This window comes from Camelus ferus, chromosome 9 (assembly GCF_009834535.1).
Source record: "Camelus ferus isolate YT-003-E chromosome 9, BCGSAC_Cfer_1.0, whole genome shotgun sequence".
Classification (NCBI taxonomy): Eukaryota; Metazoa; Chordata; class Mammalia; order Artiodactyla; family Camelidae; genus Camelus; species Camelus ferus.
Genome location: NC_045704.1, coordinates 71719739 through 71791827, shown reverse-complemented (window position 1 = coordinate 71791827; position 72089 = coordinate 71719739). Strand labels below are relative to the sequence as shown.

The 72089-nt window shown below is 38.9% G+C and overlaps 1 protein-coding gene across 2 annotated transcripts; it reads right to left on the bottom strand.

Annotated features, from left to right (window-relative positions):
• Window positions 1-14100: 14100 nt before the first annotated feature.
• Window positions 14101-70704, bottom strand: VCAM1 (vascular cell adhesion molecule 1). 2 transcript variants are annotated; one of them, XM_032487201.1, is made up of 11 exons: window positions 70668-70704; window positions 58663-58766; window positions 43780-43928; window positions 31459-31734; window positions 28881-29201; window positions 27375-27641; window positions 23672-23950; window positions 21448-21768; window positions 20125-20391; window positions 18425-18691; window positions 14101-14995 (listed from the first exon to the last, which is right to left on the bottom strand). In XM_032487201.1, the coding sequence occupies exons 4-11, from the start codon at window positions 31664-31666 to the stop codon at window positions 14856-14858; spliced, it is 2070 nt and encodes a 689-aa protein (XP_032343092.1). In that variant the 5' UTR covers window positions 31667-31734; window positions 43780-43928; window positions 58663-58766; window positions 70668-70704; the 3' UTR covers window positions 14101-14855. The 2 variants fall into 2 exon arrangements, with proteins under 2 accessions (XP_032343092.1, XP_006191007.3); XM_006190945.3 differs by lacking the exons at window positions 43780-43928; window positions 58663-58766; window positions 70668-70704 and adding an exon at window positions 32278-32514.
• Window positions 70705-72089: the final 1385 nt, after the last annotated feature.

The following is a 72089-nucleotide window of genomic DNA, read 5'->3' as shown; positions in this document are numbered from 1 at the left end:
ACTTTGAAAACCTTATGTTAAGTGAAATAAGCCAGACAAAAAGGACAAATATTGTATGGTTCCACTTACATGAAATATCTATACTAGGCAAATTCATAGGGACAGGAAGTAGATTAGAGGTTACCTGGGGCTAAAAGGATGGAAGCTATTGACTAATAATTAGCACAGGGTTTTGGGGGGTGATAAAAAAAGTTTTGGAAATAGATGATGGTGATAGTTGCACATTATGAAAGTAATTAATATCACTGAACTGTATACTTAAGATGGTTAAAATGGCAAGTTTTCTGTTACATACATTTTATCACAGTAAAAAAAATTTTAAGTAATATAAAAAGAAAGCAAATAAAGATATTTTCGATAATAAAAAACAGATTAAAAGTGTTGTCAGCATCTCTGCGTTACAAGAAATGTCAAAGGAAGCTTTTCATCCTGAAAGGAAATGATATAAAATAGAAATCTTGATTGAAAGGAAGGAAGGGAAAGAACAGGAAGTTGGAAATATGTGGGTAAATTCTCTTAATTTCTTTAAAAGTGAATTGACTAAAGTAAAATAATAATGTATTTTGAGTTTAAAACATATTTTTGGGTTTAAAACAAAATGTATAACAATAATAGCAGAAACATCAGGAAGGAGTATAAGTGAAAATATACTGTTGTAAAGTTCTTTCATTACGTATCTAATAGTAGAATATTAATTCTAGATAGATCGTAGAGAGTTAAGAATGCATATTATAATCCCTAGAGAAAACACTAAATATGATACAAAGAGGTAGTTAAAACATAAATGTAAGAGATAGAATGAAATTCTAGATAATACTCAACTGAAGAGAAGATAGGAGAAAAAAAACCCACAAAACAAAGCAGACAAATAGAAAACAGAGTAAGATGCTAGATTTAAACCCAGTCATATCAATAATTACTTCAACTGTAAATGAAGTAATATAGTTAAAAAGCAGAGATTGAAGATTAGATCTAAGAGCAAGACCCAGTTATACACAGTTTAGAAGGGATGCACTTTAAATATAAAGACACAGGCAGTTTGAAAATAAAAGGGTAGAAAAATAAGCAATAAAACACTAAGTATGAAACAGTCACACCAGTCTGCTACTATCAAAGGAGTCTTGAAGATAAGGAAGATCATAGGGATGAAGTTATTTTATGACAAAATGTTCAATTCATGAAGATCTAATGATCCGAAATATTTATGTTCCTAATAACAGAGCTTCAAAATGCATGAAGCAAAAATTGACAGAACTAAATGGAGAAGCAGACAAATAGGTTTGTTTCTACATGTTGCTGAATTTGATCTGCTTAACATTTTTTTGTCTATGGACGACACATGGATTGGAAGACTATATTGGTAAGATGTCAGCCCCCCTACCCCCAATGATGTATAGATCCAAAGCAATACCATTTAGATTCTAAGCAGACTTTTTTTTTTTGTAGTAACTGATATGCTAAACCCAAAATTTATGTTAGAATTCAAAGGACCTAGAATATAATCTTTAAAACAGGTGAATAAAATTTCAGCTTTTACACTGACTCCAAAATTTATTAAATTATTAAAAAGCTACAATAATCAAAGTAGTAAGGTATTGATGAAAGTTGAGAGAAATAGATCAATGGAACTGTACAAAGAGACCAAAACTAAACATACATCTCTAAAAGTTAAGTGATTTTTGACAAAGCACCAAGATAATTCAATGGAAAAAGGAAAGTCTTTCAACAAATGCTGCTGTAACAACAAGATATTTGTGTGGGAAAAAAATTAATCTTAACTGACGCATCATGTGATACATAAATATTAATTTGAAATAGATGATGGGACTAAACTAAAAAAACTGAAACTATAAAGCTTTTAGGAAAAAATAGAAAAACATCATGATTTTCTGATATACAGAGATTTCTTAGAACTCTAAAAGCACTAAGTATAATGTAAATGTTATAATTTGTAAGTATTAAGAACATCTGCTCTTAATGAAAAGCTGATAATAAAACAAAAATAGAAGCCACAGACTGGGTGAAAATATTTGCAATATGTATATCTGACAAAGGATTTGCTTCTACATCATACAAAGAACTCCTGCACAATCATCATCATGCAAACAGCCTGGTTTTTAAAATGGGCAGAAGACTTGAAACAGTTTATTAAAAAGACTATACACAAACGGGCTAGACTTTTACAAGCCTCTAGACATCACTAGTTTTCAGGGAAATGCAAATCAAAACCACCATGAAATACCATCCTCTATCCACCAGAACGGTTAGTTAAAATTAGAAAGACCTACAATACCAAGTGTTGACAATGATACGGAGCCAGAGGAGCGCTCCTACTTTGGTGGTGGCTGTGTGAAATGGTATGACCACTTTGGAAACAGTTTGACAGGTTCTTATAAAGTTAAACTTATACCCATCCTATGACCGACCAATTTCTCTCTTAGTTTTTTAACCCAAGAGGAATGAAAGCACACTTGGTGGTGTTAGCGCTGAGCAATTGAAATGATGTTTTCAGAAACAAAGTTTCTAAAAGGTTAAAGCATACTTGCTACCTCCACTTCCTTAACTCTCGTTTATCCTTCCAATCACTGTTGTCATGTATCATTCTCATGACTCCCCTGAAATGACTTTGGCAAAACTCTCTAATGACCTCCCAGTTACCAAACGCAACAGTTACTCTTTAGTCATTGCTTTACTCAATTTCACTGCAACCTATGGCATCACTGAGCACTTTCTCTTCTTGACATTTTCCTCCTATGGTTTCTTGATTACATTCTTACCTCTCCAGTTTCCTGACTACTTAAACTTTTATTCTCCTTTGTTGTATTCATTTATTCTACCATCCTTTATCATTATATATTGGTATTCTTAGGGCTTAGCTTTCCCCCCTTCTTACCTGATACAAATTATCTTGATGCACTCATGTATTTCTCTAACGTCAACCACCATCTTTGTGCCAGTGACTCCCAGTTCTCTATCTTCAACTCTGGTTTCTTTTCCTAACTCTGATCTATATATTCATTTACATAATGGATATGTTTATTTCTATAATCCCTGACCCCATCATTAAATTCTATTTAATTCCTATTTTAGTGATTATTATCCCTATCTTCCCAAATCTGGAACCCTTGGAATTTTTCAGTTTAACTTCCCTCATTTTTCACATTGAATTAGTCACCAAGTTCTACCCAATCCACTTTCTAAAATTTCTAATACCATCACTTTGTCTCTATCTGAACTACTCCTGCCTTAGCCCAAGCCCTCGCCATTTTTAAATTGTGTTACTGAATAACTTCTTAACTGGGATATCTGCTCTCAGTCTTGCCTAAGATTCAGTCATATTGAATCACAGTTTCCTGAATTGTGCCACTGGGATAGACATAAACAGAAATGCTCACTCAACGATTCCCTCAGAGACCAGGTGCATTTCCCACCACAGTTATGTATCAGATGAGAAGACCCTGCATCTCCGTTTTAGAACAGTAGTCAGAGAAGAATTGATCTGGATTATTTACAGCAATTAGATTCCTCTCCTAGGAATTTTCAAACTGAAGGCAAAAGGAAGAGAGTGTCTTTTCTCTCAGGTCAGAAGATAATAAGCCACTGAGCTCGGAGCTTCTGTCAACCCGGCCTCATATCTTACGGAGAAGCTCATCTGAGAATAGAGATTTGATCCATACAGAGAAGCAGAGACGAAAGATGGAGGAAAAAAGTCCTGAGTTTGTAGTTTCAATGATCTATCCCTACCCTTCTCGAGATTTAGTTAGGTAGGCTCAGAGAATTACCCTTTTATCAGATTGAATTTGTTTTCTATCATGTGCTATTAGAGCCTTGCTTTTACCCATCCTTTTCTCTTAACTTGGAACTCCTGCTAGCCTCTTTCATTTGGATAACAGCCATTTTTCAAGACCCAACCCAGATGGCAACTGTGCCTGGGACACTTTCCCTGGGATCTCTGATAGGCTTTGAGTGAGCTAAGCCTAGTAGGGACTCTTTTATGCTTTTGTCTCACGTACAATTTGTTGAATAAATACTAGACGGAATGAATGAATTAGTCTCACATCATTTTGTTATTTTTTATAAATCATATGTCAGGAGTGAACGCTGCATTTATTAAATCACTTATTATTCACTTTATACTCATTTAAATGTTCTCCAATGTCCTTCTGCCTTTAAGTCCATGGGTGTCTACTCAGATGCATATCATCTTGATAAATTTGTCTTCCCTACTAAATTGTCTTTTATGATGTTTAAAAATATTCTTTTTTGTTATATTCTAATCTTGACTCCCATCTGTTCAAAATTCAATAATTATTACAAGATTTTATTTACCACTATATATTAAAACATTCACATTATTTCTCATGATCTCAGCATTGATATATAAACCTGTAGACCATATGCCTTGATTCTGAATAATTGGCCACTCTTTTTTCTTGCTTTTTTTTTTTTTTTTTTTTTTTTTTTTTTTTTTTGTGGATGAACCCAGATCAGCTCAGCTTCAGATAGAATTTAAGATTTCACTTTCTTCTTGAATGCACTTGAATGAAGAAAAAGTCATGAAAAGAACCGAAGCTTTGCATCTCAAGTGCTTGAAACTTCATAATCATTAAAGGGACTTCCTTGGCTTGAAATCAGCTGGAGTGAATGGTGTTTCTTGGGGTTGGTTATTCTCAACCCCATTGTTTCCTGGATTAGGGCAACTACATTATGGTATATCATTTTGTTGATTATGTTGACTCTATACACAGCCAGGTCCATGATGTAATTAGACAGCGGGACCTTAGATTCTCTCTTTAGGCTGTCTTATATGCCCCACTCCCAACCCACCAGCTGTTACTTCCTTTTTATTTTTGCAAGAAGTCTCACCTAATGACTCTGCCTCCTCTCTTGTAACGCCCACCTACTCTTCACAATGCTAAGTGGGTAATGCTCCTAAAGCACATCTCAATTCAAGTAACTCTGTGATTTCTTTTGCTTGCAGAACAACTTCCATACACTTAGGGTTGATGTTCAAGGCCCGCCATGATCTGGTCCTGATTAAGCATGTCCTGGTCATTTTAAATACTTGATTACAATTCAACTGATCAGGGCAAAGTTGCAAATAAAAATACCTCATGTTTATTGAGTGTTTACTCTGTGCCAAGTACAAATCATCCTTGGCCAAGCGGTCACAAGATCTGACCTAAAGTAATCCTTGTCCTCACCTGACTCTTCTTTCCATCTCTCCTTAACCACCAGCTCCATTACTTTACTTCCTTCTTCCACTCCAGTCCCTCTGATTGTGGCATCCTGGTGTTTTGGCTTCTCCAGTTACCTTTGCCATCGTTTTCTTTGAATTCTGTCTTCTCATCACCATGACGTTTGTCCAGCTTTCCTGTTTGTTAACTAATCCTTTGTCTTGTCCCCTGGATGCCCTCCTTAGAATTACCACTACAGGAAGCCTTATTGGCACTGGCCCCAGCACTTCGGGCTCTAGTCTATTCTTTGGCTTTGATATCAGAGGGGTGGACCCTGGGCATTCCAAACCTAGCCTTCCTGGTTTATTATAAAAGCATGATGTAGATTTCCTAGAATATCAGGTTTAAAAGGAATGCTAAAGTTTATGAGTACAATCTCTATCTGAGTTACAATCCCTATGGTTCATTCTATTATTTCCCCATTCCTTTTAATAGTACTTCAAATATTTTGATAACAGATTTCTTATTCCTAATCTCCTCTTTCCAATCTAAACACCTCAGTCACTTTAGTCAGTCTCCAACATGATTGATTTCCTCAAAATTAGCTTCATTTTGTTACTTCCCCTTTCACAATGAATGTTGGATGAAATTTTTTCTTTAATGTCATAGTTATATTCTGACCAGTTTGGACTAGATTAGTGCTTTATATTATTTGCCATTAACTTTTACCTAGCTTTTTCCATGATGCAAATTGGGATCTTTTTAAATCCTGGTTCTAGAATCAGTGTATTAGTTACTTCCTGTTCAGCTTCAGCCTCATCTCAGATCTGAATCTTGAAGCTGGGGTCAGAGGGCTTTGCTTCCCCCCACCAGCGTGGCAGCTTTCTCCACAGCGATGTGCATACACCATACTGTCGTGGGTATGTCCAGATATGAGTGTTTGTGGGTTATGCACAATTCGCTTCTGCTAATTGTATCTTCCATTCCCTCCCATTCACCTAAACCATCTGAATGCCAGTGAGGAGGCATTATTAGATGGAAAAACCTTGAATCCATGTTGACTTACTTTCAGCATTAGTAACAAATTCCTTTTCACACATCGCTGATCAAAACACATCAGTGTGTCTATCACAGATGAGATTCCTCCACTTTCCTCTAGGTTACTGATCCGTTCACCCAGTACACATTGTGTAATCATTTAATCAGTTATTCTGTTTCACATCCTCCCCAAACCATTAAAGAAACTCTGTCAAACCCTTGCCAAAAGTCTGATTGTCATGTTTATTGCATTCCTCTTTTTTAGAGTCTTCTTAAAAAATGAAAACTAATGTAATTTGGCATAACTTTCTTTTCCCTTTTATTTTTTCTTTTCCCTTTTTAATTCTGATTATTACGACTTAATTTTTATTTCAAAAGCTTTAGGATCTTAACAAGGTTCATGTCAAGCTCCCTTTTCTATGTTGTTTGGCAACCTGCCTCCATTCACCAGGATTAGTCAAGAATTGGTGGATTTTTTTTTTCTTAGAAATTGGGATGATTCTCTTCTCTAATGGAATCACTCTCCATCTCCAGAACACACCCTCCCTCTTCTGTCTTCCATCTGCCTCCCACTCTCTCTGCCTTTGCTTAAGGCCCTTAGTCTGAAATGTCCTGTTGGGTGCTGCTACGTAGCTGTATGCCTTTACTCCTCAGCTTCGGTCATAGTTTTCTGAAGGTGGGAGCCCTTTATCACACTTCAGACTGTCTAGTGCAGGATGGAGCACCTTGCAGTTCAGTAAAGATGCACTTTCTGAATGGATGAGTTAAACTTTTTTTTTTTTTTTAGCTTTTTCCACGATGCAGCAAATATTATAACGTATATGCCTTCTTATGTACTGATTCTTTTATTTCTATAGTCAAGAGTCCCAGGAGTGAAGTTATTTGTATTAAAAAAAAAAACAGTTGTTGCTAGATTCCTTTTTTCAAAGGCTTTAATGTGCATTTCTCCCATGTATGGGAGAAATCTCCTTTAGCAGTAAGTATCTTGTGTCTCACTTCAATCTTTGGTGAGCTTAAATTGGTACTTCGTTATTACACATTTGCTATATCCTTACTATTAAGTATGCACTTATTTTTTTTTTTAAAGCTTCTTGATTTTGACTTCTGTGCATTTGTTCTTCGTGTGACTTTTCACATGCTTTGCCCATTTTCCTTCTTGGTTGCTTCCCTCTTCTTACCAGTTTATAAGCTTTTGGGATATTATTGATATTTATTCTCTGCTCAAACTTAGCATTGCAAAAATTCTCTCCAAATAAATATTTTGACTTGGTTTATTGTATACTTTTCAATATTTTATTTTATGTCTTTCAGTAAGATTGTATAGCTTTCTTTATAAACTGTATTGGTAAATCGACCCCTAATTATTTTATAGTATTTGTCAATATTGAGAATTTTTTTTCTCATTTCTATTTCTAGGCCTTTATTACTAAGATAAAGAAAAGTTATTCATATTTGAATATTTATCCAACGATTTTACTATTACTGCTTGTTATTGTTGTGATTGTTAGTCAGATTCGTTGGGTGTTCTAGGGTTTCACCCATCCATCAACAAAAACAGATAACCTGTTCTCATCTTTCTGAAACATGTTATTTCATGTTTTATATTATCTAGAACTTCTAAGATAATGTTCACTAATAGAGGTGGCATGAACAAAAATTTGTAATTACTTGAAAATTGAAACTGATGCTTCTAGATAATTTTTGGATCAAACAGAAATCAAAAGTAGAAAGATAACCAACCTATCTAAAGAGGAATGAAAAAGAGACATTCTGCAAAACCTGTAAAACATAACAAACACTACAGTCAGAGGAAAATGTATATATGTTCTTAAATGACTTCATTATTAAAGAGGGAAAGCACACATAAAACCAAAGGGGAAAAAAGAACTTAGTATTCATTTTCAGAATTTAGGAAAGAAACAGAATATAAAATGGAATTAAGAAAGAAAAATTTAAAATAATGACTCTGTCCCTCCTCTCTCCCTCTTAGAAGACCTTTTCTGATTACTTTAGACCCACTTCAGCAATCCAGGATAATCTCCCCAGCTCAAGATCCTTAATCAACTGCCTTTTTAATGCCTTTTTAGCATATAAGGTAACGTATTCATGGGTTCCAGGGATTAGAACAAGGACATTTTTTTGGGTGGAGATGGTTCATTATTTGGCCAACCACACAAAAATTTAGTTTAAGTTTCTCTTTTCCAGAATGACCAGTTTCAGCTAAACACACATTACCAGGATCTTCTTTACTACTTGTATCTTACTACCTCTTTGTTTGGTGCGATAACACCAGTTGGTGTCGGGCTGGGTCTACTTGGGCAGCTTTGCTTCTTTCTCCCTTACTCTCATCTGCAAAATATCATAAAGCACTCATTTCACCTTTTAAAATTATTCCTTTGTTTTCTTTTCCATTTTCCTTCTTGCTGACTTTTAACCTCTTTCTTTCAAAGTTTCCAAGTTCAAGAAGTGCAAACATACATAAAGATCAAATACGTGCTGTACTTTAGGCCCAAAGCAATTCCCTCAAGAATTTGCCCCGGACGGCGGATGGCCGTTTAAACATAGTAAACCATATGTTTCTTCTAAATTCAACAGAAAGAAGATAATTCTCCAGTGAAACAACCTTGGATATTTAGCATAAGCAATCTGGGATTCCTATGCCCTTCAGAAAACACACAGAGAAATCTTATCTGAACAATATTATCAGCCCTTCTTCCTTCCCTTAGCAAACTGAGGCCCTAAGATAAATTTCTTTTTTAAGACTACTTACCATCTGTCCTTCAAAGATGCCTAAGCCTATGGAAGTCTGTGTCATGTTTATGAATTAAAGGTAACACAGTATAGAGAATAACAGTGCAGATTCTGGAATCAAACAAACTCATGGTCAACCATAACTCCATCTATTACTGCCCTTAGGAAAATTATTTAAAGTATTCTAGTTTAGTTTTCCCATCGGTCAGATAACATTGCTTAGCTGGATTGATGTGAGTACTAAATAAAATAATTCATGCAAAGCACTTAGTCCAGGATAAATTCTCAATAAACATTACCAAAAGTTCTTTTTTAAGGTCCCATTAAAAATATGTCAGACCCATCAAACAGAGACACTAACCCTGGAAGTGATGGGACCACTGCTGAAAGAAGACCTTCACAGTCTTTATTCTCCCATGCATGTCATCAACGTTGGCCTCGCTTATTGGCTAGAAAGAAGCAAGCTGGTTTATGCCATCATTATCCTAAGATCCTGAGGATGCATTTCTTTAAAAGGAAACATGAAAAAGAACTACTTTCTCCTCTAGAATTCCTCTGTTACTATTAGTCATGTTTCGCTTTCCCTTCCTGACAAAGCTATAGGAACTCTTCTTAAAACCTCTTCAAGTTTTTTACTTTGTTTGGAGAGTTTGAAAAATTAGGATGACTGTTACTCAGATAAATCCCAGAGGAGCCCATGTCCCCTTTGCATGGCAGAAAAAAAAGAGCCAAAAAGCAGACTTTGGTTAGCAAGGGTGAAAATGGACAAGACATACAGTCGAATAATTTTCTTATGCAAAGACACAGATGTACAACTGCAGGGCTACTGGGTTAAAATTTTCTGAGGAAACCGAATGAATAAATTCAGTTGCTCCAATACAGTAATTTAAAATAGTAATGTGGCAGTTTTTCTCCTTTCCCAGGGTTTCTGTAAATCTCTGTCTGCTTAAGAATTATCAGATTCCCACAGGAGTAAATTATGCAAGACTGGATAAGAGTGAACAAATGATTCTTGAGGCACAAAGTCAAAATTTGCACGAGGTAACTGCAGGCAAGATAGCTGGTGTAATCATCACTGTGCCCTGAGGTTTAAACCTCAGTACTTCATTCAATGTGGCCAAGCAGTGATGGCCAGGTCCTTCCGGACTCGAAGCCCCGTGAGAGTGCGGAGTGATGGTGTGCAGACTCTTCATGTCATCCCTTCTCCAAGGCTTTATTTAGAAATTCCAGAGGCAATCTGGTGGTGAAAGGTTGTTCAAGTACTTTCCTATCCATTTTGCTCTCTTCAGAGCAAACACTCAGATACTCCGAAAGCCAAAGCAGCTATCTCACTCCACGTCTGGATCGCAAAGCCCTAAATATTTATAGGTCTTGAGAATTCCAAGTCTCAAGTTCAGGTAGGATACTATTTCTATTTGGTTTCTGTTTGAAGACTTACTTGCTATTGTTAACACACTAGAAAATAACTTTTTTTTTTTTTTTACTATAACTGTAATACATCCTATTTTGGAAAATGGATATGGTATAGATAAAATTTAAATACCCATAATGCCACTGTCAGTGTTAGCACTTTGACTTCTTTTCCTCTCTCTATGTGTGGGTGCATATAGATACACAACATTCAGGTGTTTATGATGCTTTCAAATTTTAGGTACAATTCTAATACTATTTTTATTAATCTATACTTCTATTGTTTCATTACTGGAAATGCAGGCATTTCCTCATGCCAATAAATAAACGTAACACTAATACACAAGTTAAACCAAGTGAATTGCTGTTATTGGACAGGTTTTGACTGGCAATTTTATTTAGTTCAACAGAACGTGAAAATGCCCTGAGTTACTTTATCGCTCTTAGTTCTTATTCTAAGCAAGCTGTCTTGTCTCAGAACCCATGCAGCAAAGAGTGGTTGGAAGTTATCACCGTAACAATAAATGACAGTAACAGTAAAATATATATATATATTAACTATTGAACACAACTGAGCAGTCCAACAGAGAAGTGTGTGTTGTAAATACTAGTGTTCTATACACAACACGGGGGAGAATCACTCTCAAGTTCAGCTTTTCCAAACTTCAGTACTTTGTGTACCAACTTCATGGTTTAGGGCACTTCTCCATCTCACTGTAAGATGACCTACGTTGTTTTCCTAAAAAAATTCACCTTAATGAAACATCATATCCCTTTTATATATGGATCTATTTAAATCCTGGCCCTCTTTGAAGATCATATGTTAAGATAGACTCATGTGTAAACCCACAGGGTCTGGATAGATCATCAGATACACAAGCAACATGGCGTGTATTATCAAACACAAAAGATCAGAGTTCTTTCTTAGCAACAGTGTGAAGAGGGCAGGGCTTTCCTTCAGCTCCAATTTCTCTTTTTCAGTATACTCATCGCTCTGCAAACCACGACCTGAGGAATTCATTTCTTCCCCATGCCCCAAATATCACTGGTCTATACAATGACACTTGAGCTAGAACATACTTCTGTGGACAGCATTTGTACTCCAGAGATTTCTTGTCTTCTTTCCCAACCACACTTATCCTGTTCACCATCTTCGTGGGTCTTGTTCTTCAATTGCAAGTAGTGAGTTAATATGAAGAATTCACCTAGACTATTTTATTCATACTTATGCTTCCAAGGTACCATGTAAGTGCCAACTATTTTATTTTGGGGTTTACTTCTTTATATTCTGACCTTCCCATAGAATACTTGAGGCAACTTATGGAAAAGTGTTTAATAAAATAATAAAATACAAATGTAAAGAAAAAGTATAAGAGCCAGAAAAAAAATGCAAACTAGTAAAGATGTAACCAAGGGGAGAGTATCACTCAAACAAACAAAATAGACCATTGAATGCCACACAGATGCTACAGTTCAGATATAAATTGGACAGAGTCTCTTGGCTGATCAATGAAGAAAGGAAAACAAGCCTTTTATATTAATTTCCTGAATCATGATTTAGAAGAAAACTAACTCCTTAAGGGAAAAGTTTCCTGCATTGTATTCTGAGATTAATCTCTGATATGGATCCTTACAATGTGGGGCAGAGATATGTAAAATGTAAAAAACATTCCTACGACAAATAGAGAAATAATTTCAGGAGTGTTTCTAGAGGTACTCTTTGATCAAAAGTGAGTTCAGACTTTCACTTCCAGACAAGATGAAGGGTTGGATTTACCATTACAACTGAATGAAAAAGCCAGAGAAAATACATGAAACAATGTTTTTCAGTCATTGAATATGAGGTTGCAAAGAACAATGATATCTGAGAGAGTGGAAGCAAATGAGGTTAAGTCTTCTGCCCAGACTTACTGCCTGGAGAGGGTTTCCAGGCTATAACTCCAGGAGAGGAAGAACCCAGGTAGGGCCTGAGGACCTTCTGAGACTGAGGAGAAGGAGCTGGAAGTCGAGAGAGGCCGGGAGTGGTGGAGTGTGCAGGACAGAGTACCCCAGAGAGGAGACAGCTACCCCGGGAGAGCTCTGGAAATCTTCAGAGAATGTTCAAGTCTTCCCCAAGCTGGGCTACCACAGTGCATGCATGCAGGGCAACCACCCACATCTGGGGACAGATGACCCAATGAGAACAAGGGGAACCACTCTTGGGGTTCCGTAGGACAAAGAATAATTTGTGCTCCCTCCAACAAGAGTGGGAGAAACTCATAAATCACGAGATATCAGGTCGAGTGCTCAGAATAGTATTGATTCAGTAAAAAGAGAAAATCAGCCCCAGACTAAGGGTTGCTCCAGTCCCATATAACCTTACTTAAGAAAATAAAACCCCCAAAGGGTCAAATTTTCTCCAACTAACTTAACTATGGCCTAGAACAAAAGCTCAAGAATTTTTTTAAGAATGTGACATATCCAGCACCAAGCATGATACAATTCACAATGTCTTGCATCTAATTAAAAAAAAATTAAAGGTCCTAAGAGAGCAGGAATATCTGACTCCTATTAAGGAGATGAATCAATCAATAGAAACAGACCCAGAAATGACACATATGAAGGAAATAGCGACAAGAATATTAAACGTCATTATAATGATATTCAATACACTCAAGAAGGTGAAGGAAAGCTTGAGCATGGTGAGTGAAGGCCCAAGAAGAAATACCGGTCATGAAGACTACAATGTCTGGGATTTAGAAGCACACACACACATACACACAAGATGTGATTAACAGCAGATTAAACAATGTAGAAGAAAAGACAAGTGAACTAGAAAATATAGCAATTAAAACCATTCAAAATGAAAAAAAGCTGGAACAAGTAAGCAGAGCACTGGTTAACTGTGGGACAATACCAGGAACACTTCTAGATCTGTGACTGGAGTCTACAAAAGGGGAGGGGTTGGTGGTACAGAAAAAACTTCTGAAGAAATAACAGTTGAAATTTTTCCAAATTTAAGGAAAACTAAACTAACAGATCCAAGAATCTTAACAAACCTCAAACACAAAAAAATTATAAAGAAAACTATGAGGGCATAACACAATCAAATTTCTTAAAGTCAGTCATAAAAATATCCTAGAAGTAACCAGAGATTAAAAAAAAAAAAGATACTACATTAAAAGAACAAGGATAAGCAGATTTAGAAGACAATGAAACATTTCTAAAGAACTAAAAAAGAAACCTGTCAACCTAGAATCCTCTACCAATAAAACTGTCTTTCAAAATGAAAGACCAAAAAACAAAAAAAAAAATCAAGAAAGTGAGAGACTTTCTCAGTAGAGAATTCATCATCAGCAAACATGTATATACAATAAGAAATATTAAAGTAAGGTTTTTAAACAGAAGGGAAATGATGGCAGAGGAAAATCTGAATCTACACTAAAAAATGATGAGTGCTGGGAATGGTAAATATATAGTTAAACATAAATTTTTTTTCTTAGTTTTCAAATATCTTTAAAACATAACCAATTATTTCAATTCAGTAAGTTAGGATGAACCCAAGAAAGATGAATGTTTTTCAAGTTCTTATGGTGATTCTGATAAAAGTAATCTGAGAACCACACTTGAAGTGTCTGCTTATTATTTCTATGGGTTTGAACTCCTCCATCTTGGAAATTGGCATTTCAAAATGAGCTGCAACATGATTAAAGGAGGCAATTTATAATAAATAAACACACAACTCTTTTAATTCCAGAAATTATCATTTTACTATACAAAAAAAATCTTAAGCATTTACAAAAGAAAATCAAAAGAAGTTGCATTTTTAGACCATATTGGGAAAGTTACACAAGAGTCTGATGAACAAAGAACATGATAAAACATCTCCGTACCATGTCAGTACCATCCAGAGAAATCCAATCAACCATTACACCATAGGCTGAAGCGTTTAGTACCTGAAAGTCAACCCAGTGCCCTCTTGGTTTATCATTTGGCATCTTTACAAAACATTGTTGTCCATGAACGTTATAGGAAAGAAATTTTGTTAAAGGAAATAAAATATTAAAAAGATGACATAGTTCAGCTGCCAGTCAATATTAAGATGCATTAAGTTATAACAATCATTCCAAGCAACACTCTAATAATTTTAGAAATGTGAGTACAGAGTGCTGATACTCCAAGCAATGTTGCTATGGGATAATTTTATTTTACATATATACAAATCATGTTATCGTATATACACATCAAGAAACTACTCCAGTCATCACATCTCAATGGTAGCGTTTATTTTTTTAGGCAGAAACTTTCCTTTGGCTTCTTGCTCACAGCAAGGGGCACAGGCAACCATTTCTTTCCAAGAGTTCACTACATTCAAAGACGTCTGGACTCCCAGTTTGTTATGTTCCTTGTGGAATGATGAGCAGCCTTGAGGATTTGATTTGATGGCTAGTGTCTCTGGTTGAACATTTCAAATGTTAGCTACACTTTTGATTTCTGTGCTTATACAAGGCTGTATGACCCTCTCATGTTTGCTCTTCTGGCAAAGTAAATAATCATTCCAGTGGCAGGTATTACTAAGGAGGATGCACAATAGAGCACGAGAAGTTCCGGAGAAAAATAGTCCTTGCTACTTTCTCTTTCTGAAAAATAACAAAATGGACACAATTAATGTCTAGTACAAAAAGAAATCATTTAATACTAATAGTGACATGTTTTAACAGTACAACTAGTTCTCTAAAGAGAAATGAATCAAAGCAGTGAGAAGGACCCAAAATGCATATTTCTTTGAATTATCCAAATCATCAGTTCGCAGTTGCTATGGTCAAGATGGATCTAAAGATGACAGCTGTTGACTTTTGCAAACTTGGATTCAAAGAAGTTCAGGTTCCATTGCAGAATGGAAAGAAGGACACAGCTTTTTAGAGCTCATTTACAGGAGAAAGAATTTGGAGAGGAGTGTTTGCTTTGGGAAATATAAATCTCTACTAAAGAACTAGGGCTCTGATCACTATGGATTAAAATAACTAACCAGTTCTCCAGGAAAATCCTTGTAACACCTCGAGTGTAACCATTATAGTCAAACACTCCATAAGATAATAAGAGAAAGGATTCTTGCTGATGACTTTTTTCAGGGATAGATGGAAAACTTTCCATTTTGTATTTCTGAAGTAGGGCATTTTAATATATCTTATTCCTCTTCAGCATTTATATCATTGCTTGATAATATGAAATTCTTTGGATAGCATTATATTTTAGCTTAAATGTTACTCAGAGAAGCATTCTCTGACCCACATCTCCCCCAGCCTAAATTAGGAACTTTTATAACCCACTACATTTTCCCTCCATAGCTCTTATCACAGCTTATAAACATTTGTTTGTATGATTATCTATTAACATTGGTTTCTTCCTTCAGTCTATAAATTACACAAGGACACATATCTATTTTCTTTTTGATTCACCACTGAATAGCCAGTACCTGACTCACTGCTTGAAGTTGCTTGCACCCAATAAATATTTTTTTAATAGTAATACATTTTTTTCTTTCTACATCCTGTCATTTTGTCACTTAGTTGTAAATTGGGTACAGAAGTTATTGGTATACAAAAACTAAAATTAGTACTCTATCTAGTCTACTAAAAATCATCTGACAGCTGCAATACTGTTTAACATCTTAACTTGAAAAACATCTGATGAAGATAGCCTGGTATTTACTGAAGATTCATCTCTATTTGCATTTGTGTTTGCACAGCATTGTACGACCTCACAAGTATTCCGTTTCTTCAAGTGGCACATATATTGTCTCAGTTCTGGAAGAAATGAGGCACTTGACTGTGGTAATCATTGCTTTCCCTCTAGATGTTTCTAATTACTGGATGTCAACCAAGAAAGAAAGAATCACTAGGGTCAGATGATGGGAAGTCCTTTTTTTTTTGAATTATTGAAATTAAAAATACTTCACCATAAACATAATGACAATTGCTTTATTTTTCTGCTTTCCTTTCTCCTTTGTCAGAGTATAAGGGTAATATTTTAGTGGAATATCCATTATCATAATTATGGTGAGACATCAATATTGATGACTTGCTGGGCAATGGTATTTCTGCCCCTATTGTTTTCTTTCCAATTTAACAAATATTATCTTTTGCCTTTGGTTTTCCCCTCAGGCATCTGCAGTAAAATACAAATTGGCTGCTGAGTTGGTTGCCAGGGCAACCTCCAAATACAATTTTCTATTAGCTGTATAAACACTGAAAATCTTAAAGACTCCCAACCATTTCTACCATTGGAATACATTCAAGCAAAAGTGTTTGTCAAACAAAATGAAACAAAATTAATTTTAAAACTTAGCTAAATTCAAAAGATGACTAATTCAAAAATTCCCAGGAAGAAAAGTCAAATTTTTGACTCCATTCATTTGTAGTTATTTTAAACCACATTTATTTTGGGGGTCTGAATTTCTAGCTGAGTGCCAAATGAGCTTTAATTTTTTATTTAAGCAATGAGTGAAAAAAGGCAAATATGTAAGTTACTAACTTGATAAAGCAATTAGAAAAGACAACAATTGTATGAGAGAGTTACACAGCTGGAGAAGAAGATTTGATACATCTTTAAAAAGGAATCATTGACTAGAAATAGAATTTTAAAAATATTAGGAGTCCAAGTTCCTGCGGCTAGGCTTAAAGGTGGTACTGAGGATTAAAGAAAATAAGAAGAAATGAATTTCAGACTACTCATAACTGACATCTCAATCCATCCAGAATCATCGCCAACCTCATTGGAGGCACTGATTACATATCCCCCTGTGTCATGTTGCATGACATGACACAAAGTAAATATTCCATTCTTTGAACACATAGTAACTTCATTGGCTAGATCAGCTTTTTTCAGGATAATCACTGCAGGTGGATGAAAAAGTTTTACATGTAAGGATGAAAAAGTTTTACATGTAATCGCCATAATTTCCCCTTTAACATTCTAGAGGAAACTATTGATATTGTCATCTTTTGAGGAGGTACTATGAAGACAGAAATCATGGTATTCAGTGATACCTCATTGTGGTATATATATATGCATGAATGGGACATTATGTGTACATCAGAAATTGACACATTGTAACTGACTATATTTCAATTTTTTAAAAAAATTTTAAAAAAACATATGATAAGGCTTGTAATCTTGAGAACTTTGGCCAGATGAGTAAAATTTTTAACCATTTTCTGACTAGGTTTAAATTTTCTTTACACTGATGAATGGCTGTGAACTCTGAGAGCCAACCTCCAGAGGCTCTTAAGAGTTGGCATTTGTTCGCAGTCTTGTTCACTCCAAGTTTGCCTTCCAATACTCAATGGGAGCTCATTAGCACTCATGGAGTGGGAGACTGAATAGTAAAGGCTGACAAATTCTGCTTCCACTGATAAAATCAACAGATCCTACTATGAATTCACAAGAGTGATTAGGAGATTAAGCGGCCCCTAGAATTTCTTTGCTGGGACCATTGTCCCCCCCCCCCATCAGAGAAGGGTCGGATGGACAAGGGGCTTGGATTTTCTAAGGAGGCAGTTCCATAGTCAAGAGATTCCTTTATGTTGTTCAACATTAAGATCATTACCACAATCATTATCCTGAAAAGAGTCAATCCAGAAAATACGCAGTTACTCCACATTCAGACATTGGTAGGAAGGAAAAGGGTCTGGAGAGAACCTTTCTTTTTCCATGTGCCCATTCTACATCTTTAGTTTCCTTGTAACCTCCAGGGAAATGTTTTGAAAATATATTTAAATGCTTAAGAAATGCAAGGCCTCAGAGACCAGTGATGAATTGTCAATGTTTAAAAAAACAAATGAGAATTCTGCACTGATCAATGATTAATGTCAACTTCCTACCCTGCAGGCTAGAGCAGCTGTGCATGATTATTCTAGGAAACACTAAGAAATGACTATAATCAACATGGAATTCAACTCCATTTTGCCAACTCATTCATCCAATCCTTGAAATTCTTTACAATCCACCAAATCTCTGCCCTATTATAAAAACAACAACAACAACAACAACAACACAAAGTAACTAACCTTTAACATTAAGCGTTATACTTCTTAACTGAAAGCCAACTTCATTTTTAGATTCACACTCATATACTCCCGCATCCTGTAACTGGGCCTTGTGAATGGTATATGCGCCATCTGTAGACTTCAGCAGTGTGTCACCCGTCTCTGCTTTTTTCTTCAGGATTATCAAAGTCTGGGGAGCATTTCCACACGTACAAGAGATAATGACCGTGTCTCCTTCCCTGACACTCTCAGAAGGAAAAGCTGTAAGTTGTATATCTTTTGGAGCAACTGTAGAGAGAATTTAAAGACACCTCTGATTGAGTGAAATATAAACCAATTTGATATTAATTTAATGACAGTAACAATAGCTGTCAAGACGCTATTTGTGCTTACTGTTTGAATGAACTGTTTAGAGGCACAATTAAAGAAGTCAGGGCTTTCCTGGATTGTTGTAAATGATCTTGCTTTTAATAAAAGAAGACACCTCTTATGCTTCTCATGTCTCTTAATCTAATTCTTTACCCAGCCTAGCCCAAGAATAGGTGTTCAAAAACAGCTATGGATTTCAAATGTGGAAAAGAACTTTTTCTTTGGTCACACTGTTGTGCAAATATTTCTCTAAGTATAAAGTCCTTTGCAGATCTCTGAGTTTTGATCTTGATCCCAGATCAAGAAATTAAGCTGTGCAGAGATAGGTCTTACTATCCTTAACAACAACAATACCAGTCACTAAATGCCGGGCACTGGGCTAAGTATTTGACACCAACATCTTGTTAATACACAACTCATGGAAGGAGCTACCATATTACCATTTTATAAGTGAGATTGCCTCTAAGTTTATCTGTTTTGTGACTTGATTTGATATTCTTGCCCAGCCAGAGCTACAGTACCATGACATCCATCCTATGGGCTTTCCTTTAAGTAGTGCATTGCCCTTCCAAAGTTCTCCCAATAAAATACAAGTTACCATTGATATGAGGTAACAAGAAAGTCACTAATACCTTAGTGGAAATAATACTGATGTGTAAGAGAGGAGCTAACAGCCCTAGTGAAGAAATGGATCTTGAACCCCAGAAGGGAAAGTATAAGGGGAATTCAAACTGATCACCACACGTTTCTGCCCCAAACTCCTACCGTTTCAACCTGTCAAGTAGGAGTTCTGTCTTACCTCTCCATCCTGGAGAAAATGGGTCAGGATCTGCTAACTTAATCTACCCTAGTGGTTTTATGCCATTAAGCTGGTGAACCAGAGGGCATGGTCTCTGCTACTCTTAATCTCAGAATTTATAGAAGGCTTAAGTGCCTTCTTAGGTTTCTAAGCGAATATTAGCAGGCATCTTGTGAGATTACCACTCAGAGTTTAATTCAGCTCGATAGGGTGACTTTCATCTTAAGTGATTTCCAAATACATATATACTTGTCCCTGTCCTTATTTCAGCACCATAATCATTGCCCCAAAGGTGTAACTGGAACTCTTGGCACAGTTCCTGGAGCTAGCATTCCATTTGAGGTTAAGAGAATTTTAGGGTAAGTGACTTGGAAGGGGTCATGAGAAATTACTATGCCAGGAGTTTTCCACGCGTAGGAACAACATGAGCTCTTCAGAACTCTAAATACCTTTTTTTAGTAAGAATTTTGTTTTCAAAGAGGACTTTACTCAAAACCAGTAACACAACCAAAATACAACTAGCAATAATTACTCATTTAATCACTTAGCTCACCTTGGATAATTAATTCAACTTCTTTTCTGCTTATTCCAGCCTGGTTAATTCCTTCACACACATAAATACCAGAATCTTCCATTTTTGTGGACGTTAAGGTGAGAGTTGTATTCTCAGAAAGAGGCTGGAGATCCCCATTATTTAGCTGCTTGCTCCACAGGGTTTTTGGAGCTGGAAGTCCATCGCTAGAGCATGTCATGTTCACAGAACCGCCTTCCTCCAGGACGGAGGAGGGGCTGACCAAGATGGCTGTAACCTGGGGAGCAACTGAAAAGGGAGGGACACCTGTTAGCTTGACCCTTATACCCTGAGCTTCAAAGAGTTTTAATGGTGTTGCCAAGCTGGGCTATGGATTTAGTGGATTGGAGCAGTTTATAAACTTTGATAACTTTACGGCAGGAGGCTTCTGTCCTCATTTACTTGGCAGATGCAGAACGGGGGAGTAGAATACAGACACATTATGAATATTTTCTAATGGAGTTATTTCCTTTCTATAGAACTTATATTCTATAGAAGTGCTCTTGCTACAAAGAGTGGATGGTTGTGGTAGTGTACATCGACGTTTATGTTACATGAAACATGATCATGAACTACATGAATCTCCTTTGGAAAGGTGGAGTCTACTTCTCCACCTCTTGAATCTAGCTGGCCTTGAGACAAACTCTGATATATCCCAGAAGAAGTAACACTGTACAGCTTCCAAGCCCAGGCCCTAAGAGGTATCTTCCACTACCACCCTCTTCAAACACTGTGCTCTGGTGACTAAACCTAGGCTACCTTCCTTGAGAGATACCACATGGGGAAAGGAAGACCCACATACCCCAGAGGAGGCCCCAGACACTGAGTGAGGCCACCTGGGACCAGTCCCCCACTGACCTGCCAACGGACTGAAAATGCGTGAGTGAGGTCATCTGATACCGTATTGAGCAAACTGCCCATCTGACCTCTTCCTAAATGGTCAGCTCAGACTCATAAGCAAATAAACGGTTGTTTTAAGTGTTGGGGGTGGTTTGTTCCAACAATCATTATTTTGAAGTTTCTTTTCACCTATTTTTTTCACAAAAGTTATAACTATGAACCTCATGTCAACTATTGCCTGGCAACCATGATTTAAAAATCCATATTAGGGGAAGGGTTAACTCAAGTGGTAGAGTGCACCCTTAGCATGCGTGAGGTCCTGGGTTCAATCCCCATTATCTCCTCTAAAAATAAACTAATAAACTTCATCATCTCCCCCGCCCCAAAACAATAGAATAGAATTGAATTGAATTAAAAAAAATTAAAATCCATATTAAATTGTGGTTCCATCACACATGGACTTACCATTAACATAAAGTGTCTGTGTATTCTGCTTTTGTTTGAGTTCGAATTCCATTTCATCAATAGATAACTTAGCCTGACAAACAAGAACTTTTCCAGTATCTTCAGTGGTGGGGATGAAGGTCATTTCCAAACTCTTCGTCTCTAGGGATTTTGTATCTACATCTCTCAGAAAGGTCTTATTCTTCATAATACTCTCCCCCTTAAGCAATTCGATTTCCAGTCGATCAAAAGAATATACATCAGGAACTTGGCATCTTACAGTGACGGGCTTTCCACTCACGAACAGACCACTCATCTCAATTTCTAGGTTTCTAGGGAATACTGCAAAGATCAAGCAAAAACAATGTTTATATGAGGCATTCAAGGGAAAACAGAACTAATTCCTATCAAATGCAAAGGTCTCAAAATGAAGGGTTCAACTCACCTGGGACAGAATGATCACCAACATATAAATAACAACAGTAAGTGTAAGTGTTTATGATATTAAATATAAAAAATGTTTGGAACAAAAACCACCTAGTACATCAAATCTTTAAATAATAAATGTAATTCTTATTCTTTTCTTCTGAGTGACGCAGTCTTGCTGACAGCTATGGACCGATCTTTTCGAAGGACACACACACTTCCACCATTTTGTTCAGTAACTCCACATTTTAAATGTTTTAAATATTTGCCATGATGTATTGAATATTTGCCATGTGCTAGTCCCTTAAAATTCATTATCTCAGTCTTCAAAACAGCCTCATCAAATGAGTATTAACTTATTCTACAGCTAGAAAAACTTACAGAGAACGTATTTCACTGCTAGGAAAACTTACAAAACTTAGCAGAGACTAAGAGTCTGCCATTTAGTATCATATCTAATAAGTCACTGAGCCAAGATCAGAATTCGTATTTCTTTGGGCTTAGAGCCCAGGCTTGGTTTCACAGAGTCATGCAGCCTCATCTCACATAAGACCCAAGGGTAATTCTCAATTTAAACATTCTAATTTCTAATGGCCAAGTTCAGGCATAAAGTTTTATATATTCCTCAAATAATACTTGAGTTAAGACAAAAACTATAAGAGACTTAGATTCTAAATAATATTTATAACGCTTCTTACGCAAACCAATAAAAAGGAGATTAAACTGGTTACCAAGAGCAAAAGCAATGCTAATTTTTTTCCCTTAAGCTAAACGTTGTTGCAGCGATACATTCTCTAACGTTTCCATGTTACAGGAAGGCGTCACTGCTGCTTCTCATTGCTGTTGGGAATGCGCTTGCATCAGCAGATCCTGGACTCTTGGTAATAGGATATCACAATAAATTTACCCTTCTTTTGAGAGATTCAAATCCCTTTACAGACAGACTCTAACTCATTCTGAACAAAATCCTGAGAGTAACACAAGTTTGGGCAGGATTTCTGGTGGAAAATCTCTACAATTGTTCTCTTGAATTCTGCTGAATAAAACGAGGCGGAAAAACCCTCCCAAAGAATAACTTTATGATCCTTTTGTACATTTTGTCCCTTGTTCATAATAAACTGAGGAACTCCAGCAAAGTCAGCTTATAGAGATTTGAGGTTGTAAAGGATTTTTGTTGAGGTGACAAGAACAGCCAGAAGAAGTGCAGTGTACGTATGCGGTGTAAGTCAGTATCACAGTCTAGTGCAATCTCCTGCTTCTGCTTTTCACTGAGCTCCTGCCACTGAGCATCCCTGATGACCAATCTAACTCCCTGTACTCATTTTTGGCTTTTTCCTGCTCCCTGTTGCCTCAATTTTCCATCCTGCTAATCAGCTTTCAAATGCTAATTACCTTCAAAACAGTAGGTTGTGCCTCACCCACAGTTTGAATAATTGAGCAGCAGTCACTCCACCCCATCATCTGAACAGGCTCTGACCACCACCCCTCCTTGCTCACAACCCCCTCTGTAGACCCCATATACACACAGAGGTGGGTGGGAAGCAGGGAGCATGGAGTGTGTCCAAGTGCGTGATTCCAGAGAATTGACAAGATACAAACTGAGGACTGGGGGTGCTGGGGACATGTTTAATACATACTTAAGATTTAAGCCACATCAAAAATTCTGCTTCAGAGATTCAGGAACCACTCACAATGCTAATTTCCCCTTCTAAACGCAGGGATCTTGTGTGTATAACAGACTTGCATTCTATTTCTTCCAGTGGAACTGAGAACGACAACATCAAAGAGAAAACAGTAAATGATTCCGAAAACCACTTACAGTAGAGCTTCACTTGGGTTTTCCTTTCCAGTTCCTTATCATGCCCACATGTCACGGCACACTGGTAAGAATGTTCGTGCTCAAGACTCACAGGGCTCAGGGTCAGCGTGGATCTGGATCCCTCGGTGTTCACATTCCCGCTCAGGGGGCTGTCTAGCTGGGTTCTCCAAGAGAAAGATGGGGACTCACAGCCCGTGACAATACATGTCAACACGACCAAGTCACCAATCTGAGCAGCGACCCAGGGTCCAGGAGAGATCTCTACAGTAAACATTTTCTCTGGGGGGAAGAGGACAAGACGAAAAGCACATAAGGTTCTCTTCTTTCACCACAGTCCAATATATGGTCTTTTTTTCTGATCTCCTTTTGGCTAACATCTGTGCTGAGAATAAATTACTCCTTTCCACCTTGGGACCATCAGGATTGAAACCACATCTTTTAAGAACAAACCCACAAGAGGGCATTGATCGGTTCATTCAACAGAAAGAATGAGGATAAAACTTTGTCAAGACCAAGACTGGCATCTTTTCATAACAAGAATTCAATCTCCACCCAGGTGTAGTTCATCAAATCCCTGTAATTGTGCACAGAAGCTCAGACATTTGAGAGGCTCTGGCGTGTCAAGCATTGTGTAAACCACTTTGCATCCATTATCTCGCTTCACCTTCTCAACTTCATGCCCTGGTACCACTAATTCTTCTCCTCCACTTTCACTTTCTCCTTGTGCTTCTCTGCTTTTCCTCCTCCATCCCTTTCTCCTCCCCTTCCTCCTCTTTCTTCTTGAGGAAATTTAGGCTCAGAAATGCTAAATAACTTTACCCAGCTTGCAAGGAGCAAAAATGAAAACTTGAAGCCAGGTGGGTCTGATTCAAAATCCCAGCTCTTCCACGGCTGGAACAACTAAATCAGGTCATCCTCATGGGGCGATAAAACAAAATCTCAGAGAAGTACTGGAAAACGCTATAAAAATACGTCTTCTGATTAGAAGCAATACCCATAATGGACCAGCACTTAGAGCTTCTGCATCAACAGTATAAAGTTACACCATTGAAAGTCGCACAGAATCACACTCAAAGCAAGTCAAAACCTCAACATTAAAGTGATATGCAAGCCACCTCTTAAATTTGTTTGACACATTATAAAAATACTTCGCAGTTAATTTGAGATGCCAGGGCAAACTCCTAAGTCTCAAATATCCAGGGAAGCTCTTTGGCTGCCAGTGCCATCCGTGCTGGGCACCCAGGCTGCTTTGTGATGGCTGCTGTCAGGTGAGAAAGGGAATTCCGACTCTTGACTCTGTTCCCCTGACGCAACTGGGAGCGTTTGGGCAACTCTGAAAGTGACAGATGAGACTCCACAGAAAAATCACCAAAAATTGCCCTTGTAAATAGCAGGCTGGTGAGAGAAGAAAGCTCAGTATGTAAATAATCCAAACACATTACATTGTGCAGGGTTGTCATCTGTACCAAAAGTTTTTTTCTCTCAGTTTGGTTTGTCTAATTGGGACATTATAGTATCTTACAAAGAATGTTTTCCTCAAATTTCCTTATAAACTAATGTGCTCTCAGATTTTGAAAGAGAAAGATGATTCAGAACTATAACCAGAGTTTCTGAATTCCTTAAACGTTAGGGCGAGAATGGAGAACTTTAAAGACAGATCAACTTCCTGCCCGTGGATGGGTCTCAGAGCATTCTTTACAGGGGCGTCATCTCTGCCATGTGGACCTGTGGCTCCTGAGGGAGCATCTCTGAGCTGACTGAAAGCCCCACTGAACATTCAGTCCTCTCTCTAGTACTGACGGTTGTGAGCGTCCTGTGATGCAAAACACGAAACCACACTGCCTGCCCCCACAGCACACCTTCTTTTCACATTGAAATGCAACACAGCTTATTGTGGGGTAGAGCTACTCCAGAACGGACGAGTAGCTTCACATGCTTTTATTAGTGTCATGTTCTTCCTGGTTTCTTAAGAACGCTACCCTGACATCCAACCGGTTCATCTACTGATAATGAGTTTGAATTTTATCTTTTTGGCTATAGCCAAGCTTAAACTCCGTGTTTTCGTATTTTCAAACTTTGTTTTGCCCACGTGTACAATTTACTCATTCAGTATCTACTAAACACCTATTAATGGCAGGCAACCAAATATTAAATCATGCACACACACATAGTCCCTTACACCCCATAAGTCCCTATGTTTAAAAAACTTACAGTTTAATTAATGGAAAGACACACTTAAATAGGTATCTTATTTTGGCTCTTAATAAAGAATGTTTAATTTATCTATTTACTGATGTATCTCTCTCCTTTAGATTGGAAATTCCTCCAGGACAATCACCATAACTTTTTATGTCTGGACCTCCAACACCAATCACAATTCTTGGATTCTTGGACAAAGGCTCTTAATTAATACATGGTAAACTGAGCAAAAGTGCCTACATGTTCATAAGAAGTGTTAAATGTACTGAAGGAATCAGCAACCAGCTTTGCCTGACACACTCTGCAATGGGGAGGCTGGTGTCAGCCTGATCTTGAAGGATGGCTGAGCCTTTGCCAGGTGAAGGAAGGAAAAGGACACGCCAAGCAGAAGGAACAGCATAAACAGAGGCACAGGGACAGCAACAAAGCTGCAAAGGTAGTTTCTGACTAGACTGTGAGGAGTTTCATGCAACTATGTTAAGAAATGTGAATTTTAATTTACATGCAGTTACTGTTTGGCTGAAGTCATATAAAATGTGCACCGTTTTTGTTTAAGGTAGATAACTCTGGTAGCAGTGCATAGGATTATGTTGGGGGACAGAATGATAGCAGAGTGATCATTTAAAGACAATTAGCTATAGTTGAAAAATCATGGAGTTTTGGATTTAAATGGGCTTATGTTACAATCACAGCAAATACCACTAATGGGCTGTGTGACTCTTGGCAGACTGAGCCAGGCTGAGCTTGAATTTTTTTTTCACCTCACAAGGTTGTGAGAAAGACTAAAGAGATAACATCTATAAAGTGGAAAGTAGAATTCCTGGCAAATATTAGATGCACAAACAGTGGAGGCCATTATTAGTCTCTATGAGACACTATTCTCTCATCTGTAAAACGGATGTAAAGTACTCACTCTTTGGCTATTTCTTGAAGATTACAGGTAACATATGTAAAGTGCCTGGAATAGAGCTGGTGTTCAATAAATGATGATACTTAAGGCATCTTTCAGGAATCCAAATGAGAGATGACAAACCAAGGCAATGGCAAAAGGGTTGAAGAAAATAGGTCAGACCCTAGGGATCATTTTGAGGTAGAACTGACAGGTTTTGGTGATATGGAATAGGAACATGGATTTCAGAATAAACAGCATATAACACAGTTCACATCTCAGGGAGTCCAGAGAGAGCTGAGAGGAGGGCCAGACGTGGTGACCCGAGAATACTAGTATTCAAGGGGTAGAAGGAAGAGAGAAAGCCAAGGAATGAGGCCGTGAAAGAATGATGAGAAAGGGAAAAGAAGTGGAAAAGCAGAGCCATGGAAGCTCTGGCAGCAAAGATTGCCAAGAAGAATGAGTGAGATGAATGCATAATTGTGCTAAAGTACATGACAATCAGATGGTTCATCAATAAAACTTAACGAAATAATTTTGGCATTGAAGATATTTCACGATTGCTCAAATCTGAATGATGGCACCTTTACTGTGCCTTTTTCACATTCCACTTACCTTGAACAATTAATGTCACCTCTTCTCTGTCTTGCCCAACCTTATTAACTCCTTCACACACATAAGTTCCAGAATCTTCCATCCTCATAGCAATTAAAGTGAGCGTTGCATTCTCAGAAAGGAGCTGTAGATCCCCATTGTCTAATTTCTTTCTCCAGAAAATCTGTGGCGCTGGTAGACCTCTACTGGAGCATGTCATCGTCACGGAGTCACCTTCTTGCAGTCTTGTGGAGGGACTCACAGATATAACCGTGTCCTTGGGCGAGACTGAGGAGGCAGGGCACAGTGTTAGTAACCGTGAAGCATCATCTTGATCCAACAGGGCTGTTGCATTTCTCTCACAGACTGTATTTACATGCCTTCACAAACTTGACAGACTTAACTCTGCCAAACTGTATAAAGAATTGCTGAGTCATAAAAATTAGTCAATCTAGTGTCTGACTAATTTGATTGAATTCGTTTTTTTGATGTTTGGTGTTTTTGGATGACCATAGATACCCAGAAATTTAAAAAGACCCTTAGGGTAATGTGGTTTGATCTTCCAGATAAGGTTCCATCTTAGCATCTTTGCCAAGTGTTCTTGCAAGTCAGCTTCAACACTTAATGGTGTGAGGCAATCCCCCACCTTACAGTAAACACAGCGCATTTGATTTTTGGACAGCTCTAATAATTAGAACATTTTCCCCCCTTTTGAGCTGAAATCTCCCTCTTTGTAGCTAACTTTTACACAGTGGTCAGGGTTCAGTCCTCTACTGCTAAAAAATATATCAAATCCTTCTTCCACCTGACTGTCTTTCAAATACCTAATTATAGCTCTCGTTTCCAAGTTTTCTATTCTCCAGGAAAAATACCTCCTATCTTGAGTATTCTTCTCAAAATATTGATAAAAGCCTTTCCATCTCCTTCTCTTTCAGCTAAACATGCAGTCGAAGGCAATACTCCTTTTAAGCATGGTGTCTAGAGCAGGCCAGAGCATTTTAGCCTAGCGCAAAGCACAGAGTCCAGTCTGCGAGATTGCCTCAAATCCCTCAGTAGTCTCGGGGAGCACAGAGACAGTCTAACCGCATACCTCTCTCCCACTCCACGCACATGTGTGCAAGTGAGCATACACACCACACACACACGGAGTAAGCGCTCATCTTGTGAAATCTCTGCGCCTTGATATTTCAAGGCATATTATAAGAGTTTACCAAATGTGCTTAAAAACGTTGTATCACTTGAGCCCATCTCCTACTACCCAGCCAGGTGGTGTTATTATCCCCCTTTGATAGACTGAGAAATTAAGTGACCCAAGTTCACACAGTTAATGGAGCCAGAACTCAAGTTCAAGTCTTCTCAACCCCAATTCAGTGCTCATCTTCTTAAATAATGCTGTTGACAAGTATGTTCTCAATGAATAAAAATAGTGTAAAAACTACAAACGAGTTTCTTCTTGACTTTAGCTGCTCAGTTTATTGCTCTATGCATCCGAGACCAGATGCCCATAGCCATCACATAAGTACTTACCGTAGATGTGCAGTTGTTCCGTAGTCTCCCTTACTTGAGGCTCAGAATCAATTTCATAAACATTTAATGTAGCTCGACAAACAAGAGCTGTCCCATTATCCTCGTCAGCAGGAGTAAAAGTTGCTTCCAAACTCTTCGTTTCCTGGGACTTAACATCCGCAGGGTCCAGAAATTCCTTCTGACTCAGGAACTGGTTGCCCTTCAGTAATTCTATCTTCAGCTTATCAGACGGGTAAACATCAGGGACAAAACACGTGACAGTGACTGGCTTCCCAAGCTCTGGATGGCCACTGAAATGAATCTCTGGGTCCTTAGGGAAAGCTGCAAAGTTCAAATGAATACATGTGAGTGGCCTTTTTGTTCATGCTGTATAAGATTCCTTACTGACTTAACGTACTATAAACTAAGACTAATATTTTTGTGAATATAGTATTAATACAGCAGAATTAATTGTTTAAATAGCCTTTCATGGTTCTAGGTGAGTTCAAGAATGAGAATCACCTTTGAGAGAGTTCTTCAGTTCGGATCCAGCACGTACTAAGGGTTGCATATTATTGGAGTAAAAGAAGGGAGAAGATATTCATGTTTATTAAATACTTATATGTGCCAATCACTGTGCTATTCATTTTAACATAAATGACTTTATTTTATTCGCACAGTAACTCTAAGAAATAGAGACCACATTTCACAGATATGAAAACATAGACTTAGCACATTGGCGTAACTTTCCTAAGGTCACACAGATAGTAAAGGTAAAGCTGGGATTTAAACTCAGGATGTCTCTTATTCTGTACGGCTACTGCAGGTGTGTATTATATCATATCACATTGTCTTATTTTAGTCAGGGCAGGTATATTTCTTTTTACGGATAAGGAACCTGAGGCTTAGAATGTCATTGCAAAGAATAGTCATTGGGCAAGATACACAAAGAAATGAAAAGAGCAACTTTAAATAACTGGCTTCTGAAAATGGTGCCTCTGACAGGAATTCATCCATCAGAAAGGTATGCCTGTGCAAGCTGTAAATTCTGGGAGGCAGATTTGCCTCCAGAAATGCCTAACTCAATGTCCTAACCAATGCTCTGTTTGAACTTTTTAGTGACAAGGGAACACACTAGTTCAGAAGAACCATTGCCTCCTTTGCAAGGCTACTTTTCATTGCAAAACGTCACAATGGTAATACACTGGCTTGATTCAAATCTGTGAAATAAGCAGAATACAAAGGTCCTAACTCTAAAGAATATTACAATCAAATGTGGGAAGGAGACAGGACTGTTAAACATAATGAGAGACAGACATTATTGAAAAAAAAAAATCTCAGGCAAGATAATTTAAGCCAGAAGCGGCTTCATTTCTCTCTTTGAAATCTTCAACTATTTGGCACTTATGAAGAAAGGCAAAGGAATTGAAAGGCTTTGCTATGTGAAGAAACAGTATTTTTCATTTTTCCACCAATGAGTCTGTCATATTCTGTAAGAAATGTGCCTGTAATCCACATAGTTTGCTGTCAGGTAATATAAGAATTCCCTACGTCTCCCTGTATTTACATAAGGGGGCCTTTCAAGGAGCTCAGAGGGCTGCACAGACATAAACTATGCATGTACAACCAGCATAATTGAAAGCAGCCGGCCAGGCAGGTTCTTGGGAAGCATTAGCAGCATATGGGCTTGTTGAAGAATCAGTTAAAGTTACTGGACAAAGCTGGGTTCCACTACAGCAGAAGAAAACCAACACAAATATAAGATAATCAAACAAGGTCTTCACAAAGAAATAAAGGATTCCAGGTTTTTTGAAAGATCAGTCACCAGTAACAGGAAGGCAAGTGATCTATTTTAGGTCATTTTTCCACTCCTGTTGCTAACTTTATTTGCTGGATTGAGAATGGAATGGGATACATTTTGGCTGGCTGGTAAAGAGATATTCATTCCCCATTCACAAGGCAAATCTAATTCATCTAATTCAAATATCCTTAAGGTGGTGTGATTGAACATTAAGACTTAATGGCACCAAACAAAAACAAAAACAAAACCTAAATTTGTCTCTGCCGAAGTCAAATGAGTGAAATTTTTGCAGCTATTTTTCTTCTGCCTAAGGGGAAAATTTTATACAGAAGCCCATTGCTAAATGATAGAGCTCCTGCTTAATCTTTAAACTAATTTTAAGCACCAAATTGCATAAAAATAAATAAATGGAAAATCCCTGAAGGATGGAATTCATAAATCATTTAGGCACGTGGACAAGTAAATATAAGGCTACAATCAAATAGAAGTATATTTTAAAAAATAAAATGAAAAAAAAAAATCTTAGAGATCTTTCCTTTATGACTAAGAAAAGGAAAGCCCAGAGAAGCTGAGTCTTACCCATGGTCACCATGTTTGTGGCAGAGCTGGGACAGAAGCCAGGATTTGGACTTCTGTCTAGTGCCAGATTCAGCTGTCTCTAGCTTTCTTGGTGCACTTGTCCTCTAGCCAAAAATCTGGAAAATATTCTTTGTAAGTTTTCTTTTAAAACTATCCTTTAAAAAAAACTTATTTTAAAGTAAAATTAAGAGAAAATCAAATATTCTCTAAAGTACTCACAATAGATCTCCACTGAGAATTCTCTTCGACGTTTCTTCGACTCACAAGTCACGAAGCACAAATAAGAGTAGTCATTCTCCAAATTAACAGGATTCGTGACCAGCGTAGATCTGTTCCCTTCGTTTATCACCTTCCCATTCAGCGGCCTGTCCATGAGAGCTGCCCACGAGAAAGCTGGGGACTCACAGTGTGTTGTGCTGCAAGTCATTGAAATGGAGTCACCAAGCTGAGCAATAATTTTGGAGGCAGGGGACGTCTCAATTTTAAAAGCTTGAGCTGTGAAGGCAAAAAGAGAAAAACAAACTTAACCACTGCTTATTCAGTATTCCTCTCCCTCTTCTCTGTTCTAATATAACACTCAGAATACCATCCGGCTGGTCTCTTTCCTAAACTGCTTCAAACCAACGCAGGGCAGCATTGGAGTCACTGCCAAAAGGTGTTGAAATCATCTTCACATAGGAGAACTCTCACTTCTGACCGTGATGCCCATTAATCGGAGTTGTTTTGTGACTAGCTAAGTTCGAGCTCATATCAACTACTGGAAACTACAGAGATAGAACTTACTAGAGATAGAATCCAATTACTCATCTGACTTTGGAGAAAAGGTACCCAGAAAACATCAGCTTGCAGCTCCAGCTGTGACAGGACAGTGGTGTATAGCAATGTTCAATAGCACATTAAAAGTTAGGTTCCACTAGGTTTTCCCACCGTTTAAAAACCCTAGTGCCTTTCTTCACTACCAGAGCAAAACTGACTAAAGCCAAAATCAGGGTAAAATAGAATGCTAGCATTTGGAGCAGATCAAGGAGCAGAACTTACAAGCTGCAAACACCATCCAAAGTATACTTGAGGCTGCAAAGATCACGACCATCTTCCTAGGCATTTTAAGTCGCTGTTGTGATGAGGAAATAACGGTCCCCAAACCCTTCTTTCTGTCCCCCTGAAAGTGGCTGGGAAGAGTCTTGAGCTCCTGGAGCCAGGGAGGTTCAGTGAGGAATGAGATAGAAAGTCTGCTCTTTATAAAGGGTCTTGTTGCAGAGGCTCAGAGGCGGAGGGAGGGAAATCCCTTCAAGGGGAAACTCGGAGCAGAGCCAGAAAAAAAGTTTAGCTGACACCCAGCCAAGTCCAATATTAACCCCTTCCGTTGCTCTCAGTGCTGAAACTCCTCTCTCTGCCCCCAGAAAAATAAAGCACTTCCAAGGCTATAAAATTAAAACCTTTCCTGATTTTCACTCCAAAAGGATGTTTTTGCAAGGAAGATCTAAAGTTATGCTTGTCACAGAACGAGGCTTTCTGACTCCAATAGGGGAAGAGAGATAGAGGGAGGGAGGGAGGGAGGGAGGGAGAAACAGTAAATTACTCTAGTTTTTGAGGTGTCTAAACAAGCACTATGCCATGTGAACCAATTATTCTCCATGATGAAAATACATTAGCAATTCTAAAATAGAGACTAAATTTTCTCTTGCAAGAAAAAGGAAAAGAGCTTTTCTTTTGATGAGATTTTTTTTAAAGGGAGACAGCATAACTGCTAAGTTTTATACTTTTATTCACAAAAATAGTTCTTTTGACCACAAACAGCAACTTTCTGAAATGATATTCTTGAGTAGAAAGTGGAGGAATGCTACCAAAACAGGAGAAATAATTTTCCTCTTTTGTTTTAGAAAAGTTACCAACTCTTTGGGTTCAGTTACTAGAAAATTGGAATTCTTTTGCAGATTTAAATGCAAATGAATGAAATTCATCTGAAGTAGTAAATCTCTTAGACTGTGAGACTTAACCACAAACACAGTGAAAACATGAAAAATAATTTGTTTTTGTTATATGGGAGATGATGACAATTTTATGCTTGTTTTCCCCTCCAGTGAGATACCTTTTTGAAGGATATTTTAAAATGTCTGTTTTTGCCCTGCCCATACCCAAGTCTTTGCAAAACGCTTGCCCATCAAAAAGAAACCGGAAGAGCCACTTCCTTGTATTGTACACGTGCAGGTCTTCCTCCTCCACTGGACCATCAGTTCCTACCATGGTCCCAGACCAGTTCGTGTTCATCGTTGTATCTCCCTCTGCCTTCCTAGTAGCTCATGCGTGGTTTTTATCCCCCCAAAAGGGCAATAACAAATATTATAAATTGAAATCTGGGGAAGAAACTTCCAAAATGCTAACAATAAAATGTAAATACTAAGTGAGAAAAATACTGGATTCTACAAGAAAATCCCAAAGCTTATAGACTCACAGATATGTGTGTAATAAACAGTCCTGTGCTCCATGAGTGAAGAAGGCCAGTAGCTGAGGTTCAGAACTGATAACTGTTCCCACATGGCTGGAGAGGCTCCTGGACCTCTACTTGGCTACTAATGAGGCTCCCACGGAGGGACAAGGACAGAAAAAGAGCGGAAGAAGCTACCGTCGGGCTGTGATGGTGTATAACTGTGGCTTCACCTACCAAATAGCTGAGCATCAGAGTGTGGCTTCAGGCAAAATTAGCCAGTGAACAAGCAATCTCGAGGTCCTTTACAATGCTCCCACCATGGGAGAAGACTATCCGACCCATCTGTGTTCACTGCTTAACACAGAGGAGATCTAAAGGGGAGTACAGGGCTTGAGCGCATCTCTCTGAGGTGTAAAGACAAAGGTGACCAATGGGATCCCAAATGAGGTCACTAAGAACAAGTCATAGCAAATGACTTCCATTCTGAGCTTGGATATGATTCCAAGCTTGGAACAATGGAATCTAATCTATTGGATTAGTTCATAGTGGTTTCGACAATATATTGGATAAAGTCCCTCATGATACCTTTGAGTTGGATGCCATTTGCCGTCCCACCTGCTCCTCCCAGGCTGAACTGACTGCGCTCTCCTCTGTGACCTCTACACGAGAGCATGCTGGCAGTGCAGCACCTGTCATGCTGCGTTTACCCGTTAACATGTATCTCTTTCCTAACTTACAGACTCAGGTAACCACTTGAGTCGTTCCATCATAGTTTTGCATCATAGCTTCCAGCCCAGAATAAGATATTCATTAAAATTTGCAGAATGAATGAGTGAGTAGAATTTCAAGTGTAAGGTCAAAAGATTGGGACTAACCTACCTGGACAGAGCGTGGCTGTGTTTCACCTTTGAACTCGTTCAGTTCAACATTTTTATCAGTAACACAGGAGGCATCATTATCTAATTTATTCATGATAAGAGACTGAGAAAGATAGTCAGCCTTAGAGATGACAGAATCAAGATAAGAGGGATCTCAAAAGACATAATAATGGTCCAGATGATGAAGTGAAACTTAATGAGAATGCGTTAAAGTCCAGCATCTAAATGTAAAACATCAAAGGCTTGAGTAAAATACGGAAGAGATTTGACTTGATGGCAATGCATAGAAAGACCCTCTGATGGTTTTAGTGAATCATAAAGTGAAGACAAGCCAACATTGCCATGAAAACCCAAAAGAGATGTTAAGCCTAAGGTGCACTTGTAGTATTCAACCTTCCAATCACCTGAGGCCATGGTCTTCAGGACCAGACTGGGAGCAGAGGTGTCTGATTCAGGGTGCTATTCCTTATGGGAGAGACTGACAAAATAGAGGGTGTCCAGAGGAAAGTGATAAGGATGGTAGATGGCTCCAAAATCCCTGACCTGGTAGGGGCTATTGAAAGAACAGGATGTTTAGTTTGGATAAGAGACACCTATGACGCCATGTAATAACTGAACGACTGGTGTGCAGAGAGAGGAATGTAATTGCTGCTCTGTGTTATACCAAATGCTAAAAGTAGGACTTACTGGTAGATAGTTACTAGATTATTCCTAGATTATTAACTCTAGGAATGCCAGGAATGTGTGCATCCAGTTCACCACAAGAGCCTCAACACTTAACACAGTGACCAGTAGGTAGTAGGGGCTCAGTAAACCACTACTGAATAAATAAATAACTGAGAGAGAGCTTGACTCAGATCCCAGCAGTCCTGAATTCAAATGCAGCTACTCCATCTAGGAATTGCAAAACCTTGCACAAGCATAGGCAGCCTCTCTGGGCTTGTCTACACATGCTCAAGTAGGGATAATACTGTCATTTCTAGTGATCCACATGGCTTTTGTGACTATCAAATTGAAAGTGATCATGGGAAATCTCTTTAAATAAGAATAGCAAATTTCTGTATAAATGGCATGTAATAAGATGCAACCATATTAAGTTCATTGTGAAGAAGGGCATTCCAGTTATTAAATCTTTTCAACAGTGGAATAGGTGACCTTATGAATTCACCAACTCTTAGTCACTGGATATTGTCAACCAAGGTTGGATGACACCTCCTAAAAATATGGTAGAGGTCAAGCTTTGCCTTATATGAGATGTCCAACTGGATGGTCATTAAGGTTCCTTCCAATGTTAAGATTTTGTTATTGTGGGTGGTGTTATCCACCCTTTCTAGCCTAACTTCACCAGTCCCCTCATTGTCCCCTTCAAAATTCTACACATTCTGATGCTGCTCTGGTTGGAACTGGAAAAGTTTCAGGCATGCTTCTTTCAGCCTGTTTAATAACCAACACGTTTGTGGCAACTCCAGCTCTCTTAGAACTTGCAAATAATCGACTTGTTCTGGCCCTCCTGGAGCAAAAGTTCCCAGCTGTTTCTTGAGGGACCTCACGCATTTGAGGCAAGTGATGTTCCCAGTAGTAACAGTGCCTCATTATGGTGGCCAGTCTCACCAGGGTGAGAGGAAGAGCAACTTCTTTTTTGGAGGGCATGTCAGAATGTGGTAGGGAAAGTGACAGAGCCCTGGGGTAGATTCTACAACATCAGTTCCTCCCCACTTTGAGAATTACCACTCTGGATAGATTCAAAAAATCTATGACTATGACTCCATTTGCCCCTATGTAATAGAAATCTTTCACAGCAACTTAACTAATGTGAGATCTAAGGGTCTGCAGTTCAAGGCTGGTTCAACTACTTGATGAAAACATCGAGAACCAATATTGATTCTGGTCTCTGGTTTTGTCATCCATGGCATGTCGTTAACCCTTGTGATGCTAAGACGGCTGCCTCATCTCCAAACATTACATCTGCATTTCAGGCAGAAAAACCAAGAAAAAGTGAAGGGAGAAAGGACAAAGCCAGTGGAAATTATCTCCTTGTAAAAAGCATTCCACGAAGTCCCAGGTAGTGACTCGACTTATATCTCAAATGGGAGGTTGCATATTTTAACTGAATATATTGTTGCCCCCAAATAAATCAGGATTCTGTTTATAAGAAGAAGAGAATGATGATAAGTAGGCAATTAACAGAGTCTGTCACAATTTACTAATTCAGTTCAAGTCATAAAATGTTTATTGAGAAACAACTATACAGGTGCTGTGTTGACCCTGGGAATATATGAATGAAGCTGAAGGCAGTTCCTCTGTCAGAATGAAGAATAGCTGGATGGTATCAGTAAAGAATTTCCACATAATTGTGACTCAGAAGAAAAGGCCACTTGTTTCTGTCTTGCCAGAAAATAAAATGCATTTTAGCAAGCTGATATCAGTTTGAAATTTTTTGGAAAGCAAACTATAGGAAGGATCAATGGTTAAAATCCTACTTCACCATTTATTGTGACTTTCTGGAATTTTGAGAATAATGTTACTCATCCTTCATTATGAGTAAAAATGATTACTTAATAAAGCACATACACCTGGTAAGAGTGACTTACTGAATTTTTAATCTGGCACTAAATTGCTACACAAAATAATAACAGGAAGTACCGTTGATATGAAAATTATTTCTTTTTTTCTCTTTTGTAGATGTATTTCACAGAATTTGGAATTTAATCATTTATGTTCTGACTCTCCCAGCTATTAAGTTCGGCACTTCACATGGACAAAGTTGTCTCTGTGTGCATTGCAGTCCTGCTCTTTGGGATGGCTCTCCCCTGCTCTCTGCTAATCCCCACCTCTGGCCTTCTTAAAAAACACTTCGCCTTGAAACTGTTCCATTACTTACTATTTCCAGCATGGGCTTTACTCCCTCAGCAGATTTGAACTCTTTGGGTATGAAGCCTTTCCTGTTTCTACTGGTCAGGTGGGCTGATGCTCTGTCTGCCCCAGGGCCTGTGACGTGATATGAAATCAACAAGCACGTGCCTTGTGAGCTGCCGGGCGCTGTCCCACCAACAGGTAACCACTGAGGCAATCGTTCAGGGCCTCCTTCTGGTATTAACGACGCTTTGCATTTGTGTAAGCTGCTCAGCTAAAGCGTTTTCCAAAATGCCTTAAGGTTATCACCTGTGAGCCTCACAACACCCCTAGGAAAGAGGTAAGGTGGCTGTTTTTATCTCCACAGCGTTCATCAGGAAAGTGAGGCTCAGCGAAGTTTAGTTGAGCAAGATCACACGGACAGTGAGCTGTGGCTTCTTACGCCCAGCTGACTACGTGGTACATTCCGCCAAGTCATCTCCACTTCAGTGGTTCTGGGAGAGGTGCACCTTCCCATAGATGTTGTTACTTAGAGGACCCAGAAGCCCGTGCCATGAAAGAAAATCACTATCAACCAAAATGTGTTAGATCTATTAATAAATTGCTTATTTCATTTGGCAATGATCTTATGATTTACAATGGCCAGAGTTTTGCGTAGAAAACAATAAAAAAATTTTTTCTACCATTTGACTAGAGCATATTTTCCTCCAAAGCATAATACCTTTAGAAATCTCCCTTTAAAATGTGATAATTATTAAAATTTATGTGCTAAATTAAAATTCCAATATTCATAAAAAACACATAAGGTTTTTTGTAACCTAGGCCCATTTTAAGAACTGTAGCTCAGCACTGCACGGAACTGTTTAGAAAGACATTTTGACATTTGCAGGACCCCATGAAGGAAAAAGAAGCAGTCAAGGGTAAGAACACCTGGGTTCTTGCCTCAGTTCTATAAATAAAAATATAATCTAGGGCAAGAGTCTTCACTTCTAGAGTCCAAGTTTTTTCATCGGCAAAGAAGAAGAGGGCAAGATAGATGGTCTGCAAAGTCATTCTCTTCCATCATTGTGATTTCTGAGCTAACAGCAAGTAGCTAAAGAACTGGAGGCAAATTGGCCCAATACCTGCTCTTCCAGGCGTTATGACTCTAAGCAAACCAACACAGGTCCTCTTGCAAGGCACATATTCCTCTGCAGGAACTTCATGGAACTCCTATTGCATATATTTTTTTTAAAAGCATGCTATTGCTTTTTATGCTTTAGACCGACTTTCTGCTGTTGGCTGAGGCTCTTGTACTTACTCTGTTCGTCCCAATATTTCTATTTGAGCCCCTGGACATGAACATGTCTATTTCCCCTCCACAGCTAAGGCTGGTGACAAAATGAGTATTTATTGAGTGCCTCCTGTGAGCCAAGCACTGTCCTAGGAATACAGGAATTTCTGTAAAGAACTCTAGTTGAATGTTTCAAAAATATTAAATATTTTCAAACTCACTGGAGAATCCAGAATAAATACTACCTGGGGGTCTGTGCTCTGTGTTTTTCTCCCCCACTTGGACTTGTGAGACCTGAGTATTATGCTGCCCTGACAGCATACTTCTTCCAAGTGCAATAATACAAGCTGTGCCTTTTTTGGACTTCTGTTGGTCTGTTTCATTTCCTTTATATACATATGATTTTTAAGCATCCAATTGTAAACACTACTCTAATCAGGAATACAGAGCTCAGGAAGACAGCAGTGACAAAGCAAGCTATCTCTGCCTTCATGGAGTTTACCTTTCAGTGGAGCTAAACAAAGATGTATGAATAGCAAATAGACTTGCAGAGGGAAGGCAAGTCAATGAGTTGAAAAAAGTAAGGAGGAAGTGGTCAGAAAATGGGACTCAGTATCAAAATTTCAGTTAGGAATATTATAGGTGATGACAAGTTTTAGAGAATGACTATGAGAAGGAATGACTAAGGTTTGGTAGAGGCCATGATTATTATAAGCAAAGAGGTCAAGGAATTCAAAGGCCAGGTCCATGAGGATATTCAGGTTACTAAGAATAAAAGGTAGGAGTGGTGGAGAGGAAGAGATTGAAACAGGTGTCAAGATAATTAACAAAGTAGGGTCACCAGAAGGTATCAGGAAGTTAAAGAAGACGGACTTTGGGCAGTAGTGATGAGGAAAAATGTTTTGGAATTGGCAATGAGAAAAAGGAAGATCCCGAATCTAAACTCCAGTCTCAGTGGCTTATGGGGGGTCACTGTCTGACAGGACTCCAGTGGCAAGAGTGTTATCAAACCAAGCCAGTCTTCCATGGGAATAAAACTGATGAAGGAACAGCTTAGTGAAGATAGAGGTTATCAGAGATTTTGCAGATAACTAATCTTAAATTCTAGACAGCATAATGAAAGAATTGGCATTGAGTAAGAAATGTAGACAGAGTTATTGATAACGAGTTCAGAAGCTTGGACTTGTGAAGAAGGACGTAAGGAAAGACAGGATTCATCAAGAAAAAAACACCATATCCTGACAAGCTAAAATGTCCCAATTAGTCTTGCCATCTCATCCAATTTAGGCATCATATATTCAAAGGTTAATTGGATTAAAGAAAGGTTTTTATAAAGATATCTCACATTTGTAAAGTGCTTTATAATTTTTAAAAATCTTTAATATATTTTATCTCTCATGAGCCTCCTAATGATCCTAAGAAGTACTCAGGGTATTTTTATCTCCATCAGATGGAAGAAGAAATTGAGGATCAGAGAGGTTAACTAATCTCCTTGAAAGCACACAGCTAGGTAATAGGAAAACTGGGACTAGAAGCAAAGTTTTCTTATCCCGTGGCGAGTGCCCCTTCTGCTCTAGCAGTGCCTACTTTCAAAACAGTCTCAGTTCAGCTCAACCCCAGACCTTTTTTTGTTTTCCTACAACGGTGGCTCTCCAGGAAAGCCTTGCAGATAAACTTAAGCATGACTTTTTCCTAGGATGTGGTATCGCGTCAGATGCAAACTATTTTTATCCTTTTTCCTTCTGATTTCACAAAAAACCAACTTTCCATTTCCAAATCGCACTTAAAAGTTCACCTCCCTGCTACACAAATATATTTGTAAGAAGTAACATTGTGAAGTAAACCAATTGAATTCAAAAATTCCCTCTGTGTTTTTGTTGGCTCAGAACATAAGCTATGGAAATTCCAAAACTGCCATATAAAAAATGAGAAAAACTGGTCTGTGATTTGCCACATTATAGCTAAAATAGGACTTAAGGAGAATATCCTGTTCTTGAAGCCTTTGTGCCAGGATAAATAAGGTAAATACTAAGTGACTAAAATGTTTAAAAGGGAAATTATAACAAAAATTGCAATGTCCTTATGGAGATTCAAAATATTTTCTATAAATTTTCTAAGCAGGTTTTTAAGAATCCCAAAGGGTAATAAATAAATAGGGTGACATGTTAAATGTAAAAATGAATGTAGACAATTTTGACCTAAATGATTTCTCACTTGAGGGATTCAGGCACCTAAGAATCAGTGGGTTCTGTTAATTCCTCTACACTGAGATGGAGGCCATCATTGCTCCAGATGACAATAATCTTCTCAAGCCAAGTGACACTGGGCAACATGACATTTTCATGCCTCTCAGGATTCTGCAGGAGCAGTGACGGGGTTGACATTTTATTTTCTTCTTGGGCATGTTCTTAAGTTTTTTCAAGGAGCTGCTACAGCACTCTTTTTTTTTTTAGATTAGCAAACTGGACAAAATTTCGAAGTAATTGTGCTGTGTAACTCATCTTCAGAGCAGTGAATCCAGAAAGACTACTGTGCAGGTGTGTTGGACAAAAGCCTCAAGACCATGAAGAGAGATGTTTGTGTTAGAAGAGATCTGAGAATCATTTGCCCAGTGGTTCTCAACCACAGAATGGTGATCTGGTATACAAGCTGCTTTTTGGAAATTATTTGTTTTTAAAAAATAGATTAGATTGCAGATAATTCCTATTCCGGTCACCAGGATTACTCACTTGAATTCTGAAATACTCTCCTGATTGGGAGTAAAGCGGTGGAGTTACAGCCAGCTTCCTGTGAATTGCTCATAACCCTCAGTCTATCTTATCTACTGTGTGGTAAGATAACAGACATTAATTATTACAGTTCTTGCAGTTAGGAAAAAAAGTCTGCCGTCACACTTGTTCTGCATCTTTGCAAAACATTTTTGGGTTTCTCCTAGATCTGGGTTTGTGAAAGTGAAAACCATCCATCCTATATTGTGGTGGAGAAAACTTTGAGTCCCTCTGTTGCAGCCCAACCCCATCCAGTGTAAATGCAGCAATCAGGGACCATCAGGAGTCACCGGGAGCAGCAGCAGGGCTGGGACTGGAACTCCGATCCTGAGAGCTCTTTCCACTAATCTCTGGTGACACCAGAATATCTGCCTTTAGGGTTGATTACACATAAAAATAAAATAATTTTTGAGTAGTCCCATTGACTATCAGCAAGGAAAAGGCATGCATGAACATTTTGAGGAAAAGGACCTGAAAATAATTCTTTAAGGATCAGACATACAAGATGATAATAAATGTACAGGATGTAGCATTTGATTTTCTGTAGAAAAGATTAATGTCTAAAACATTTCAAAAAGTAATATCCTGTAGGCACAATGTATTCTTTCTCTGTGGCACTTAATAAACGTGTCGTCTTATTCATTCCCACATTATCCCTGGGAGGGAGGCCCATTTTACAGAATGTAAACAGTAAAGAGTGTTTCATGGGTTTCCAGGATGATACAGTTGGCGGCAGGATAGAAACTGCAAATCCTGGTTCCATCACTTCCTTTTTGAGCGACCTCAGGGAAGTTACCTCTCTAGGTCTTGGTTTTCCCATCTATAAAATAGGGATAAAAATAATACACATCCAGTAGAATTGTCTTCAGGGTTACATGGGGTCATGCAAACAGCGTTAACAGCATATTTTATGATACACAGAAAATACTCAATAAATATCAGCTACTCTAGAAAGAAAGGGAGAAAAAAAGGAGAGTATATTGGAACTCTGATTTGTGATCTGTTTCTACTGGATTCTACTGGAAACTGATGAAGCACCATCCAAAATACACCAATCTTTTTATAATTTTTGGCTAATTATGTGAACTAGACTGTCTATAGTTTTGAGGAAGAATGGGGAAATTGAGTGACTGTATGTGAGTTTGCCCTATTCTCCGTTTTCTCTCTCTCTCTCTCTCTCTCTCTCTCTCTCTCTCTCTCTCTGTGTGTGTGTGTGTGTGTGTGTGTGTGTGTGTGTGTGTGTGTGTCTGTGTGTCTGTGTGTGTGTGTGCGTGCGTGCTGGTTATTACTGGAAAACAGACTCTTCTGGAATCTGAGATAGAAGGTCACAATGTCATCTCAAAGGTTGCCCAGTCACATACTGTATGTAACCCGGGCGCACAGTTGACCTGGGGAGGGTCAGATCACTGCCTCAACACCAGGCAAAATATGCCCTATAGCAGTGGTTCTCCAAGTGTGGGCCCCAGCCAGTAGCAATAGCATCACCTGAAAACTTGTTAGAAATACAGGTTTTCAGACCTTGATCCAGATCTCCTGAATCAGCAACTCTGGGGATGGAACCCAGCAATCTGTGTAATTGGGGTGCTGCTAAAGTGTGAAAATCACTTTTCTCCAAAGAGTCCTCCCCAAGGAAATCCCCTTTTCTCATAGGTTATGGAACCAAAGGGACCAGAAACACATTCCTGTGGCCCAACCTGCTTCTTAGCACAGTGCCTCCATATGTGTTAGTCATTTCACTCCAGAGAAGATTAAATCATGGAAAGAAATGTGAAGATGAAATAAACATTATTTGATGTACTTGATCCAAAAAATTTAAAAAGGAGAGAAATCAGAAGCATAAATTCTAACTTCCCATTGTAGTTTGCTTTTTCCTCTAGGTTTAATAGCTTAACAATTACAAACTGGACAAGATCTTGGCATTTGTCTAATCCAGCTAAAGCCCAGAAAAGCCATCATGTTCCCAAATACGTAAGGCTGTTTACAGCAGAAAACACAGTTACAATCCAAGCCTCTGGCCTAAAATTAGCTCACTGCTTTTCCAGTGGACTAATATACTGGGCTACTTTTTCAAAAGTAAAAATGTCATGGCAATTGAGGGAGAATTTTTTTTTGTAAAATTCTAATCTGGCTTAGCACTAATGCCAGTTTCCTAATGCTTGTCTTACAGGCTCTGTAAAAGACATTTGCTCAAGTGACTGGTGACACTGCTGTCGTCTGTGAGAACTGATTGTCCAAAAAGTCAAGGAGGATATTTTCCTAAAAGTCATAGGGCTAGATGGTGGGTGAATGGGTCAAAAACTACTTGGGTAGAGGATTAGAATCTCTGTGGTAAAGGCTTACCGTGTTTAGAACCTTCCACTCCGCAAACACACACACCTGCATCCCAGGAAAGTCTCAGAGAAATCTCCTCCTCCCTTTCCTCAAGTTGCGATACAGTCCTTGCTCTTGATGAAGTAGGTCTCCATTGTGAATTATAGGATGCATTCTCCCTTGGAAGAAGATTCTTTGATTTAATATCGAAGTTCAAAGCCCCCGTACAAGACAGAAACGTCCACATAAAAATGTCTGGAATGGCTGTATCAGGCTTTCTTGAGGACCAAGAACCTTGCATTGATAAGAGAGATATTGCAGTGTTGTCATGAGGGCTGCCACGTGACAGTGTCAGAAGAATGTCTGTGGGGCTTTGTGTGGAATAACATTAAAATAAAACAATACATACAAAATGACATTAAATTGCAAAACATAATTGTTCTAACACTCAGATTATTATGATTAAGCATTTATAAAATATTTTTAAGGAATTGATCATAAGATGGCTTTACTCTTTTTTCAGCAGATTTAAATCTAGTCTCCCTCTACATAATCCCATGGTATCAGGCCTTCCGTCTGTCTCACCTACAAGGGGAACCAGTTAAAAGCTTAATCGCCCTCTCCTTGACAGATCTTCAAGAGTCAACCGTCTTCTTAGAAATTCCCCTCAAGACCTGTGCCAGTGAGCCGCATGCATTCGATTGTCCCTGATTTTAATACAGAGACGCCATTTCTAGTACACCAGGAAACAGTTCAATGAGATCAGCTAGGGTTACTTTCAGCCAAAAGGGAACGTGTATGTCCCAATTCACTAACTAACCTAGCTGAGTACACTGCATTCACAAAGAAGGAGATGGTTAGACAGACTGCGGGAAATGTAAACCAATCTAACCCACTTCTCAGTTTCAGGATAGGACAAGTTCGTGGAGGCAATGGGACATGATGCTAAGAATAGAGAATAACCTTGTAGTCAGAAAAGAAAGTTCCACTCTTTACTCACTGAGTGACTGTAGGCATCTCAGTGTCTCCTCTCCATTTTATTCACCTGTTAAGTGGTGGTGATAATGATAACACCAGATTTACAAATAAGAAAAAGTGGCCACCTGCCAAACTAGAGCGTTTTAAATATATTCTAGCTTATCGTCAGCAATTCTACTCCTGGAGTAGAACTATAGAGTCCAAAGAGATTCCCACACATGTCCTTAAGGGCCATGTCCATGTACATCGACTTCAGCGCACTTTGGAGGGAGGTAACTGGAGGTAATCTGGGTGCTCATCACTAGGGAAGTGCATAGAGGAAATTATTTATCATTAAGTAAACGTATCATAGGAAAAATGTACACATTGTATGGTAGGTAGAAGCAAGGGACAAAATGCACACACAGTCACAGATGAATCTTCAGTATATGGTCCTGAACAAAATAAATCTTCAAAGTAAATAGAAATATAAAACATGGTATTATTTACATAAATTGAATACAGACAAAAACAAGCATTTTGCAAGAACACATGCAAACAAAAAGATACACAATTAATACATTAGAATGGCTACCTGTGAGGAGGTGGAATGTGAATGAGCAATAGGAAGTAAAAGGGAAAAATTTTTTAAGTAAAAGAAGAGTCTTGCTTTCATCAGTGATGATAATGTGTCATCAGCTGAGGGAAACATTAGCTGAATCCTCTGCATTTAATGTCCAGGAAGCGGAAAAAATATTATATAAATGGTATTTGTTAAGAAGATAATTGTTGCCTCCCACTCCAAACTCTTCATCTCTTTCTTTCAACTCTTCGTTGAAGACTTTTCCTTCCTCTGATCCTTATTAATTAACTATAGCAGTTTTTCCATTAGGGAACCTCATATGAGTAACTCATTTACATTGTTTTTTGTATCCCATTAACTTAATCACCAGTATTATTTTTTATTACTAGATAGAAAGAGGAGCTTAAAATAAAAGGTTCTCCCCTTTATGGGGGAATTTAGCACCAAGGAAAATGGGCGGACTCTTTGAGAGCATGGTGGATGCTCCACTGGTGCCAGGTCACATCAAAGGTCATCAGAGATCTGTGACTGGAGACTGAAAATTTGTATAAGATCTCATAGAATGAAAGAAAGAATATCGCAGGTAGCTGATTATTCTCTTCTCTCTTTGAAAGTTGGCTTCGGTTAGAAGTTCTCAGGTCCAAGTGGTCCCCCTACCATTCTTCCCCAACACACACATGGACTATTCAGTGAATAGGTCTACTTTAATCTATTAATGTCTTTGAAATTTTGTGGGTGCAGCAATACAGGAAAAATGAGGTACAGCTGAAAGACTTGAATAACTAGGAGTTGGGGATAACAAAAGACTGATTAAGGTAAAATACAGTTTACTGGTTGCATTGTCCAAAGAGACAGCCAGGAAATTCTCTCCCACCATCACGTCACACTGCCGAGTCATCTGGTTCACCTCCACCAAGGAACTGAAGGAGTTACAGCGAGAGGCTCTCTCTTATGTATTAACAAAAGGGCAGGTGTTTGTAGGTGTACTGCGGAGGAGGCTTCTGACGTTCCTTGTTCTGTAGATTATGTTTAACTTGTCACCTTGTCATCTTTCTTTTGTGTTCCTTATATTCCCCCTTTAACATCTTCACCTTCTTTTACTGACTCCTTTGTTCCATGAGATGTTAAGGGTCATCAAGCTTTCATAGCCATTGTCAAGACATTTTGTCAGGTAAATCAGTCACTGCACTTGTCCTCTTCTAACCGCTAACAACTTTGTGAAGTTTAAAGTGTTGAAGACACTCTTCTTGTTCTTTGCTCAATCTTGAATACTCAGTCTCCCAGGTCTTCTAAGACAATGAAGGAGCACAATATCTGGCGGGCCCTCAAAAGGTTTATCTTCCAAAATATCTTCCAAAAATAGTTTACAATAAAACCATTAACAAACATGATCATTGACATCTCTTGTTCTCTCTCATTCTCTTTTTTTACTTGATTTAGGAGTGTTTCTGTAGTCATGATTTCACCATCATGCTTTGTAAGTTCCAAGAAAGAGCCAGATATTGAATTGTCAGTTACTCAAGCAAATAGTTTTAAGACACCATTTTTTATGGTATACTGAGCTCAGTACATGAATTTCATTGTAGTCATTTGTGACAGTTTAAATTCTATTATGATATCCAAATAAGAATAAAATTTCAGCTATATTGTTTGCCTGGATTTCCTGTGGCTTCGTATTGCAGGGCACTAGAAAATTCAACACAGAAATGTGTTGGCCAGCTAGGTGCTGCCAGTTGTCTAACCAGTCACAAGACCGGGTTAGAAATTAAAGGCACGGAAAGGATGATTTTTTTCCCCTATTGGTTTCTAAGGAAATACTGCTGTAATTTATGGACCTAATGGAGAAGAATGGGGTAGATCAATGATGTTTCAAAATAGTAAGAGCAGGTGTTGGTCATGGGATAGCCTTCTCTTGTCATCTTTAAGAGCATGCGAAACAATCAATTTTTCTTCAGTGCATTTCTACTCCGGTGCCTGGACCAACACGTACAACTCTTTAAAAATCCTATGATTTAAAGCATAATCCAAATTGCCTCTTTCCCTTTAGAAAGATTTGTCAGAAGAGAACAGTGTCAAGCAACTCTCCAGAAAATCTAAACAACATAACCAACAAACTAGTCATTTCTTTTCTCATTTTCTTCATATTGCTTTAATAATTTCTTACAAGAAAATCCAAAATCTATGTTTCAAATGTTATTACAGCTGACATGAGAGCAAATACATGGTTTGCTAGCTTTTCCCCCTCCAGCCTTGATGTTACCACCCACGTGATGAGGAAGAAGATGGGGCTGAAACACTAATGTAAGAAATGGGAGAGGGTCTAGTCAGAAGGCAGCTGTGTTGCAGTTGATGGAGATGATGGGGGGTGTGATGGGGGAGCACCAGTCAAGGGTGGAGGAGAGCTGGAAAACCTGGCTGAGAAATAAGCTGAGGGAGAGATCTGGGCTTGTGCTCTTTTCTCTCCATCCTTATTGCATTAGAGAGGCTATTTATTCCTGTTTGTAGTATTGCCACTACAGGACAGAAAACAAGCCGGGTCAACGTAATGCTGGCCAGAAACAACAGAGCAGTGCCAGAGGCCAGCTAGAGAGGAAGTGGGTAACAACATATGCAGACAGAAGAACAGCCCCTGAGAGTTCCTTCTACCCTTTCCCCCATCACTTGCCGTATGCTGAGGTTGTGGTGGCTTTGCAATGTGTCAACTTGGGTAGTGTGAGCTACAGTTCCGATAATTCATTTCTCTGTATTTCCGGTTAGAGTTAAACACTTTTGTGCAATATTGGAGAGTAGAAGTGAAGCAGTACTCAGATTGCTTTATTGATTATTTGTTTTAATGGAGGTACTGGGGATTGAACCCAGGACCTCGTGCATGCTAAGCACGCTATCACTGAGCTATACCTCCCCCTAGACTGCTTTGTTTTTCTTCCCTCAGAATGTCAAAGCAAGATAACCAGGAATTTTTGAAGCTCATGCACGTTGTCACTTTGCTGGTTTAATTCATTTAATTCACGCAAATGATTCAAATTCTTTTGGAACCTCCTTTATCTTTTCTGATTCATGAGCTAGATGTGTTTGGGTCCATGATGAAGAGTTTCAGCATCTTGAGGTTGAAAGCAGTGAGAACTGACATGGTTTCTTGTTCATCACTGTGGATTCCAACTCATGCTCCAGTTTTTCCTTGCTTCCTCTGACTTCATGTCCATCTGGACTTTTGGACCTACTTCCCTATAGACTTCAAACTCCAGCATCAGAAACGAAGACAACAGCCTTGCAGAATGTTTAACCAGCTCTTTCAACTGTGTAGGTCTGATTCACCGTAACAAATCCTTTAATATAGAGAAATAGATGTATTTCCTTAGGTGATTCTGTCTAGACTGATACAGAGATCAAGCATGCAAAGGAAAAAGCTTTCAGGAAGGACAGTCTCCTAGCTGAAGGCACAAAAAAATAAGCCAAGGAACAGGGTCAGCTGTGGGGAAGAAGAATGGCAAAGTGGTAATGGAAGAGTCTTGGCTCCCCTCCTGGGATGACTTCCCCATCCTACCCTTATTACTTAAACAAGGCACATGCCTTGCAAGTCCTGAACCAGTATGTTATATGTTTGGCTACCATGAAGCCCCTGTGCTGGAAAGATCATGTGAAGGGTCTACATTACATCTGAGATACTGAGGGACTTCTTTCAGAGGGTCAAGTGACAACGCCTCACACCCTGGGTTGTGTTACAGAAGAGGAGTTTAGGAAACCCAAATACATCTTACAGGACAGTACATATGCTTATCCTTTGCTCTGGAGAGAGATGTTATCTCCGTTTTCCAAGACTTCAAGCAAATCATCCTTTTCTCCAGAAGGAGATACTCTTCTATTTTCTAAGTCAGTTTATTATATAAATATCCTTCAAAAGTTAGTCTGGAGGAAATGTGTTCAGTGCTGTTGCCTGGAAGACATGATACAATGCAAGAACCCACAGAGTTTCTCTCAGGAGTCTCATTTCTACTGCATTCTATTTGTTAGAAAGATAAATATTTACTAAGGGAGATTGAGGCACAAGGACTTCTACTTCTAACAAAGATAGAGTAACAAGGACCAGATTGACTCTCTGATCTGAAACAAAAAACTGATCCAAATATATGAAACAATGATTTTCAAGACTTTGGAATTGGACAATGAGTAAGAGTAATCCTTGAGAAATGGAAAACAAACAATGTAAACCTATGACTGCTCTAGCTACGTACTTGAGAGAGTTTTCAGGCCTTGGCACAGGGAAAGGGAATCTAAGCAGGGCTCAGAAAAATTCTGAAACAGAGCTGAGGGCCCAGGGAGATCAAGGAGGTTAGAGTTCCTAGGGCAGAGTACAGGACAGGAGGGGGCTACATCCACAGATAGAACCCAGAGATCTGAAGAAGCACCCTCTTGACTATTAAGCACAGTATTAAGTTCATGTGCATAAGGAAACTACGCAAGGCTGAGGGAAAAAACCACCTGAAACGATTAAAGAGGACAGTAACCAGAAGTTACACAAGACTGGGAAGCTGCTCAGCCTGTCCCAGACTGATAAATATCATAATTAATAAGACATTAGGTAGAAAACTCAGAAGCATCTGGCTTTAGTAATAGGGAATAATTACTCCAGAATTAATGCTACTCTGGTCCTCTCTAATAAATGTCAAGGAAATTTTTATAATTGTATTCCCTATGTTTAAAAAGCAAGGAAAAAAATGAACATGTTAAGTAGAGACATGGAAGACACAATAAAGAACCGAAAGGAACATTTTAAGAGATAAAATTAAAATGTGTGAGATGCAAAATGCACTGAATGGGATGAATGATAGATCCGTCACTGGAAAGGAAAAGAAGTGACATTGAAGATGTAGAAGTAGAAGCTTTTCAAAATGAAACGTAGAAGGGAAAAAACTAAAAACTATGAAGGAAACACCAGTGAGCAGTAAGGACAACTCCAAGCAGTCCAATACACTTGTAAATGGGTTCTCTCTCCTTTGGGAGACGATGGAGAAGGGTGCCACAGAAAAAAAGTAATATTTGAAGAAACAACTGAAATTTTTTTCAAATTTGATTACAACAATAAGCCCATAGATCCAAAGTTATTTGTTAATTTTGACAAATGATCGATGATTAGATGAGAAGTTAACGTAAAGGGAACTAGGGAAAAGTATATAAAAACTGTATTATTTTTATGATTCTTCAGGAAGTATAAAATTATCTCAAAAAGAGAAAAAAAATACTGTAGGATATTAAAAAGCAAAACCCAACTATATGCTGCCATGAAACCCATTCTAAACATAAAGACAAAAACAAGTTAAAAGAATAATTAAACTTATAAGCTTTTGCACAGCAAAGTAAACCATAAGCAAAACAAAAAGAGGCAACCCAAACAGAGGCAGGAAAGGATTGTTTTTAAGGAATACAGGTAATTATAATATAGGAGGGGGAGGATACAGCTCAGTGGTAGAGTGCATGCTTAGCACGCATGAGGTCTTGGGCTCAATCTCCACTACCTTCATCAAAAAAAAAAAAAAATGAATAAAAAATACCCCCCCAAAATTTGTCAGCATAGAATATGTGAAATGAGTTTGCAGACATAAGTTTAAATATGAGTATTTAAAATAAGAGTATATGGGTAAATTTAGTGATCAAAAGAGGAGCGTCTTAGTTTGTGTTTGCAAAACCAAGTCTAGGAGTAAGTAGTTTACAAGAATCATCCAATTACAAGAAAAACATACAGAGAGCTGAAATTAAAGGAAGAAAAGGGAAATATGAACCAAAAGAAAGCCAGGATAGAAATTTTAATATCAAAATAAACTTCAAAAATAATACATCATAAGAGTTGAAGAGGGATGTTCTATAATGCTGAATAGGTGAGTTCAAGAAGTCACAACTGGTAATGGAAATATTAACACACCTCTCTCAGAAAGTGATATATGAAGCAGAAAATTTCTTGAGAATTAAAATTAATTAGCTATGATGAAAAGAGCATGAGATTTGATATCAATTCAAATTGATCTCAACTCCATTGGGTTCCAGGTTTCATCTCTATTTACTAGCTTTGCTCCTTACAACAAGTCACTTATCTTTGAATGCCAGTATCCTCTTCTCAACAATAGGCTATACAACACCTAGCTGAACAACTGTGTGACTTTAAATTTGCCTCTCCGATTCCCAATTTCCAATTTCTGAACTAGATACTAAAAAATACCTGCTATGCCAAACTCACCAGGTTGGTAAACCACAAATAAGAAAATGTATGTAAAGTGTGAAATCTAATGTCCTATAGATGTTATTGTTGTTCTTACCTTTACAGCAGCAGTTTGTTCACTGTTTAGCTATAGTATCGTTTAAAAAATTAGACCATGTCAGTGTAATAATACTATCATGTATGTACACAAAATACATATATTTTCACACTTTTTTAAAACCATCCAAAGACTTGGATTTGATATCCCCACTGTAAAGACAATAACACTGTGATTCAGAGAGGCCATGGAACTTAACAAGGATCATCCAGCTAGAAAACTACAGAGCCTGTGTTGAACTCATACCATCTCGACACCACTATTAAAGTACAACACTATATTCACCAAGTAAAATATACGTAACAAACATTCTAATCAAACAGTAAATTGGCATTCTGGAATGAGTTAAAACTAGAAAAGGAAATGGCCCCTTAGTCCTTAAAGGGGTGTTTAGGACATAAGAAAGTAATTAGAGAAGCAGTCAGCTTTCATTGCACCTCAGAGCTTGAGAGAAACTGCAGTGTCATAAAAGAAGTGAGGCATCTGGTTCCCCGAGTCCTCAGCCAATGGAAGCCAAGAATGGCACAGAAAGCCCTTATACTGTCCACCATTCCACACAATGCTCTATTTCAGAGGAAACGTATGGGAATATTTTCCTCTCCTACACATGGCGTTTTCTCAGAAAGCACAAAATGAAACCAGATGCTGAAACAAAAGAATGGCTTCTCTTAGCAGGGGTAGAACCAGTTGAATGCCCCAGGCTCTGGACTTTTCTCATTTATCAACAGCATCCAGGAACCCATTGCCTTTCTAGGCAGCGAAGAACAATCCATGTGCAATGGAGACAAGAGGAGAAGAAGACTCTTGTGGTGGAGTTGTTTGGAAGATACCCGAGGAAACTGTCGAGCACCTTCCCTCGGTGCTAGTGAAAGGCAAGACTTGGTTGAAATTGTGAGGAAGCCACTGTAAGTCCTCTCCCCTCCCACATCTCATATTTCAGAATCTTCTTGCTGGGAAAGTTCCATTTCCCTTTCCCCTCGTGGCTGGTGGCTGGCTTTCTCTAGCTTCCTCCTGCTTCCTCATTGCTCTGGTTACAAATATGTTTTTAATCCTTTACACCTAGGGGTAAGAACAAAAGCTTTTGTTCTGGGGGCACTTGCTCTTCAAGCTTCATCTCCAGTTGTTGACTGAGAAGCTCGGCCACCTCATCGAGGCAGCTGCGAGGAGAAAGAGAAGGAGCTCTGGGCGAAAGAAGCTGCGAGCCCTTCCAGGCCTGTGAAATCTCAGGGCTGAGGTGAAGACTTACTCCCAAGACTGCAGGGCAAAGGGGTGGGCAAGTCCCTTTTAATTTGCCAACTGTGAGCTCCAAACTGCACCATTTACAAGCCAAAGATTTTGAGAAAGGAAATTTTGTGGTTACCTTGTCAGTGAGGGGGGAAAAATCCCATTAGGGTTAAGTGGGCTGTGTTACCAACCACAAAGAGGAAGCTAAAATCTTTTCCCACTGAAGCATGCAGCTCTGCTACTTTTTAGGCCAGGAGTAATTAAACCAGTATCAGGAGAAAAAGAAACACAAATTACAAGATTTTATAAGTAAATAACATACTTCAATCTTAGACCTTCCAGCAGAAGGTAAAGACTTGAGAGTAAATATGGTCTTAGCTTTTTTACCTTTAACCGCAGAAGTTATCCACATTATGAACTTTGTAGGCAACGCTAGTTAACCAAAGCCTAACCTGCTGAGGTATTATCAGAGCTGAACTGATCTGAGGAAAGAAAATATCTACCTCCAGCCAGCTCTAGCCTTCCATGTGGATGCAGGAAAATACTCAACCCCAGGCTATTTTAGCCATCCTCTCCCACCTAAGAGGGGGAGACAAAAAAGCTGAGAAACACTTCTGAAGTTCACAGTCCAGAGGTACAGGCTCATGAAGAGCCCGAGTCCTCCTCACAGGACTCCAGAACACCCTGTCTCCCCCAGCACCTCACCACCACATTACTAAAGTCCTCTTAACAGCGGTGCCTTTTACCTGGTACATCACGTCTAGCCATCAAGACGTGGCAAGGATGTGGAGCAACAGCAACTCTCATACATTACTGGTAGGAAAACAAGCTGGTACAGCCACTTTGGAAGGCAGCTTGGTGATTCCTTAGAAAACTAAATATACTCTGGCCATACGATCCAGCAATCACACTCCTTGGTATTTACCCAAAGGGGATGAAAACTTATATCCCACACAAAAACCTGCAGAGGGATACTCATCGCAGCTTTATTTACAACTGCCAAAACTTTGAGGCAACCAAGATGTCCTTTAGCAAGTGACTGGATGAATAAACTGATATATCCCGACAATGGAGTATTATTCAGCACTAAAGAGAAGTGAGGTATCAAGACATTAAAAGACCTGAAGAAAACTGAAATGCATATTACTAAGTGAGAGAATCCAATCTAAATAGGCTACATGCTGTATGACTCCAACTCTACAGATTTTTGGAAAAGGCAAAACTATGGAGACAATAACAATATCAGTGGTTGCAAAGGATGGGCAAAGAAGAGATGAAAAGGCAGAGCACAGAGGATTTTTAGGGCACTGAAAATACTCTGTATGATATTATGATAGTTATATGCCATTGTACATTTGTCCAAACCCATTGAATGTACAGCACCAAGAGTGGGCCCTTAGGACTTTGGATAATTATAATGTGTCAATGTAGGTTCATCTGAGGTTAAAAATACACCATTCTGATGGGTGATGCTGACAATGGGGGAGGCTATGAATGTGCAAGTGTAGGGGTTATATGGGAAATCTCTGTATCTTCCTCTCGATTTTATTTTAAAAAATAAAGTCTTTTAAAATGAAGAACCATTTGGCCATGCTATCTTAGTGTCTGACCACTTCCTCCAAAAGAAACAAAAACAAAAAACAAAAACTCTCAAATGGGAGAGTAAACTCCTCTTTTTAACACCAACTCTATGTGTAAGTTGCATGGTTTGTTTGATAACAAGGGAGTATGGTTGGAAAGTCAGAGCTGGTTGTGGAACCCAAAGTGAGTGAAGACCATACAGAGGCACTATTTATAGCTATCTTCTTTGGTTATAAGTCCTCAATAAAACCAGTTTTATAATGAACATTTAGTGGACTCAAACTCAGGCATCTCAAGATTGTTACTAATTTCATTCACCTTCGACCATCAGCATGAATCGATCCAGTCTGGCTGGTCTGACACCTAGAAACTATTAACTAAACCTGAGCGATGGCAGCAGATGGTGATGCACTTCGAGTGTGCTGGTCAAAAATATTTTTTAAATAGCTATTTTGGCTACAAACTTCAGACCAGTCACTTTCAAGTTAGTAGGTCTTTGGGTCACGTTTTGAAAGGCAAAAAGATTTCCTGTACAAGAATACTCTTCCTCTATCTTTACTTTAATTGCAAGGTAAACTCACTGGAAGACATTTAATTTATTTTTCCTAACCGAGAGATGATGGATTGCACCCAAATGAAGGGAACTCAGGAAGAGGAAAAGATAAATGGGCATTCCTCTGCCTAAAGGAGACATTTAAACTTGCATGTTTAGCCCACAGGATGGACCAGTTCCCCCAGCCTCCACATGCTGCAGTCTTGGGGTCCAATAGGGAGCAGTTACTGACCATGTGTATGTGCATAAAGCGTGGAGCACCGTGCAGCTGCCAGACACCCTGAGCGGAACTAGAGTCTATCGCTTCCTTTAAAAGGACAATATTATGGTAACTCTTCTCACACCGCCGTGGGACCTGATTAAACACTGAAAAAATCTAAACTTTTCTGCCTCAACCACTCTCTGGATTTGGAGAGGCCAAAAGGCAGAAAGGAACACATAATGGGAGGGGCAGGGGAGGGGTGGGGGGACAAGGAGGAGCGTGTCAGGAAAGATGTCATAGAAAGGATATCCCTTGGGCTGAGACTTGCAAGATGAGTAGATAGTTTTCTGAAATTCTGGAAGAAGGGACAGTCTGGGCAAAGATTCAGCGGTGAGAATCACATCTTCCACATCATCCTGGTTTTCTGCCGTGAGCTCGTGATTTGGGATGGTGGCGTCATAGCCTGCAGTGTGTAAGTGGTTTTTCTCTCCTGCTGTCTTCCCCGTGTCTGGGATGCTAGAGCCATTCTAAGAAGTTCTACCCTAGGCAATGAGCAACCTCAGAATTTTAAGGCCAAAATAGCATGATCAGAGTTGTGCCTCAGAGAAATCCCTCGGGTAGTAGTGAGGAGGACGAATGGCAGGAGCGTTTGGAATTAAATGCAATAGCCCAGAAAGAGCAAGAAAAGAGGCTGGCCTGAACTCAGGGCCAGACTCAGATACGTGGGAGACCCGAGTCGGCTGATTATTTGCCCTTAGAAACTAATACTTTCTCATATTTGCTCCCCATTCATTTAGAGAAGAAGCTGGGTGCTAACCCCCTCTCGGTAAGCACAGAGGCCTGCACTTCCTGCAGCCCACCTGCTTCCCAAGGCAGCTTAGAGACCGTCTGCTGTTCCTGAAGCGGGCTCCGTGCAGGTCTCAGCCCTCACGCCCACCAATGCAGTGATCTCCTTGGAGGATTATCAGTGTAAACAAAGCTGCCCGTGGTCTTTAAGCACCTTATAGATTAACACTCCAGGTTTTCTGGCTTGACATATCCCTCAGTCTGTCTCTGCTTAAACTAAATCATAGCAGAGTATTTAAGTAGGAAAGGGTTGATAGAGGCATTATTAAGAAGTAGAATGTGACCTGCTGACTAAAAAGCAGGAGATAAGGCAGAGGAAAAAGAGTCAGCAAAGAATGATAAGAAAAAAGGGTTGGAAAGGTAGGAAAAGAAACTTGAAATAGATGAATCTTAGAAGCTGTATCAGCCCCCACATCACAGAAGCTTGACATATAAAAGCCTCAACCATGCAAAATCCAAAATAATTCCCAGTAGGAAGACCCTCTTGGGAGGCTCCCCTCAAAGTGGTGACTCTGGCCATTTCCACCTTGCGGCTCTGCCTTCTCATGGTTTCAAATTTGCCCTGGTGTCAGCCTGCCAGCAGCTGCTGAGAGAGTCATGCACTTCACTTCCTCCCACACTGCTGGCAATAACCTAGACATAGAGGGGACTGGGGGATGTAATCCTTATCCTGGCACTGCTGTCCAGAAATGCTGCACCACGGGAGGGAATCCCAAAATGGTCATCTCCCAGCCAAAATTCAAACACGAGTAATTGATTAAAAATCTTTTTCTCATTCAGCAAATGACAGAATAAACAAAATATGGTATATATATAATATGGAAAATTATCCAGCCTTAAAAAGGAAGGAAACTCAGACCCATACCAAAACGTGAATGAAACTTAAAAACATTATGCCAATTAACATATGCCAGTCACAAAAGGACAAATATTATATGACTCCCCTTACGTGAGGTGCCTAGCATAGTCAAATCATAGAGACAGAAAGCAGACTAGTGGTTGTCAAGGGCGTGGAGGGAGGGTCAGTGAGGAGTTGTTTTTTAATGGGTACAGAGTTCTGGGATGAAATGATGAAAAGGTTCTGGAGTTGGATGATGGTGATGTCTGCACAATAGTGTGAAGGTACCTAGTGCCACAGAACTGTACACTTAGCAATGGTTAATGGTAAATTTCAGGTTACACATACTTTACCACAGTAAAAAATGTTTAAAATTTTTCGTGGAGTTCTTTAGCCCTGTGTAAAAATATTCAATGCCTAATATTTACAAAGCATAAGTCCTTCCAGGAAAAGGTCACATACAGATAAAAATTACCTAACTTCTTAATTTTTTAAAATATATCTACTTTAATTGAATGAATAGCCACAGAATAATTTGTCTCCAAGTTGATCTTCAACTCTGGTGGAGACTGAATCCCACAGGTTTTCAGGTCTAGGTTGAAAAGCAACTGAGTTTCTTTAAGTCATCACCTAGTTCCCTTCAGACCTGGAAATGCACCCCAAATTCTTGGGACCTTGATGAAGCACAAAAGAAATGGACCAGACTATCAGTGGAAGAAAAGCATGAGAGCAAACAATACGTACACAACATGGCAGTTCTTTTTTGCATTAATATGATTGATATAAATATATACATGTATCACTAAAAAAACTAACAGTAATCTACTCCAAGCAGTGTGATCACAAGAGATGGTTGTGTTCTTCTGTATACTTGCCTTCTTCTTCCAAAATGTACTGAGCATGCGTTACCTTTAAAATCTACTTACTAGTCCACGAGGCAAATAGTTCTCGGGCTTTGAGTCTCTTGGTTTTGTTACCTTTGAGGAAAAAACTTCCAGAGTGCACTCAGTAGTAGATCTTTGAGACACACCTTCCCTCCAGAGATTTCTTTTTTTTTTTTTCTTTATTCAAGAACACTTGATGCCTTCTCACTTGAGTAGGCTTCATTATCTGCTGTAATGTAACACTTTTCAGAGGTCCAGAAGATAAATCTCTTGCCAAGGAACGTGCCTGAAAAACAGCTTCCTCAGTGATTTTAACCTTCCTAACAAATACTTCTTCAAAAAGGGCATAGAGGAAGCGACAGGATGTCCAAGGAAATAAGCAGCAATGGCAAGAGATGCATTTGTGAATCTGCCCCACAAACACAACAGTTGTGCTCTTTTTCCTTTTTGCCCTCCATTCTTCTGGCCCTCTCGATTTTCTTGTTTGCTTGTCCTTCTTCAGCTTTCTCTGCAGCATCATTTTAAGACAGTTACTGAGCAGAAGGGAACATGAACTCAGTGCTCATAAGAACAAAGTGCCTGATACAAAGGAAGCGCTTCAGATTTTTTTTTTTTAAGGAGCCAAGACTGAAGACTGCAAAGCAGCCCTTGTGGCACCAATGCAGAGCTCAGCTAGTTTGTCAATACAGTCCTGCTGCGGAAAGGATTTATTGGGGCCAAATTTGCAAATCCTTAGGGAGCAGCCGAAGGAGAGTGATTCATTTTCATTGCCCTTTGAGGAAGGAAAGAAATCATAAATTCAACAGCCCTTTCTGTCTTCTACAGTTTCGCAAACACTGAGGCACATATCATTTAAATGCAAAACGTCTTGCGTTTCTTCTCAGATTTGGTCACGCTTTTTTCTTTCATTGCTTTTTATATATGGGTAGTAGCTTACCTCCTCCAAAGTGACTTAGGGTCCTGGAGGGTCAGAACCGTGTTTTCTAGCTGCTCCTTTATCACGGGTAGAGTGCAGTACTTTGCCAGGCAAGTGGTAGCTGCCTAAAATATACATGTTATTTGTTTTTTTTAATCAAAGAAATATATGTACTTTTCAAGCACAATGATAACAAAAATATTCTAAATATTTAAAACACTTTCACAGAAAAAAACAACAACACAGTCCCCTGGGCACAGCCCCTATCCCTTACCCATCCTTGACTCAGGCACCACTTTGAATTCTCATAGTCATTTCTTCTGGGGTTTTTTTTCTATATTACCTTCCCATATGCTTATTATTTCTTGATTTATCAAATTTGCATCTTCCCTATTGACTTTTTCTATCAGCAGAGGATTTAACGTCCTTACACCACCACTGCTCACACATTCAGTTCTCCTCCCTTGTTGCAATAAAGTCCTATCACGACGGTAAAAGAAATAATCAATGACTGTACTGCGAAGGTGATGTACATGTTCATCACTGCTGAGCTAGAACATGCAAGGAATTAAATCCTGTCTCGCTCCGTCCTGTTTTGCCCATCCTCCGTAGCTTTCAATGATAGGATGCATGGAAGTTACATCTTTTGAGATCTTGTGTGTATAAAGCTTAATTGTCTTCCACACTCCATATCTGAATGTAAATGAGCCAATGAATGGAAAACGGAATAGCGTGTTCAAAGGCCCAGAGGCAAGAAAGCACGGAACATTTGTGAAACTATGATAGGGAAATGTCACAGGCTTGCACCAACCAGACGAACAATAAGACACTAGACGGCCACATCATTTTTGTAAGGAGATAATTTCAAATGAGAACAAAAGAAATAACTTCAGTTGACTGTTAATTCAGTAACTTACGAAAGTAGAGAATCACCTAGAGGAACACAGGAAAGTCTTAATTATATAGTTGAACAGGTAGAGATGATACCATTAAGATTTTATATTCTAATCCAAAATTCTAATAGCAGCAAGACGTTGTGAAAGTAGATGCTTCAGGGAAATGTTTCTGTTGCCTTTCAACATTTTCACCTACTTCTGTGTGATGTCACTATGGCTACTTAGTGATACAGTGGTTCCCAAACTTGTGTATCAGAATTGTCAAAGAGAGTTTTAAAAAATCAGGTTCCAGTTCTCATTCCTGACCTACTGAATGAGAAACCCACTTGACTGGAGCTGAGGAATAAGAATTGGGGGTGAGGGGAAAAGAAACCGAGATTATTGTGGATCAACAGTTAATGGAAGCCCGCCTCTCTTCCATGCTCTCGGAGTGCCCCCTTAACCCTCCTCTTCAGGGAGCAAAGGCTCTGCCTTGGACCTCGCTATATCCCAATGCCCAGAACTCTCTCTGGCTAACGGCACACACTCAATAAACTTATGTTGGATAAAAAAATAGACAATATTCTTGACCTTAAACTATAAATGCTGATAATATATCTGCTTCACAACCCTACCACCCCTAACTAGCCTGCAAGCTACTTGAGGGTCCGAATGAAATGCATTCTATCAACAAACCTAAATAAAATACCCAAAGTATAAACACATGAAACAGTAAATATAATAAGAAGAAAGTTACTGATATATGAAAGAAATGAAGTATATACATTTAGGTTCAATTTTAACTGTTTCCTTTCTGACATCAAAGGCACACATCAAGGCAGGCAGTATTTTATGGGGTTTTTTTTTTAAAGAAATTTGTAAACAAAACTAAAATTTCAAGATTGGAGATGAGGCTGAGAGGTAGAGAGACTAAGAAACAGCCAGAGACCTCTGGGAGATCGTTTCATGCTGAGACAGTATTGAATTGGACACAGGAGTCTTATTAAAGGAAAATCTTGCAATGTTCTTATTACATAACTGTTAATTAGCAGCGTATAGTCTCTGTTGGGTTTTTGGATAAATAAATATCTACATGATAGGAACTGCATCCGACTATTATTTGCAAGAGATAATAAAAAGCTGACTAGTCCCATCTTTAGCAAGGACATTGAAAACTTCCTCATCCAGGAAGACAGTGCTTAACAGGGTAATTCTCACTGATGAGGTGCCAGTGTCTGAAAAAAGAGTCAAATAATAATAGCAAGCTTCAAAACAATTTCCCCCCAAATTTAAAATCCATGGATCAAGACTTTTATGTCATCTAAACCTAACAAATCTTGAAATATCATGCCACATAAATGTATAAAAGCCCCCAGACACATAATTTTTGGTGAGAAGTCTTATACGAAGACAAACTTTGTGGTAAGCAAATTTTTCTTCTTTCCTTTGGGAGGAAATAGAAATTCTGTCAGAATAGCCCATGGTCATTGTTTTTCCTTTTGGTTTTTAACTTTTTTTTTCTGGTTATTAAAATAATACGCATTTATTTGTAAAATATATACCAGTAAGATATATTATTAAGTTATTTTTTTCTGAATTCCTTACATAACTGAATTATAGCATGTGAATTTAGAGTCTTGACTTTTTTCTACTTATTGTCTTTGTGAATAAGTTTTTAACCTATTCCTGATTGTTCTCTTGTAATACATCCCTGAAAGAATAAACAGGGTGTGGACACTTTAAAAATTTTAATATATACAGCCAAATTGCTTTCCAGAAATTATGTGCCAATTTACCCACCAAAATCTGATGAGGGTGCCCATTCTATTTTACTCTAATTAGCATTGGATATTTAAAAAATTATTCTTTGCTAATCTGAAAGACAGAAATATAGTTTTTTTTGTTTGTTTTAATTTTAATTTATTTGAGTGCTGGTAAAGTTGTTTGTATTTACCAGCTAGTTACATTTTTCTGATGTGAATGGAAGGTTCATGTCCTTTGCCCATTTACCTCTCACGTCTTACTGCATTTATCATCATTCTGTATGAGTTCTTAATATGTTAACATTATAAATCTATCTATCATGTTTCTTACAAATAAATACCATACTTCTTTTATTCTAAGTTGTCATTGATGGGAAGACACACCATTACTTTAATAACAGCTTTTAAGGAAAAAAAAGAAATACTGTATTTATAAGATGTTGATTACAAGACATCTTTGATTTCAGGGATGTTCAAATATAGGTAAATATTTAAAATATTAAAATGTGGAGAGTGTTAAAATATAGAGTTGGCTCTGAATCAAGACAGTGTGGATTAATTGTGAATTCTTATAAATTAATCATTATCACTGGATGAGTGTTACTACTGAACAGGGTAATATGACCCAATACCTAAAAATGTACCCAGTTTGATGAAATACATTAATTTTAATATAAGTCCTTAGAATATTGAATCCATGGCAGTTATTTGAACTTGGATCATAAATTACTCCAAGCCATTTAGTTTATAAGTGCTGCTTGATGATGTGGAAATTGTTGGACATGGAACTCTGCTGTGAATACTAGTATGATGTGAGTTACATGTGTCAGGAAACTTACACACATCTTTCTATAGTTATAGCTGTACATCTATATGTATGTGTCTGTCTGTCTGTCTGTCTATCTATCTATCTATCCTGAATATGTATGCATATGTGTGCCTATGTGTTAGTGTGTGTGCATAATGATTAATTAATGTTGAATGTTTAACTGCAAAAGCTGCCATCACAGGTCCACTTTACCAGAATTCTTTTCACGTCCATTATCTATCAAGAATCAAAGAAAGTCCTAGAAAATGGAGTGCTTTTGAAATATGAGTATTTATTGATGTGGATTAAATATGTAAAACTTGCTATAATGGCGTGATGTAAATTGGGTTTATTTCATTGTATCAAAAGTCTGAATGTAGTACTGTTATTTGCCTTCCTTATGAGCCACTGGTCCAAGGCCATTTGTAACCCCCCAACCCTCCACCCCCTCCCAGTAACAATAATTGCAACTATTATGTATTAAGTGTCTGTTTATGTGCTAATCATGGAAGAATTTCATGAAGGGAAAGTAGTCCAAGCAGAATCAATAGATTGGTGCTAACTTACTTTGTTCATTCCATTTTTATTGAGCACCTGCTGTGAGCCAAGCACTGCTCTGATCTCCTGGTATTCACAGCATGCTGGGTTAGACACAGTACACAAGTTAACAACTAAGTAAGACAAGGTCAGAGCGGGAGAAGTGCCATGAAGAAGACAGCAGAACAGTCACGCGGCTGCGGCTGGCGGGAAGACCTGTCTGCGGAGGTGCGTCCTGATAGGGTGCCGGGACTATCCTCTCGAGTCCTGGGCCCGCCTGCATCTGCCGCTTTCAAACACGGCTTCCACCCTAAAACCAGCAGACTATGCTTTAAGTGAATTGAAGCTTGATTGTCTTGCATTAAAAGCAGGATAATGCAACTCATCTGCAGTTTTTTAAGAGTTAATATTTGGGTATAAATATTATTCAACATGTAAGATAATGGTTGGCTTTTAGCAATATTATTTAAGATGGTTCCTGGGTATCTTGGTCTCTGTGAAAAGAATAACTACCTCAGTAAGAGCCCTGAACCAAAGGTTCTTTGGGGCTATTTGTCCAGAGCAGCCACCAACTGAGGCCAAGTGGACAAGCTGCTCCTCCCAGTCTGGATTATCAAACCAGTTCCTTGGGGTCCCATGGTTGCCAAAGTGAAAACCACTCTAGTTCCTACATCCTTGTGCTCCATCTCTTGCCTGGAATGATGGGGAAAATGCAATGTTTGCTCCCCCACTGATCTGGAGACACTTTTTCCCCTTTGTCTTGGCTCTAGGCATGGAGGGAAGGAGCAATAATGCATGCTTTTGTTTTGCTCACACCTGTGAACCTACATTTTCCGAGTAAATGTCATTCTGTTTAGTTGGATATTTTAGTTGTCTTTAATTAGCCAACACAACTGAGTCTCAACCACCTCACTTTTTTTTCTTAATTTTATGAGTTACAGTCAGTTTACAATGTTATGTCAATTTCCAGTGTAGAACACAATTTTTCAGTTATACAGGAACATACATATATTCATTATCACATATTTTTTCACCATGAGCTACCACAAGATCTTGTATACATTTCCCTGTGCTCTACAGCATAATCTTGTTTATCTATTCTATTTATACCTGTCAGTATCTACAAATTTTGAACTCCCAGTCTGTCCCTTTCTACCCCCTCCCCCCTGGCAACCACAAGTTTGTATTCTATGTCTATGAGTCTGTTTTTGTTTTGTATTTATGTTCATTTGTCTTTTTTTTCCCTTTTCTTTCTTTCTTTTTTTTTTTTTTTTTTTTTTAGATTCCACATATAAGTGATCTTATGTGGTATTTTTCTTTCTCTTTCTGGATTACTTTACTTAGAATGACATTCCCCAGGGACATCCATGCTGCTGTAAATGATGTTATGTTGTCATTTTTATGGCTGAATAGTATTCCATTGTATAAATATACATCTTCTTTATCCAGTCATCTGTCGATAGACATTTAGGCTGTTTCCATGTCTTAACTATTGTAAATAGTGCTGCTGTGAACATTGGGATGCAGGTGTCATTTTGAAGTAGGGTTCCTTCTGGATATATGCCCAGGAGTGGGATGACTGGGCCACATGGTAAGTCTTTTCCTAGTCTTTTGAGAAATCTCCATATTGTTTTCCACAGTGGCTGCACCAAACTGCATTCCCACCAGCAGTGTAGGAGGGTTCCCTTTTCTCCACAGCCTCTCCAGCATTTCAATCACCTCACTCTTAACCCAGCTCTGTTGAATACTGTCTTAATTTAAAAATTTAATACTTTGTTCATCATGAATATTTTTGCATTAGTTTTGATTTTTTCAAAATACTGCATTAAAATATTTTATCTTGATTTCTGAGTTCCTCCCTTCAATTCTGTACCCGAGATGAGTGCCCTCTTTGCCTAAGTGCCCTGATCCTGCTCTGAATGACTGTGTGGAGCAGAGCCCACCTATCAGCCACACTGAACTGGGAGTAATAAATGGTTTTTGTTTGTTGTGATAAGCTGTTGATATGTGGGAGCAGTTGTTATAACAGCTGAAACCATTTACCCTAACTAATACAACTTGTTAATTTCTCTTGGATTATTGTATCTGGGATGTTTCTTAAATTTATCTTTTATTTAACAAAGACTTCTATATCTATATCCAAAACTTATCTTGTGCTAACTCAGGTTACATGCTGATAATTAGCTTCTGTTATCATTTTGGAATCCACTAAAAACCTTACATCATTGGTTCTGCTCAGTGCTGTCTTCCAGGTCTGATGGCATACAGTTCTTGAGAAGCAGTATAGCATAGTGGTTGGTTATATGCACAGACTGTGGGGTCAGATATTCTGGGTCTGAACACAGACATAGTGCTACGTAGTCTTAGACTAGATAACAACTTCTTTGAACCTCAATTTCTTCATTTATAAAATGGGGCCTATAATAGTACCTATCTCACAGTGTTGTGTGAAGAAGAAATGAAGAAAGACTTGGTATGTAGTGGGCATGTGACAATTACTAGTAGTTATTCTCGTTTTTTGGGGGTGTAAGTCACTTCCTACCTCTCCCACTTTGATATCTGATATAAATCTGAATCAAGGAGACACTTATCAACTAGTCATGCCTGATTTCTTTTAGTAGAATCATGGATGCTAAAGAAAAAACTGAACAAGCTGTACTCTAAGGAAGTCCCTCAGCAGTCCTGTTGCGGGGAAGGCAGTGGTATGGATGGGCAGGGTCACAGGAGCCTCTGGAAATGCCACAGCCTGGAAGCTCAGATGCCAGACCAGCTCCAGAGAGCTGCGTCCCCACCCATAATGGGAGCCATCAGCAGTGGAGTCATAAATAAAGATGGAATCTTCTCTCCCATTGGATTAAATTCAAACTATGCAATGGCAACTAGAAGTAAGACAGCTTTGCCAAAAATAAATCAAGCAAAACAATGGACACTGGAATTTTCTCTTGAAGTCCAATTCCCACAAGGACTTTTTTTTTTTTTTTTTGCTTGCTTGTTACCTGTAAATGTCTCAGTTCACAGAAAAGGATTAGTGGGGAAAAAAAAGAATATTACAATAATCCCTCATATCTCAATGGCAATTTACAGAAGAGGAGATCAGATAAGAGGACTAACTTTTTGTTTCAATTTACTGAAGATATTTGCAACCTGGATAATGGACTCATGGATTCATTGAGCTTAAAGCTATGAGAGACCCTTGAAGGCACCTCCTTCTCCTTCTCTCCCTGCTTCCCTTTTCTTCTTCCTCCTCCTCTTCCTCCTTTTTCTTCTCTTTTGCAAGTGAAGAAACTGAGACCTCAAAAGGAAGGAGAATCTAGGTCCCTGACTCTCGGTCTAGCGCTTACTGAGTATGATTCGTCACCTGGCATATGTTGCCTGGTCTTTCTTAAGAGTTCGACAATCGTACAAACACCCTGCAATGACCTTTACACTGTCCAAAGATTCCATAGAGTCAAATCTCAACAATATATGTTAGTTCCAATTTCTTCTTATACTTCAAGTATTTAACACAGGAAAGGATCAAACAATGGTTCTGAACCCAACACCAATGTCTCTTTCAAAGAGATGAGCATTACATGTTAGTTGCTTGGGGCTGGGACCCCAGACATAAATCCGCTCCTGTTATTTGGAGCCTTGGGCCCTCTCAGATAAGATCTGTGTTTTGGTGGAACACAGACAGAAGGAGAAGCAGCTGTGGAGAGCCTGTTAACCAGGGAGATTATCTTTGAAGGCACTTACGAGAACCTAAGCGGCACAAAACCCAGAGAAATTATGCTGTTACACTTCTTTATGCATTAATCCAATGAACATGTATGCCATGCACTGTATACAAACTGGAGAATCAAAAGCTCTGCCCCAAAGGGAGGCAAACATGTGATAATCTGTAATGCAATCTGGTGAGCAGATTGGTCTAGATTGAATGTGAGGGGTCAGCCTGGGCTAGTGATGGGAACTGGTGACCCCAGTTTTGCAGGATGAGTAAGTCTGGGTGAACAAGATAGGAAGGGTGTTCCCGGCAAAGGAAACAGTAAATTGTTAAGTGTGGGTTGCTCATTGGAGGTGGTGACTCGTGGCTAAATTCTGAAGGATGAGTAAGAATAAGTGGACAAGATAGGAAAGATCAATCCGAGCAGAGGAAGCAGAGTAAATCTTGAAAGATTCTTTCCAGTTTTGATAAGCCCCTGAAGGTCAGAGGCAGTGTGCTCCTCAACTTCACAATCCTAACTCTAACACAGAGCCTGGCAGAGAGCAGGGTAAGTGGAATGAATGACTGTTGAGTAAATGAATGGATGCAGGCAGGGAGCAGGTATCCTCATTTTCAGTCGGCAGAATTCAACACTCTTCCTACTGGGAATCTATGTACTCTTCCAAGCTCCCCTGAACCTCCGGCGTGAGACATTCACTGTGACCAAGGGTGACATCTGGCAGCAGCTTCTTGGCTGTCCAAGACACACTAATCTGAAGAGGAAGGTACTGTTTTCTCAGTTTGGGTCTCTGCTGGGAAATGAAGTAAATCTTAACAGAGAAATAAAAATAAGCTGCAGGATAAATCAAATTGTCCCTTAATGAAAACATGGACTGGGGGGTGTGGGTGGGGTGCAGTGAGCATATTAAATTCCCCTTGGAGAGCAGACTGTCTTCCTTTGATGTTGCTTTTTAAATTAAGGATAGTTTTGTATTATCTGGACGAAGTAAGCTGTTCCTCTAGCCACACGGCTGACAGAATTCAAGAGGAACGTAGCTAAACCTCCCCAGCTCCCCAGTCCCTGAAGCCTTCTCCTGCCTCTGGAAACCAGAGTTTAGGCTAACAAGCCTGTGGATGTGAGGGCACTGGGGAAAATCACTTTCATTATGTTGCATTTTTTGAAATAAGAATAATGCAAACTAACAGAGCAAAAGGATGACCTAATCAAGTACTGTTGGACCTTGGTGATGGGTGGATGGGCACGGGGCTCACTACGTCATTCTCTCTACCTGCATATGATGAAAATTTTCCATAACAAAATAAGTTTTTAAAAAGTTTCCATCTGTCCTCGTGGTCTGTATCCCCTTAGGCCTCCAAAGCCATTCTCCAGAGTTAAACATGATAATGACTTCTTCTGTATTCTTCCAAACATTTTCTGATCATTTACAAGCACATATATGAGACTGATTTTAAAATAGTATTTCATATGCATACTATTCTGAATCTTCATTGTTTTTTTCTTAACATATTGCAGAGTTCTTGACATAGCAGAGCGTGTAACTCTGCCTCGTTCTTATAATGGCTGTATAGTATTCCACTCGAAGCAGACATGTCAGCACTGCACACTCTGTGGTATTAATTTTTATATGTCTTTGTAAATATAATAGGTGAAAGAGTGTTTTATTAATTATAAGTGAGGGCCAGCATTTTTTCACAGGTGTATTGGTCACTCATATTTCTTTCTCTGTGAAGTTCTCATTCAAATCTTTTACCCATTTCTCTTTCAGGGATTTTTTTGTCCTCTTTTTATTTGTTGGTAATGTTTCTCTAATAGTAATAAGGCAGCTTTCCATTTGACTGATGCATGTTCCAGATATTTAGGGCACAGTGTACTAATGTGGTCAGGAGTAGCCCTCTGGAGAGAAGTAACTGGGCTGCTGGAACACTCGTCACCCCTGACAGGCGACATGGCCAGTCTACTGAAATATACATTGAAATATACTGTTGGTACAAAATGTTACAAGACTTGTCACTTTGAATATCAAAGACACTAGATAGGAAAAGCTTTTCTCAGCACGTGCGCACACACACACATACACACACACACACACACACACACACACACACACAAGGAGCCTTCCTCTAAGTCCTTTCTCAAGAACTTTCACAGGTGGATCTGACCACAGTGACTTCTGCCAAAGGCTTTTCATCTTCCAGAACAATGACTCATTTGGAAGTACCACCCCTCCAGGACCCCTGAACCACCCCCAGTCCCACCATTTCCTCCCTCCTCTCCTCTCCTTACTCACTCAGCCACTCCCCCAATCAGAAGACTAACTTCTAGATGTCCTCTCAGCTGGGGAAACTCACAAGACATGGTAGAGAAGACCTGGTTATTCTTGCTGCCCTCCCAAGACTCAAGCCCCTCTGGTTACTGATACCCTAGTCTCTGCTCTCATCCCAGCTCCCCATCCCTCTTCTCCCTCCCATGTCTTTCCTCTGAATCTCCCCGTGATTAACCTCCCTACATCTTCATGGAGCCTTCCCTCTTTGCCTTAAGTAAAACTTGGCTCTTTCTCGAGATACCAAGCAGCCTCTTGAGTGACAGTCTCCTTTCCCACATCCCATATGAAACTTTCAGGTCTGAAAATTAGATCAGCATCTTCTTTACTCCCTACGGTTGCTCTCAGACCATTTCTCCTCCACACTTTCGAAAAAAACCTCTATCTCCTGCCACTGAAAGTATGAATTTAGTTGCAGCTATACCCTTAATTTCTATCCTCTTTCTCTCCTATTCCAATATTCCTTTCTGTTTAAGGCTGACCTCTCCACTTGTGCTCTTGGCCCCATTCCCTTCCCATCTTTGGAGGTACTTTATTCTACTGTTTTTCCTCCCCCTCCTGTACCTTTAAACATTTTTCCTCCACAGATGACTCCTTCCCACCCACATAGTTCTGCAGAACACAGCAAGGGATCCAGTGGGTAATGATTAACAGCACGAACTCTGGGGTCAGGTAGCCCAGGGACAGATTCTGACTTCACCCTGTACAGCCATGTGGCTTTAGACAAGTTCATTGCCATCTGTAAAGGGAGATCAAAGAATATCTCCCTTTATGAGGATTAAATTAGTGAATATGTGTAAAGCATTTAGAACAGTGCCTGGCCCATGGCAAGTATTATTTAAGTGTTTGCTAAATAATTCCCCAGCATTTTAAAACATGTCTCTCCTTTGACACAAAAACCAAACACACAAACAACACTCTTCCTAGTTCCCACTTTCCTCTCCAGTCACCACCCTTCTTCTCTCCTTCCCTGACCAGCCAGGCTTTTTGAAAGAGTCTTCTACACATATTGTCTTCACTTTCTCTCCTTGTGTTCAAAACCCAACTTGCCGCAGATAGAATTCACTAAGTCTGCTCTTGCCAAGGACCGTGCTCACAACTTCCTAGCTGAATCCAATAGCTGCTTTTCCCTTTTTATTGATTTGTCACTCGTGTTTACTGTCACCAATTATTACCCCCTTGGAAGGCTCACTTCTGGCTCTAGAGAATCATCATTCTCTTCTGTTTCTCCTCCTAACAATCCAGCCACTCCCCTCTCTCCCTTTTATGTTCCTTTTCTTCGGCACCGTCCCTTAAACAGTCCTGAAGGATCTGTTCTAGGTTCCGTGGTGATCTGAGGCACTAGCAAACCTGTGATGACCATTTCTATGCAGATAATTTTCAGATCTCAATCTCTCTTCCAGATCGCTCTCTGGGCTGAGACATGGAGAGCTGGATGAGGAGCTAAAACTAGTAAGTTCAAACATGTGAATGAGTCTGCCTCCTCCCAACATGTCCTACTCCCCTAGGTTCCCTCTCTCCGAGAATGGTGCCAGAGTCTACTCTGCCCCCCAAGCCCAAATCCCAGACTTAGCTCTTGGATGCGCCCCCTTCCTAAGCCTCCACATTGGGTCAGTCATCTGCTGCTCGATTATCTTCTAAATCCACTCTTTTCTGCATCCCAAGTGCCACTACCTTAATTTCTGGCCTGTGTTACTGCATCAGCCTCCAGACTTGCTTCTTCCCTTCTCACTGAAGCTAGAGTGATCTTTCTAAACAATAAAGAATAAATTAATTCTAAACCACTAAAATAACTGCTTGCCAAATTCTACATTATAACATTCACAGCTTTTTGTCCCCTCATCTTATTAATATTCATAAACTCCCTAGAAGTTTATAAATAATGCCGACTGAAGAGTTTACCCACTATTCTCCATAAATAGCTCGTGCAAGACTCTGGTTTCAGGAAGCAGCAACCAAGAGTGCCCCTTAAATTGTTGTTAAGCAGACCCAGCCCCCCACTCCTGGGTTTCCACATACCTGTCAAGCCTCAGGGGCCAGGACTTCTCTCCTAAAAGCACTGGCTTCCTGAGGCTCCGCAAGATGCTCAAGTATTTTTTTAAAATGTTTTGTTTCTAAGCTGTGATTGCTCCATGGCCACCGCTGAGATTCAGCTGAACTTTTCCCATCATTTCAAAACAGCAGCCAAGAAGCTGGGTTTTGAAATTGAATCAGAGACAAGGGTTATGAACCTGAGTGCTCTCCCAGATGTTTGGCTGCACTGTGGACAATGAGGGCACAGCTTTCAAAAGTTTTACCCAGCCAACAGTGTTCCCCAACAAAATGATATTCGTTTGAGAATGAAACTGCTCCCAACTGGACTTTACCTCTTGGGTTTCTTTGGCATTCATGATGAATGTCTGTAGCACCCAAGTGGTTCTTACTTATTAATGGCTTCCTCAATGCTCTCCGTTGTCCTACTAGGTTCCTGAAATGGATTCAAAACTTCTAAATGCAAGAGAGCATCTCCTCCTTGGAATGGAAGCACATGCTTCCTGTAAGTACAGACATGGTTTATTTGAATCCTTAAGAAAAATCAACAAAGTCAAGGTGAAGGACTTTTCTGAAAGTCAATTGATTAAAAATTATTTCTTTTTTAAAATGAGGCCTAAAACTAAAACTTTTATTGATTACTTCTGAAGATTAACTACCCGAATCAGAGAAGCACTAATGGGAGGCCACTCTATTGGAAGAAAATTGAAGTAAAACCATTCCAGTGGCAGAGCTCACTCTCCCCTTTCTGTAGCCTCCTTTGGCAGCATATTTGTAACATAGCAAAGCAGACAAATAAACTTTGCTATGAGAATTTCATAACGGGGACTATTTACCTGATTTAGGTTTCTATACTTCACCATAGTCTTTAAATTCAAGACAATAAGAAATGACGAAATTATTTGTTGAAAATAAATGAACCACATTCTGGGTTGTGCATCACATGTACAATGAACAGTAGCTGATATCATTATTATTGATGTCCAATATGTAGAGAAAAGATATTTTAATTATAATTTCCTATTATGCTTACTTTTCTAAAATTTGGGGCACAAACTATATTCACAGAAAATTATTGGATACAGCCATCACTGTATCACCAATCAAGAGCTGGTGTCTTGAGTAGAAGTCTAAATTTTGGCTTTCCAACTATAAACTTCTGAAAAGGCTCCTTTTTCTTTTATATTTTTAAAAAGTTGAGCTCTAATATACATACAGTAAAGTGCTTAAATGTTAAGTACGCAGCTTAATTACATTTCACATGTGTGTACACCTATCAAACCATCACAGAGACAAGACATAAAACATTTCCAGCCTTCCAGAAGGCTTTCTGGTGCCCACTGCAGTCAATATCCTCCAAAGATACCCACTATTCTTCTATCACCATGAATTAATTTTAACTGTCTTTGA

Excerpts from the sequence above, each read along its gene's own strand:
- VCAM1 (XM_006190945.3), bottom strand. The coding sequence starts at position 32,341 with ATGCCTAGGAAGATGGTCGTGATCTTTGCAGCCTCAAGTATACTTTGG. Across the intron at positions 21,769-23,671 it reads AACCCAAGTGAAGCTCTACT|TATTCCCTAGAAACCTAGAA; the intron begins GTAAGTGGTTTT and ends TGATCTTTGCAG. Across the intron at positions 20,392-21,447 it reads ACAGACACTTTATGTTAATG|TTGCTCCCCAGGTTACAGCC; the intron begins GTAAGTCCATGT and ends CTCCCTTTTCAG.